At 40.4% G+C, this 72,089-nt stretch overlaps 1 protein-coding gene across 1 annotated transcript; it reads left to right on the plus strand.

The window, feature by feature from the left end:
- The first annotated feature begins 6,573 nt into the window (after positions 1–6,573).
- On the plus strand, positions 6,574–25,916 carry bmp2 (bone morphogenetic protein 2). Its single transcript, XM_003215309.4, has 3 exons — positions 6,574–7,319; positions 13,280–13,635; positions 24,187–25,916. Exons 2-3 carry the CDS (start codon positions 13,284–13,286, stop codon positions 25,029–25,031), a joined length of 1,197 nt encoding a protein of 398 aa, XP_003215357.2. The 5' UTR covers positions 6,574–7,319; positions 13,280–13,283; the 3' UTR covers positions 25,032–25,916.
- Positions 25,917–72,089: the final 46,173 nt, after the last annotated feature.

Consider the following 72,089-nt stretch of genomic DNA (forward strand, 5'->3'; position numbering starts at 1 on the left):
TTTGATAATCTGGATGATATGGCAGTGTAGAAGAGGCCCAAGATGACCCAGGTTGGAGCTACACTGCCATATAATCCAGTTTCTGAATCCAGATTATTTGCTTTGAACTAGATTATAGGAGTCTACATTGCCATATAATCCAGTTCAAAGCAGATAATCTGGATTCAGAAACTGAATTATGTGGCAGTGTATATGGGACCCTAAGCATGATCTGAGTTAACATCTGAGGTTGCATTGTGCCCTTCTTAATGCAGGTTCCATTATGGAAAGATGAATATGAAGCATACAGTCACATGAATCTAAATTGAGGGAGTTTTTTTTAGAGAAAGAGCCTACTGCTTAGCTCCTTCTATACAGCTGTATAAAGTCCAAATTGAACTGGATTATATGGCAGTGTGGAGTCAGATAGTCCAGTTCAAAGCAGATTTTGTGGATTATCTGCCTTGATATTCTGGATTATATGGCTGTGGGGAAGGGCCCTTGGAGTCAGTTTTTAAATCTTTATGTAAGATGCATCTGATATCTTTTTGTCTTTTGTCTATTTCGGATGATCTTTCGCAGTGGAAATTAATGTTGTTTGCAATCCTTATCCCAATGAAGTTAAACAGGACACCTCTCCCACTCTTGATTCACATTTCTTATCCATAGTTAGCTCATAGTGGTCTGACAGCTGGTGACAAACTTCTCAGCATCTGTTTAGGCCAGGTCTGTGAAACCCAGCTGCAGAAGTGAATTCTCCATGTGCCAAAACGGCAAGAGTACAATGAATGCAAACTACAGCCTGAATTGAGATCAACAAGATAGGAATAGTTCTCGGATTTACAAGATTGTTTAATTTACTCTATACACTGAATGACACTGACTAATTAAAACTGTCTAAAATCATCAGTATATAAATTGGGACTAATGGGGGATGCCTGGCTAGAAAGCAGTACATGTGAAAAAGATCTTGGAGTCCTTGTGGACAACAAATTAAACATGAGCCAGCAATGTGATGCGGCTGCTAAGAAAGCCAACGGGATTTTGGCCTGCATCAATAGGGGTATAGTGTCTAGATCCAGGGAAGTCATGTTACCCTTCTATTCTGCCTTGGTCAGACCACACCTGGAATACTGTGTCCAATTCTGGGCACCGCAATTGAAGGGAGATGTTGACGAAGCTGGAATGTGTCCAGAGGAGGGCAACTAAAATGATCAAAGGTCTGGAGAACAAGCCCTATGAGGAGAGGCTTAAAGAGCTGGACATGTTTAGCCTGCAGAAGAGAAGGCTGAGAGGAGACATGATAGCCATGTACAAATATGTGAGGGGAAGTCATAGGGAGGAGGGAGCAAGCTTGTTTTCTGCTGCCCTGGAGACTAGGACGCAGAACCATGGCTTCAAACTACAGGAAAGGAGATTCCACCTGAACATCAGGAAGAACTTCCTCACAGTGAGGGCTGTTCGGCAGTGGAACTCTCTGCCCTGGACTGTGGTGGAAGCTCCTTCCTTGGAGGCTTTTAAGCAGAGGCTGGATGGCCATCTGTTGGGGGTGCTTTGAATGCGATTTCCTGCTTCTTGGCAGGGGGTTGGACTGGATGGCCCAGGAGATCTCTTCCAACTCTACTATTCTATGATTCTAATAATGACCAATCAAAGCAAGGATATAAAAAAGAGCAATAGGAAATTGCAATAGAAGAATAATATTCTTTCTCTATATGTGCATGCACCTTCAAGTGCCTATTGACTTATGGTGACCCCATGCATTTCACAGAGCTGTCTTGGGCAAGGAATATTCAGAGGTGGTTCTGCCAGTTCCTTCCTCTGAAATATACCTTACAGCACCTGGGATTCATTGTTGGTTTCTCATCTGAATACTACTAAGGCTGACCCAGCTTAGCATCTAGGATCAGATGGGATCTGGTGCCTTTCAAAAATTTAGGCCCTGTTTTAGGGTATTTCTTTCTAACCTGTGTGTCCTTCATGTTCAGCATTCAGCTTTGTCAGACCTAACCTTGCTTTTCTTCAGAGTGATGTTAAACCGGTTAGGATAGATGTGAGGATTTCATAACAAAGTCATGCTGCTTACATAGTAGTGATTTCCAAATGGCACTGCTTTGGCACAGTCAGGTATTTTTAGACTCTGAACTCGGGACACAATCACACTACACAGTTAATGTGACTCCTCTTTACCTGCTAAGGCAACCTGCGATTGGAAGTTTAAGCAGGGGCCTTCATCCTTAGCCAGGGAATTCCTCTGGTGTCTTTGACCAAACTACAAATCCTAGGACTCCATGGTAGTAAAAATGGATCAATACCATTATAACTGTGTAGTGTGAAAGGTCCTTTGGGAGTTCTTTTGGAGCTGTTTACCTTAGGGCCCTTCCACACAGCCATGTAACCCAGAATATCAAGGCAGAAAATCCCACAATATCTGCTTTGAACTGAGTCCACACTGCCATATATTGAAGTTCAATAATGCTAATAATTCTACATCAAAAGGCCCTAAATTGTGTGTGTGCTTAGAGGGGGGGGGGGGGCGCTGCTAATTCTGCCAAGAAAGGCTTTGGACTTCTGCCCCAAAGTCCTGCTGTCTTGCTAAGCCAGGATGATTTGGAGAGATGTTTTCTCTGTAGTATATTGGCCTTTGCAGCTATTGCACAGTGAGAATCAGATATAACCTTCTTGCCTAAAGAGTTCCATTTACAAGGCTTGTCATAAGTGCTGTTGCAATCTTTACCCGAGAGCAAGCCTCATGGCAAAAACAAGGACATGCTTTGGAGTAAAAAATGCCAAAGATTGCCCCATGGGATTGACTGAATCATCTAGAATTTCTCTATTATGAGGACAATAGGAAAGTTGGCTTTGGAAATGCTTCTGTTAGAGGACTCCTTTAAACAACTCAAGTCAGGGAGGGAATGGATACTAGTGGGTTGGACTCTGACCAGCTTCCAGTCAACTGCGGCACATGTTGGTCAGTGTTTGTCACGTCTCCTTCAACCTGACCTACCTAACAGAATTGTAGCTGTGAGAATAGAACGGGATAAATGAATTCTATGAATTCTAGAGTATGATAAGACCTTTATGCATGCAGCGTCCGTTCTTTAAAACAGTGTTTTCCAAACCGTAGTCCTCCAGCTGTTTTGGACTTCAGCTCCCAGGAGATCCAACCAGTTGGTCCAACAGTTAAGAATTCTGGGGGCTGATGGCGAAAACACTTGGAGGAACAAAGCTTCAAAGGAGCTTACCTGGGGGAGAGTACAGATAAAGGCCAGATTCTAAAGGGTGGAAATCCCTGCTTGCTTTGAATTTCATGAACTAGCCTTGTCTGTTTGTTGACTGGGCATCCCAGGGAAGGCTGGCAATACAGGTGGAGGCCCAGCACCTCTCCCAAAACTCACGGCGGCTTCTCCTTCTTTGACCTTCAAGCACAACCCTCCGAGTGAGTAAACACTTAAATCCCACCGCACACAGCTAATCCGATTTGTAGAGGCAGAGCCTGCGTGTCGCTTTACTTCTCTTTCCCTTATAGACAAAAGCCGAGATAATGGATCATTGTTCAGCCTTCCTTCAGTCCCAACGGCCTGTTTACTTCTGCAAGGTGAAGGAAAACCCGTCTTGTTTTTTCTCTAGGCGGAGCCTTTGGGATGCCCACTCAATCCATGCTGAGGACTCTGAGAAACACACCTGCATTTTCTAGAAGGCCCATCTACACCGCTCTATAATGCAATTTAATTGCATTATAGGGCAGTGTAGCCTCATACAAGGAAATTCGATGCATTACACTAAATATCAAAATTTGAAAAAATGTTTTGTTCCAGTTTCGAAAGTGTTATTTCCTGTTTAATTGTGTGCTCCTTACTTTGAAAGTAATTGTTATACTCCAGAACCTTTGTTTTTGTGTCTCCCACAAACTATGTTGAATTAGTTGAGACTCTGTGAAATAGTCACTGAAAAATGATAGCCAAATGTGCTGCGGAGTGTCATGCAAAAACAATGTTTTGGAAGTTTAATAAACTTCCATAGTACAATAAGTATTACTCAGATGAGAAACCACAACAAATCATGTGACATAATGTTATATGACAGTGTTGATAGGGCACCAGGCTACAGTCCTACTACATTATCCTGTAAATCCCACTGATGAAGTTTTGGGCTTCTGAAGCTCGATTTGGGCTGCGCTTTACCTGCCAAGTTTGGTGCCTCATCTCTTCCAAACAGATCAATCCTCCAAAAAAGAGCACTGGAAAAGATGTCCCATCTTTGGCATTGGGAGAAACTTCCTGAGAGTGAGAACTATGGAGTGTGGTGGAATCTCCTTCTCTGGGGTTTTTTGTTTTGTTTAAAGCAAAGGCTGTATTTATTTATTTTACCATACTTGTATCTTGCATTTCTCAACCCCGAAGGGGACTCAAGATGGCCTTACAAAGGCAACAATTCAATGCCGCATCAATGAATACATCAATGAATAAACAAAAACGTTAAAACCAACCAATTAAAACATAACATCAAAACAAGAACTAAAATCACATAATCCAGATCATATTCCAAGGCCAGTCTGGGTCATCATTCAATTAATGTATAATCTATTATTGCACTGCTCCCATTATTAACCAAAAGCCTGATCCCAAAGCCATGTTTTTAGTTTTTTTCTGAAGGTCAGAAGGGAGGGGAGCAAACTAATTTCACTGGGGAGGGAGTTCCATAGATGAGGGGCTACCACTGAGAAGGCCCTGTCTCTCATCCTCACCAGTTGTGCTTGTGACGGGATGGGATTGAGAGCAGGGCCTCTCCAGAAGATCTCAGCTGCTGAGGTGGTTCATAGAGGGAGATACATTTGGACAGGTAAGCTGGGCCAGAACCGTTTAGGGCAGCATTTCTCAACCTGGGGGTCAGGACCCCTGCGGGAGTCGTGAGGAGGGTTCAGAGGGGTCGCCAAGGACCAGTATTTTCTGTTGGTCATGGGGGTTCTGTGTGGGAAGTTTGGCCAAATTATATCATTGGTGAGGTTCAAGGGGCTCATTGATTGTAGTGAACTATAAATCCCAGCAACTACAACTCCCAAATGTCAAGGTCTATTTTTCCCAAACTCCACCAGTGTTCAAATTTAGGCATATTAAGTATTTTTGCCAAGATTGGTCCAGATCCATCATTGTTTGAGTCCACTGTGCTCTCTGGATTTAGGTGAACGACAGATCCCAAACTCAAGGTCAATGCCCACCAAACCCTTCCAGTATTTCCTGTTGGTCACGGGAGTTCTGTGTGCCAAGTTTGGTTCAATTCCATCGTTGGTGGAGTTCAGAATGCTCTTTGTTTGTAGGTGAACTATAAATCCCAGCAACTACAACTTCCCAATGACAAAATCAATCCTGCCCCAACCCCACCAGTATTCAAACTTAGACGTTATCGGATATTTGTGCCAAATTTGGTCCAGTGAATGAAAATACACCCTGCATATCAGATATTTACGTTATGATTCATAACAGTAGCAAAATGACAGTTATGGCGTAGCAACGAAAATAATTTTATACTTGGGGGTCACTGCAACATGAGGAACTGTATTAAGGGGTCGCAACATTAGTCATAGGGAGGAGGGAGCAACTTGTTTTCTGCTGCCCTGGAGACTGGGACATGGAGCAACGGCTTCAAACAACAGGAAAGAAGATTCTACTTGAACATTAGGAAGAACTTCTTCACTGTGAAAACTGTTCAGCAGTGGAACTCTCTGCTCCGGAGTGCGGTGGAGGCTCCTTCTTTGGAGGCTTTTAAGTAGAGGCTAGATGGCCATCTGCCGGGGTGCTTTGAATGCAATTTTCCTGCTTCTTAGAAACTGGATGGCCCATGAGGGCGCTTCCAACTCTATGATTCTATAAGGTCGAGACCCACTGGTTTAGGGCTTTATAGGCTAAATCCAGCACTTTGAATTGTGCTTGGTAGCAGACTGGACCCCGGTGGCGCCCCCGGTGGCGCAGCGGGTTGAACCGCTGAGATGTTGAACTTGCTGACCGAAAGGTTGGCAGTTCGAATCCGGGGAGTGGGGTGAGCTCCCGCTGTTAGCCCCAGCTTCTGCCAACCTAGCAGTTCGAAAACATGCAAATGTGAATAGATTAATAGGTACCGTTCTGGCAGGAAGGTAAGGGCGCTCCATGCAGTCATGCCGGCCACATGACCTTGGAGGTGTGTACGGACAACACGGGCTGTTTGGTTTAGAAATGGAGATGAGCATCAGCAGTCAGAGTCGGACTGGACTGGACTTAATGTCGGAAGGAGCCCTTTCCCTTTACCCTAGAAGACTGGCAGTCAGTGGAGCTGGCGTAACGGGGGTTGTGGCCATCTGTCGAGGATGCTTTGGCTGTGATTGGGGTTGGAACTGCACGGCCCTTGGGTTCGCATTCAACTTTTCGCATTCTACGATTCAACAGCTGCTTTTTCCTCCTCTTCTCTTTCAAAGGAGGGGCAACGGGGGCGTCATGCAAAAAGAGGCGGCGTCCCCTTTAAATATGTATATGTATATGTAAAGAGACGCGCCGCCCGCTCGCGAGCCGTGGCCTTCTTCTCCTCCTGCTTCTCCTTCTCTCTCTCTCTCTCCTTCTCCTTCTCCTTCTTCTCCTCTTCTTGGCTCCGGCTCCCCGGCCAGGCAGGCTTGTGATTGGCGGGTCCGCCTCAAGCCCTCGCGGCGGTGACATCAGCAAGGAGCGGGGCCACAAAAAGCCCGAGCGAGAGGAGGAGCGGCGGCAGAGGCAACCGAGGCGGCCACGCAGAGCCTCTTCTTCCCCGGGACGTGTCCGCAAGAGAAAGCGCTGGGAAGCAGACTCCGCAAGGGGAAGAAGCGCTTCTGGTCGGATCCCAGCCTGGCGCATCCTTAGGACAGACAGACAGGCACCGCGGACTTGGCCTCTTCCCCACCCTCCCGCCTTCCTTTTGATATATTATCTAGAGTATTACTCTTATTATAGTTTCCGACCTCGGGGATGTTTCCGAGGCGGCGAGCCGGGCCCGGCTGGAAGAGGCCGGCGACAGCGGCGGAGTCCTCCTCCTCCTGCTCCTCCTGCTCCTTTTCTTCGGGGCAGCCCAGAAGAAGATGCTAGGAAGACGGGCAGTTCCAGGAGCCCAAGAGCCGGGGATGCGCGCTCCCGAGGCGCTCCAGAGCCAGCCCAGCGGGCGCAGCGGGAGACTGAAGCCGAGCGGAGACTGAGGCCGGGGTTAGGCGCGCCGACGGGGCCGGGCACTCCTCTCCCATGCGCGGCTCGGCTCCATGGACGTGCCCCAGTGCGCTCCTTCTCCTTTTCCTCCTCCTCCTCCTCCTGCTGCTGCTTCTTAGGCCGTCGGCGGGATCCTAAAAGGTAACCAGGCGCAACCGGGCACCTGCCGCGCGCGGAGGGGACTCTGGGCATGTTGATGCGCTCCTAACACGCGCCGGGCCTTCAGGTTGGGCAGACACTCAACTCACCCCCATATGCCCAGCCGAGACTCCCCTGACCCTAGACTGCCAATTCTGCTGCATGCAGGGCGCTTTTGGGGCTGCTTCCCCGCTTCCTCCTGAGTCCCTGAGTCTCCGATGAAGTATAGTGGGGACTGCAGGGTTGTTGTATGTCTTTCGGGCTGTAGTGGGGACTCTTTCTTTCCCAGGCCCCGGTGCGCCTCCTCTCCTTGTCCCACTCGTTATCTCTCCGGCCCCGTCGACACTGCCACTAGAAGGTTGGGTTGCTGTGAGTTTTCCGGGCTGTCTGGCCATGTTCCAGAAGCATTCCTCCTGACGTTTCGCCCACATCTATGGCAGGCATCCTCAGAGGTTGCGAGGTCTCTTGGAAACTAGGCAAAGGAGGTGTATATATCTGTGGAAGGCAGGACCATAGCCAGAAAAAAAAATCCGGGGAGGGTTGGAAACTTTTTTTAAAAAGCAAATCATGAAGAGTAGAATTGGCCGTCTGCAAGGACGTTACCCAGGAGACGCCCGGATGTTTGATGTTTTTACCATCCTTGTGGGAGGCTTGTCTCATGTCCCCGCATGGGGAGCTGGAGCTGACAGAAGGAGCTCACGCGCTCTTCCCGGATTCCAACCGCAGACTTGTCGGCCAGCAGTTCTGCCGAGACAAGAACTGCACTACTGGGTGCTCCCTCCAGGCTAATAAAAAATGAGAAATCAGGCTCTATCGATAAACCGCAGTGGACACTCAAGACAGATAAACTTCAGTGGACACTCATGGGGATTTGGTCAATCAGTTAAAATTCACGAGTAAACCTCGTTTTTTTAAAACCTGAAAAATTTCGGGGGTGTGTGTGTGTTTGAACCCTTAACCCCCCCCCCCCCCTTTGGCTACCGCCCTGGTGGAAGGTCCAGGGCGGGAGAAAGAACTCTTGCCTGTTGGAGGAGGCAAGTGGGAATGTTGCAGTTAATCACCTCGATTAGCCTGGAGGGAGCCTCCGATGGCCCAGTGGGTTAAACCCTTGTCCCGACAGGACTGCTGACCAACAGGTCGGTGGTTCAAATCTGGGGAGAGCGGGTGAGCTCCCTCTGTCAGTTCCAGCTCCCCATGTGGGGGACATGAGACAAGCCTCCCACAAGGATGGTAAAACATCAAACATCCGGGCGTCCCCTGGGTAACGTCCTTGCAGACGGCTAATTCTCCCACACCAGAAGCGACTTTCAGTTTCTCAAGCCACTCCTGACACAACCCCCCCCCCAAAAAAAAACTTGATTAGCATAGAAGCATTCTCTCCTGACTTTTCACCTACATCTATGGCAGGCATCCTCAGAGGTTGTGAGGTCTGTTGGAAACTCGGGAAGTGGGGTTTATACATCTGTGGAATGCTCAGAATGGGAGAAAGAACTCTTGTCTGTCGGAGGCAAGTGATTCCAATTAATCAACTTTATTAGCATTGAAAAGCCTTACAGTTTCAAAATCTGGCTGATTCCTGCCTGGGAGGATCCTTTGTTAGGAGGTGTTAGCTGGCCCTGATTGCTTCATGTCTGTAATTCCCCTGAAACACAGAAATGCTGGACCACTCTAACAACCACTATGGTAGACTGCAGAGATAAGCCACTGAAATCCACAAGCATGTAGACAATTTCAACAGAAAGGAGGAAACCATGAAAGGGAACAAAATCTGGCTGCCAGTATTAAAAAAACTCTAAGTCAGGATAACATTCTGAAAATAGGGGAATTCCAGGCAGGAAACAATCAGGGCCATGCCAGTTAACACCTCCCAACAAAGGATTCCCCAAGGCAGGAATCGGCCAGGCTTTGAAGCTGCAAGACTTTACAGTGCTTATCAAGTTGATTGATTGGAACATTCACACTTGCTTTCAATAGACAAGAGTTCTTTCTCTCACCCTGGACATTCCACAGATAAATAAATCCCACTTGCCTAGTTTTCAACAGACCTCACAACCTCTGAGGATGCCTGCCATAGATGCAGGTGAAACTTCAGAAGAGAATGCTTCTGGAACATGGCCATACAGCCTGGAAAACTCACAGCAACCCAGTGATTCTGGCCATGAAAGCCTTCAACAACATTAGAATACTGTTTGGAACAGGCCCTCCGCAGGCATCAGGCAGGCAGACTGGCTGCCAGAGTTGCCTCTGCCACTTCCCTCCTTCACTTTGGTTTTCAGGTTTTCCTCAAGGTCAGTACACTCCATCCCGGGTTCTGTGTTTTGTTTTTGTGGCTGCCACAAACTGTGTTGAATTGGTTGAGACTCTAGGACATATTCATTGAAAAATGATAGCAAAATGTGCTGCAGGATGTCCCGCAAAAATCAAAGTTTGGTCAGTTTAATAAACTTTTCCCATGTTGTTATGATAGAACCAATTAGAAAATGACATTTATAACCCAGGAACAAGAATCGTGTTGCATAAGTGTTGTTATTATAATTAAGTTTATTTATACCCCATTTTGACACAGCTGTATAACATCCAGATTATTTTATTTGAACTGGATTATATGGCAGTGTAGGCTCAGATAATTTGGTTCAAAGCAGATCATATGGATTAATATCTACCTTGATATTCTGAATGATATGGCAGTGTAGAAGGGCCCTCAAAGTGGCTCAAACCCAGCTTTTCTCTTTGCAAATCCCAGCCACTCTTGTATATACTCCTCCTTACTGGGCGGGTGCATAAAACAGCCACAGGGGATCGGGTTTGGTTTGCTTTGGCTCAATAAATAGGAAGTGTGTTTAATAGGAAGGAGGTTGAGAGTCAGAGAGTTTTGTTCAACCTTTGATGGACCATCCTCCTTTAGAAAGTGTATGTTGGAGTATCTATGCCTTGAAAGCAAGTGATCCATTCATGCACACACATACGCTGAGAGAGAGGGGTGTGTGTGCTGAGGACGGGAAGCCAGAGAGACTCTCTCTTGGTTCTTATGTGCACTAGTTGCTTGAGAAGAGCACATCCCTGTAAATGAAAATGTATCTGAATAATGTATTGTCAAAGGCTTTCATGGCCAGAATCACTGGGGTTTTGTGTAGTTTTCAAGCTATTTGGCTGTGTTTTAGCAGCATTTTCTCCTGACGTTTTGCCTGCATTCATGGCTGGCATTTTTGGAGGATATAATGGTAGTCAAGCAAGTGAAGTATATATACCTGTGGAATGTCTGAACACCCAGTAGAGTCTCACTTATCCAAGCCTCGCTTATCCAAGCTTCTGGATTATCCAAGCCATTTTTGTAGTCAATGTTTTCAATATATCATGATATTTTGGTGCTAAATTCGTAAATACAGTAATTACAATATAACATTACTGCATATTGAACTACTTTTTCTGCCAAATTTGTTATATAACATGATGTTTTGGTACTTAATTTGTAAAATCATAACCTAATTTGATGTTTAATAGGCTTTTCCTTAATCCCTCCTTGTTATCCAAGATATTCGCTTATCAAAGCTTCTGCTGGCCCGTTTAGCTTGGATAAGTGAAACTCTACTGTATGTATTTTTTGTGGCCGACATGATCCTCTGTTTCCTTTGGTTCCCAAAATTATTAAAATCTGTCTGTGGTGGTGGGAAGGGGAGTGGCAGAGAGACCGAAGATCCTTCCACACAGCCATATAACCCAGAATATCAAGGCAGAAAATCCCACACTATCTGCTTTGAACTGGGTTATCTGAGTCCACACCGCCATATATTCCAGTTTAAAGCAGATAATATGGGATTTTATTCAGCTCTGTGGAAGAGGCCCGAGAGGAAAGGGTTTTTTTTTCTTCGTGTCAGGAGCAACCGGAGTTGCTTCTGGAGTGAGAGAATTTGCTGTCTGCAAGGACGTTGCCCGGGGACGCCCAGATGTTTTGATGTTTTACCATCCTTGTGGGAGGCTTCTCTCATGTCCCCGCATGGAGCTGGAGCTGATAGAGGGAGCTCATCCGCGGTCTCCCCGGGTGGGATTCGAACCTGGCAGTCTTCAGTTCAGCAACCCAACCTTCAAGTCACAAGGCTTTTATTCCCTAGGCCACCGGAGGCCTAGGGGTGGAAAGAGGAAAGGGGTGGAAAGAGGTTTCAATTAATGAGCAAGCAAAATAGGCATATCCAATGGAGAAAAAGTTGGAAGAAGAGGAATAGACATGCTTTGCCACCTTAAGAATGAATGCAGGCCTTGGCCACAATCCAGCACATGGCGAGGGGAATGTGATTGGATCTTAACATCCACTTCATTCTGTGCTGACTTAACCATCTTAGTTTGTAATTGACCTTTTTTTTTTAAACCAGCCTTCACTCAATACACCAGATTTTGGTTTTTCAGTGCTGTGACCATTGCCCATGCTGAATCTTGGGGAACTGATAGGCCATAAACCCAAGGTCACTGCTTAAGCAGCAAAAAGGGCTGACGCTTCCGCATGCTCACTTCCTTGATAATTCCTTCATAAGGTTATATCTCATGATGTAACCTCCAGCCCATAAAAACTTACGTTAAACCTAACTGGATAGGTCTTTTAGGGTACCCCTTTTCCACAAAAGATTCAACTCACCCCCATATGCACAACTGTTTGAGTTGTTAATTTTCTTTATCACTTCCACCCCCCCCCCCCCGAACCTTTTATATTACACAATTAGAATGCCATGATTCTACTTTAATGGATGTGGTTTTATCCTGTGGACTCCTGGGATATTTGAGGGAGGGGCATTTGGAACCTGTAGCTCAAGGAGCACCACTGGTGTCAAACTACAGACCCCAGGATTCCATAGGATTCAATCATGACGATTAAACTGGAACCGCAATGCTACAATTGTGTTGTGTGCAAAGACCCCATTCTTATTTCACCCTTGCTCCATGCAAGCCATATTTTAATAAGCAAATCTTAAGGTTGCCAACTGACTAGTCCCTTAGACCCATAAAGCATTCTCCTAGGCTTCCATCTTTAGAAGGTGTACCAGTTTGGTCCGAACATGTACATATGCTTGATTCGCCTTTGTCTTTTTCATCTACTACCACTACTGGTAACAGCAATAATTCTGTTTTTGTTTATTCTCTAGGGTAGAAAGAGTTTTTCCTTCTACTATAGAGTAGAAGGATCTCATGAAATTCTCTATACTACCTACCACCACCATCTTTGTTGGATTTAGAAAGGATTTTAGGTGGGCCACCAGAAATCAAGTTTGGTGATGAGGCATTTGCCCCTTTTCCCAAATTTTGTGACAGTGTTCTCAAAGTTAATCCTGAGTTTGGAAAATAATTATTATTATCCTAAAACTCTGAATCCCTCAATTACACTTGGATATTGGGAAACTGGGAGCCATATTGAGTTTTCCAGATGCTGATTGAATGCCACCTTTGAAGAAGAAGAGGAACTTCTGTGTTGACACACACACACACACACACACACAGATTTCCCCAAACTTATACACATGTCTTACAAACATATTGTTAACAGGATTTGTTAGAGGGAGGTTTTCTTTGCTCGGGTATTATCTGCCGTTTTAACTGTAGTACTGGATTTGCCTCCCCTTGAGGTTCTTCATTTGTATTGTCCAGTTCTTATCAGCCTGAATCTATTATGGTGTGATAGAGGATTGCTACTCATCCGAGGAATTAAAGAGAGCTGGTGGGGGAGGGACTGATTATGGAAGAGAAAAACTATATTCTGCCAAGTTCTCATTGGGATCGTGAATTTCTTTTTTGTAAGTTTGATTTCTAGGGAGATGAAAAAGTACGTACGTGTTACACACCCATGCCAATAAAGCAGAGGACTAGAAAATAAATCTAGAAATTACTGAATCATTGCCTGTATGTGGTTTATTCTGTCCATGTCGATTCCTTGATTCCATACTAATGTGTTCATCTCAACTTTTTCCTCATGTCTACAGGTTGATGACCATGGTTGCCAGGACCTGCTCTCTACTAGCACTGCTGCTTTCTCACATATTGCTTGGTGGTTCGGCCAGTCTCATCCCAGAGGTGGGGGACCGGCGCAGGTTCAGTAGCGATTTGGGTCAGGCTGCCCCCCTGCAGCTCTCGGAAGGGATCCTGCGTGAATTTGAACTTCGTCTGCTCAACATGTTTGGGCTCCAGCGACGGCCGACCCCAAGCAAGAATGCCATAATTCCTCCTTATATGTTGGAGCTCTACCACCTGCACACGAGTCAGAAGCCAGCTACCATGGACTATAATCTGGAGAGAGCTACCAGCAGGGCCAATACAGTTAGGAGCTTCCACCATGAGGGTAAGTTTCAACCTCCAGCTTTCAGCATGACAAACCAAACACAAGTCCAGCTGAGCTTACTTGAATGTTGGCAACCTCAAGTGTTGAACTCAAGGTTTGCCAAGATGTTTAGCAAGTTTATTAATTCAGTCTTACCATTTGCTCATTTGATATGTATCGCTTCCTGCTGAAATCATTGGGAATTCCAAGTTACACAATTTTAAGTCCCTTCCGGTTGACTGACAGATATAATGCATCTGCTGTGCTGTGGTGAAAATCACATTAATTTTGAAAGACAGCTTTCAGACTTGATCAAGTTTGATTGGCTAGTTTAGAAAAAGTGGATCATAAATATAAGACCATCCTTTCGTCCTGGTAAGAAAATGATTCCTTGAAGATAAAAATGAATGCAGTATAGTTGTGTATGTGTTTGCCTGTGCTTTCACCTTCAGTAAGAACCAGTGTGGTTTAGTGGTTTGAGTGTTCGACTACAACTCTGGAGACCAGGGAATCCTCCCTTTTTGCACTGGAAACTTACTGGGTAACCTTAGGCAAGTCGCACAATCTCACCCCCAGAAATCTAAAGGCATATAGCAACAACATGTGCCTTCAAATCATCTGTCATGGTGATCTCATGAATTTCATAGGGTTTTCTTAGGCAAGGAACACTTACCTATCCTCAGTGTGTTTTCACTTAGAACCCCTCTCAGTTTAGGAATTTATCACACGAAGCTGCTATTCCATGGCAGTCATGCAATAGCAAGGTACTGGCATGAACACCCTTGCTACTGCACATCTCCGCAATTGTGACACCACACCGATTTGGCACTCTGTAGTCCTATATTCCTATTTTCATATCATCTCATAACCCCACCCTCCCACACTTACACTGTTCTATAATTTTTAAAAATAATTTTACAACAATTTTGGAATTCCAATGATTCTTGGCTTTAAAAACATTTCAAATAAAACATAATTTAAAAAAAAACTGCCTTGGAAATAGTGATGGGAAGATTTTGGGGGCAAAGAATGGGGGAGGAGGAGAATCTATCTTCCCTGATGGAAGTTCAGGGTTGGCAAATCGGCACAGAAACGGGATGGCTGATTTGCACCAGGTAGGTGATGGAAACATGACATGATCTATGGCTATTAATGGATTTTCCCATCAATACCAGGGGGTGGGTTTATCGGGGGGGGGGGGGGGACAGGCCAGCAATGGGATGTATATGACTTCGTGTGATAAGGAGCGTCACCAAAAGTGGCAGACTAGCTTTTGTACTGGTTAGCATCCTTTGTGTGATAATGTCCTTATTGTAGATCAGTACAGACCTACCTAGATATTTTAAAACTGAACCAGTGCTAAAAATACCTGCAATCATTTGGATATAATAGCCTAGTTCTCTTTTCAGTGTGTAAGTTTTTAATATAAAACACTTATGCTGTAAGGGGGCATTTGTCTAAAGGGTTAGAGCTTCACATAATGGATACAATAATTAATAGTGCTGATCTTGAATTAGGAAGATTCATATTCTTCCTCACCAATATGAAGGCTAGTTTGGAATAGTATAGGCAATTGTTAAGAGAACTGTATCATGGCCATTTCCTTGCATGTCATTTGACCCTTCACTCCCAAAATCAAAGGTAATCTGGTTATTGCTAAATACGCTGGATTACTGTATGAGGCTCCCAACTAGAAATGTTTGTGAAATATCATATTTGAAAAGTGACAATCTTTGTAGCCCGTACTCTTTTGCTTTCACAATAATAACCACCATTGCAGCCCATGACCTTGAATGTTGCCAAATTAAGAAACCCAGATTTGAAAGTATCTCTTTAAAAATTCCAATGGTGATAGAAGCGTCTGCTCCATGTAGTCTTTACTTTTCTTGTACACCTGCTTATGCTGGGTTATGGATGGTCAGGTTGCCAAAAGTGGAGGTCAAGATCAGAGGAGTTTTCTTGCTCAAGGTGATGTGTTCATATACAGATTATATATAACAACCTGAAGTCAAAATGGGGAGGAGTACAAGGAATTTCACATTTTTCACAGAGTAGGTAGCAATCTTATTTGTGAGATTTTATTTCCTCGTACATTTAAAGAGTAGGGACTATATATCTAATTTAGCTTTGTCCTATGCCTTGTTCTGTTCTTTTATCCTTATTTTAAAATGTCCTTCATTGCTTCCAAGCAAGAGAAAGTGAATGTATTTTTGTTCCTATACTTATAGCGTCTGTCCCAGTGTTTTTGAGTTTTGCGTTCCCACCAAAAACTTTGGCTTTGAAGGCTAAATAGCAAGGAATGTCTGTCTAACATACAGCGAGCTATAGGGTCATTCAAAAGGTATTCCAATCCCCTTCTAATCTCCATGAGAGATCAATTTTAACAATCGATTGTATTGTCTTTACCGTGACTTTGTCTTCTGTTCAAATCTAGGTTTAGCATAGACCTAAGGTAAGCGCTTCAGGAAGCAAGCCTGTCCCTTGGATTCATGGACAACAAGGACTTAAAGTCACTCAGATAAAAAGACAGAGGGAAATGTGTACTTAACAGAGACAGAGCAATTAGGAATTAATGCAATCTGCTGTTCCAATATGCTCTGTTACCACAAATGCTTGCTCCTTTTTTAGAGCTCAGCCATTTTACTAAATTAAAGGGATCTTGCTTGAAATTGTATGCAAAGTGCTTATATCAAAGCTCCTTAAAACCTGAGCAAACTTGCCCAGAGCAATACTTAAAAAGCACTTGATCTTTATATTGCATTTGTAGGCAATTGTTTCGGGGTTTTTTGCTGCCTGCCATTTTGCTCTTTCATGTACATCCCAGCGTTTCTCCACAATCCATTTCAGTGTCCTTCTTTATTCAGTTTGTGATCCCAAACAAAATATTTCTTATCAGTACAGTTGGGCTGAAATAGCTTGGGATTTTTTTCCAGATAGTTAGACACAAACCCACAGTGTCCCACAGAAGTGTCAGCTACTTGTAACATAAAATTTCTTGTTTGGCATGTGTCCTAATCATAGCTGCACTATGCATAGACATTAATTGAATGCTCTGTGCAAAACAGCAATAAAAATGTGTTGTCGAAGGCTTTTATGGCCAGGATCACAGGGTTGTTGTATGGTTGTTGTATGGCCATACAGCCTGGAAAACATACAACAACCCAGCAATAAAAAAACCCAACAAAACTCTTCCCATACATTCAATCCTTCAGGTTTTCATTCGTGGAATGGATTGATTGGAAAAATGGAATGAAAAAACAGACTGAACAGGTTACATAGTAGAAAGCTAGTATGACAAGGAAAAGTACATAAATATGTATTTTAGCTTTAATTATATTTGTCTCTGAGGGGTGTGGCCTTAGGAATAATTATACTAACTAATAGCAAGTCTTACAGGCGTGAGAGATTAATGGTGTAATTTTCAGCCTTGCGTTGTGGTTTATTCTACTTTGTGTATAAATTTGAAACTAATGAATGAGAGAACACAAGAGTGCATGGCAGAGCATCATATGTCAGGAAGTGGGCTGAAAATGTTTTCACTTTGCAATCTTGTTGATATTAATTTGGGAGAAAGTCTCATTGAGGGTACATCTACACTGTAGAATTAACACAGTTTCTTTAACTGCTGTGGCTCAATTCTTTGGAATTGCCAGAATCGCAGTTTGGCAAGATTGGTCTCTCATTTTGCGTATGGCAATGACCTTTTGAGCTTGCTGAGGACGATGTATTCGCCACTTCCCATTTCTTTTTAGTCTGGGCAATTCAAGGCTGGAGAGAAAGTGGCTCTCTAGAAGTAAAGTTCCTATTATGACCTCCAAATTGAGCATGCTGACTAAGATTGCTGCAAATTGTGCACCAACAAGATCTGGAGGACCACAAATTGCCCAACCCAGGGCTAGCTGCTCTGTTATATGCTGAGGCATTCATAAGTATGTACACTGAAGCTATGGAGCAAGGAAATTCCAGCACAGGTGTTGGCATACAATTGCATTGAATACTTGTCCTGTTGCATCACTGTATTTATAATGAAACCAGGAGTTTAGAGGTGGCTTAAATGGCCAGGAGGTTAGGGTGGTGTGAATGGCCAGAAGCATAGGGCTTTCTTATTCTTCCTTCACTGAAGCCCTATAAGAGAGGTCACGTACCAAAAGGTAGTGACTTCTCCTAGCTCATGGGTAAAGTATGCTCACCTTTGGGTTGGTTATAAAGACCCCAAAACCCCTAAGATTTGGACTTTAAAAGAAGAAAATATTTGAAAAGTCAGGCAGTGTGATTTAGCCTCAGCTAGAAACAACATAAAATCTCCCATAGTAATAGCCAGAAGTAACTCCTGAATAAGACCAGCATTAATATTCAGTATGGGAAATTCAAACATATTGTTGGCGTAGATAATTGGAAGCGAGAGTTGGGAAACAGAAATGTAAAAGCATATTTGTAAAATGGCGGCCTAGAAACTTCAGTAGTTTTCAAATTAAGACTGAGTAATCAAATGTTCCTATAAATGTACTTGTGCATGCATCAATCAAACCCAACAAGTGTGGCTAGTGATTGTGGGGACTGTAGTCCCAACAACATCAGGAGAACCATATTTTAACTAGTCCTGATTGAGTTTAACCAGTTCTGAGTGAGATTAAAGGGACTCAGAAATATTTTAAAAAGATGTTATTCTAGGTAGTTTCCATAAAAAGCAGTGTTTTCTGTCCAGGAAGTAGCCTTTTCTGTGAAAAAGTGTTGTCTGTGTCCAGAAAAATCTGGCTTGTTGGCAGAAATGCTGTTTTCTGTGCAAAATTCTCTTGCATGTGAATTTTTTACAGAGTAAGTTCCAAACAGTAATATTTGCTGAGTAGAAGAAAACGTTTTCTGTATAGAAAAATAACATTTTTGTGCAGAAATACGGTGCAGAAATATCATTTTCTGCATGGATTATGCTGTTTTCTTTTTTTTTTTTAATTACATATGGATTTTGTGCAAAATATTTCTGGAGCTGTGAATAGTGTTTTGAAGCTACGTAATTTTCAAAGATTTTCTAACAGCTACATGACCATTGTAAAATATCCCATTACCTCATGTGAAAATGAAATTAGGAAACGTTTGCACTTTTAGTCAGGACTGCCATATCTCACTGTTTTTATTGCATGATTTATAGTACAATTCTGTTCAAAAGGAGGTCCCTGTTTACTTAGTGGGGTTTGTTCCAGGGTGCGAATGTTTAGGATTGTAAATGGTGATGTGAAATAAGGAGATACGTGTGTCTTACACCCATTTTTTTTTACCTCTTGAAAGTTTTAAAAATGATAGAATACTTTTTCTTATCACCAAGGGGAAAAAAGAACAACCTAATGCCATTAATTATATCAACAAAGATTTAATTTATGAATGCTGCTTTGTCATTTAAATCAGGCATAGGCAAACTTGGGCCCTCCAGATGTTTTGGACTTCAACTCCCACAATTCCTAATAGCAGGTAGGCTGTTAGGAATCATGGGAGTTGAGGTCCAAAACACCTGGAGGGCCCAAGTTTGCCCATGCCTGATCTAAATCATAATACAAACTGTAGGGGTGGGGAAATGTTTTTGTTTTGCATCCTCAACTTAAAAGACGCTTATAGAAGTGTCAGATTAAAACAGGAAAATGGTGGATAGGGTAGAAATTTAAACCAGAAACCCAAAACATCGAAATAGAGTGAGATGTAAACACCTTGTGTTTGTGGCTTGTTATGGTGAACCCTCCCTAGCCATTGGGAGAGATAATCTAGTGTATCTCATAACCAGGCAGGGGAAGGGCGGGAATGGGAATGCAGAGCACAGAGGGAAGTGGTGAATGGAAAGGAAGAAACCAAGCAAAAGTAAGGGAGTGATAGGAAGCAATAGACCTGAATTTCATAGTTGTGGGGATTGGAGATCAGCACCTGTGAAATCTGGTTTTCTGGTCAACATGGCTAGTAGCACGCTTAGCTGTTCAGTTTCATTTCCAAGTTCTGCTTAATAGAGCCTGCAACACTGAAAAGGAAAAGAAGGATGCCATGTTCCCTTTGATAGGGAATATCAGAGATTTCAAAGAAGGCAGGTTGATGGAATGGGATGCTGGGAGCTTGGGGAAGCGGGGCTGAAGAGGAAAGACAAAGGTTACACTGTTGTAGAAGCTGTGAAAATTGGCATAAATGGAAAATTTTCCAATATTTTCTGCTTTAATATGTTGTCGAAAACTTTCATGGCTGGAAACACTGGGTTGCTGTGAGTTTTCTGGACTGTATGGCCATGTTCCAGAAGCATTCTCTCCTGATGTTTTGCTCACATCTATGGAAGGCATCCTCAGAGGTTGTGAGGTCTGTTGGAAAAGACACAACTTCTGAGGATGCCTGCCATAGATGTGCGTGAAACGCCAGGAGAGAATGTTTCTGGAACATGGCCATACAGCCCGGAAAACTCACAACAACCCATTTTTCAGCTTCCTCAGAAATTATTCTGATGGCATCTTTAATTTTGGAGATATTTACAGGAGAATAGCTACAGCCGAAGACATTTTGCCACTTGATGTCAAGCCCCAGTGCCATATTCAGTGTCCAGCACATTTAAAAAAAAACCATATTTGCTGTACTATTCAGGCACCCTTTCTCCAGATGCTACTGGACTGCAACTTACATCAAACTTAGGCAAAATAGTTATTAAGGAGGGATCGGAAAGGCTTCAAATTACCCACTCCTCAAGTGTTGAGGGTACTACATGGGACCCGTTTCTTCCCTATACGGGATAATGAGGCCAACTCTGCAGGAGACCATGAGCAGGCACACATGTGGTGTTGGTGCAAAGGGTTGTGGAGAAGACAGACAAGTTCCAAATCAAAATAAAACAATTACAGCAAGCTTGCAAATGTTTTGCATTTCATCATGCTGTTTAACTATTACGTACTTTAAATGCAAGTACCTATTTCACATTGACCTAAGGCAACTATAGGAGGGTGGGGGGTGGGATGGATTCTTCAGACATGAGAGAATAACAAGGAACAAGCTTTGGATTATGTTTGTATTTATAAAGCTTTAGTAGAAACTGTTTGGCTGTGATCCTCAGCTTGTTTGCTTGGAAGTCAATATGATGAAAATCAGCGAGACATCCAAGCAAAATACGTTAATGGGGCAACGTGGTTATTAAAATAATTGACTGTACCCTGGACTTGGTGCCTTCACTATTAGAAATAATGGCCTAAACACAATTGCAAATAAATTGGAGCAGGCCCAAAGAATCAATGAGAATTTGGTAAGTCAACATTTATACCAATTCCATTGATTTGATGGGTGTTTTTTAATTGGGATGAGCAATTGCTTTAGGCCACTGGATTGTTAGATCATAATGCTTGTGGGACGACATCCTGAATTTATTAGGACTTGACTTAGGAGAGTTAGGCATAACTGACTTAATGCTCCAGTGGTCTGCTATAAGAACAGAGGAGCATGGATCTTGTACTTTGTGTGGCATTATGAGTGTATCTACACTGTACAAGTGTATTAGTTTGTTAGCAGTTTAACTTCCATGGCTCTAGCCTATAGAATACTGAGATTTGTAGTTTGGAAAGGGGAGACCCATTTATTGTGCAGCCCTGAACAAACTATTAATTCCAATATTTCATCTGGCAGAATTATAATAGTTAATGTATCAAAATAGTATACTTGTGTAATCTGGGTACATCCTGTAATTCTTTTCAATGGATTTGGAGGTTTTGTGAAGAATATGCAAACTTATTTTGAATCCTGAAGAACAAGGTGGGAGAAGAGACAAGGGAAACACTATTATTCTTTCTTCCTTTTGCTGGATCTCTTGTTCTTACATGCTGTTTCTAAAGTTAAATGATATATAGGCAGTCCTTGAAGAGACGAGGTGGTGCAATGGGTTAAACCCTTGTGAACTGCTGACCTGATGGTTGGGTTGCTGATCTGAAGGTTGCTGGTTCGAATCCGTGAGATGGAGTGAGCTTCTGTCTATCAGCTCTAGCTTGCAGGGACATGAGAGAAGCCTCCCAGCAAAACATTCAGTGTCTCCTGGAGAACGTCTCTGTAGATGGCCAATTCCCTCACATCAGAAGTGACTTGCAAGTTGCTTCTGACATGATAAAAAAGGTCCTGAGTTACAAACATCTGACTTAGAAATGACTCCTAGGTAAGAACATGGTGAGACAACAAGAAGTGATAGAAATGTACCCCTCAGAAGGTAAATTCACTTCTGAAAGAATTATCATGTCTCCACTGAAGTTTTATCACCAATCCTTGTTTCTACAAAAGCCAACATATCCAAAATCCAGTTATCACAGGGACAGAAAGTGAGGTGAAATTTTTCAAACAGGGGCACAGATATTAACCCTTCTCTATATATGGCTGGAGTTACACTTAAAAATGTACCAGTTCTGACTTGCACACAAGTTCAGCTTAAGAACAAACCTATATAACCAATCTTGTTCATGACATGGGGACTGCCTGTACTTGAATTCAGCCTCCACAACACACAACATTAGTATTATATTGATTTATATAAATGTCTGTAAATAAGTAACTGTTGAGATCCTGCATGGGACATGTAGCTACAGTGTTTACAAGTCAGAACTGACTTGTAAAATCCACCTGAAAAGCCAGACACTTATGTCGAGAAAAGGGGTTATGTGGTACTGGCTCTGTTCCAACTCACCAGTGCCACAGAACCCCTTTACATTATGACTGCCTGGGCTTTAGAGTGGGTTTTAGGGTCATTTGTGGCTGTGGCAGTTGGCACTATAATTATAAATGAGAATATGAAACAATTGTTGTTGTTGTTGAAGTCATTCCCAATGCATGGCAGTGCTGACTTAAACATACTAAGAGTGTGAGACTTGCCCAGAGTCACCTAGTGATTTTCCATGGTCCAGTGGGGAATTGAACCCTCGCCTCTAGATTCATACTCCAGCACCCAAAAATTACACCATGCTGACTCTCATCATAAGCCTAACTTGTAACTGCTTCTCAGGCTGACAGCTGAATTTAATGTGTCAGGACCTCCCAAACACATTGGACCCATTCAGGTTTTTAAATATATATGCCATTTACTTGCTTCCCTCAGTGATTAAAGCTCTTTACCTTATTTCACTCCATTACTCAATATTTCTCTTTATTCTCATTATGTTTGGGGGTCTTAAGAAGAATCAAAAGAATATGGTACTTAATGTTTTGTTGAAGGCATTCACAGCCGGAATCACTGGCGTGTTGTATTGTTTTGGGGCTGTATATCCGTGTTCTAGCAGCATTTACTCCTGACGTTTCACCTGCATCTTTATCTACGGCCGTGTTCTAGCAGCATTTTCTCTGGGTGTTTTGCCTGCATCTGTGGCTGGCATCTTCAGATTTTCTGAAGATGCCAGCCACAGATGCAGGAGAAACATTTGGAGAAAAAGTTGCTAGAACACGGCCATACAACCTGGAAACCACACAACACCTCAATATAGTGTTTGTGCCCCAGACAGCTCTGTCTTTGGTCTTAGTGCATAAGCTGAAGACCAGTAAGCTAGGTGAACCAATGTTCAAAACTCCATTCAACTATGAGTTTATCAGGCAGCATTAAGCAAGCTATAGTGTTTCTTTAGCTGAATTATGGACTTTAAAATCAGGGATTATGAATATAATGTTGGTGGTATGTTTGGAATATTCAAACATGATATATAAAATGGGTAGTATAAAAGTTTCAACACAAGAACAAGACAAGAAATAACCCCATGTCACAGGCTTTTGGGGCATTAGCCTATACCCATTCCTGCTTTGTATATTGTAATGAACTGTTTGTAATATGAGTGGAAAGAAAAGGATGAAGTCATGGTGATGGGTTTGCCTCACTTACTAAATGTAGGATGAAGTAGCTAAATGAACAAATGCTCAGAGCACATACAGAGAGATTGAGAGAAAGCTGTTGCAACAGTACCGTCTATTTCTTGGACTCAGATGTAAGTCACTTGATTTCTTCTGAAGGAAGAACTAGACTCAATTTTTCATTTAAGGCCCTCCTGAATAAAATGATTGGGTGTACATCTCTCCATAGTCTATAATTAAGACACAAACCTTTAGAGAGTAAGGTTTGCAAATAATGAAACTTGCAGAATAATGCTTTTGGAACGAATTGTGAGAGACTGACATGAAAGCTGTAGGAGAGAGGGGTGTGTGTGTGTTTTGAAGAAATCTAAGAAATGCAGTCCCCGTTCCTTGATCCTTAGTCACTTTTTAATTACTTTCCCTAGGCCCCGGCTAACCACAGTGTTAAAACTTTTTTGTTAATGCCCTTGAATTCCAAAGCGATGCCTCACATTTCTTCTCTGTTATTACGACCACCTGGAATTCTCAATGTACTCCAATTAGATCCAAGTGAAGAATAGTGAATGGCACACAATAACATCATGTTCCTTATGCTTGTTTAAATAAATAGACAGCAAAAAAGCAGCATTTTGTTCTAGTGTCACTGTATATTGACTGATGTTCATATTGTTTGTAAGTTTTTGGGAGAAGGTTGGTTTTTTTTGGAGTGTCCCTATTACTGATTGTTCTTTCTCCTCTTACTTTCTCAATCAGAATCACTGGAAGAGCTTCCTGAAAGAAATGGGAAAACATCCCGGCGTTTCTTCTTTGACTTAGCATCCATTCCAAGTGGGGAGTTTATCACTTCAGCTGAGCTCCAGATTTTTCGGGAGCAGGTCCAAGATACCTTTGGTAGCAACAGCAGCTCTCACCATCGTATTAATATTTATGAAATAATAAAGCCAGAGGGAGAGGCTTCTAAGGACCCTGTCACAAGACTTTTGGACACCCGATTAGTGCATCACAATGCCAGCAAATGGGAAACCTTTGATGTAACACCAGCGCTAAGGAGATGGGTTGCGCATGGACAACCCAATCATGGTTTTGTGGTTGAGGTGGTGCATTTGGACAAGAAGAACAATGTCTCCAAGAGGCATGTCAGGATCAGCAGGTCATTGCATCAGGACGATGGGAGCTGGTCTCAGCTCAGGCCGCTACTAGTAACCTTTGGACATGATGGGAAGGGCCACCCTCTCCATAGGCGAGAGAAACGCCAGGCAAAATATAAAGAACGCAAACGCCATAAATCCCATTGCAAAAGGCATCCTTTATACGTAGACTTCAATGATGTAGGGTGGAATGACTGGATTGTGGCCCCACCGGGCTATAGTGCCTACCACTGCCGTGGAGATTGTCCCTTTCCATTGGCAGATCACCTCAACTCCACAAATCACGCCATTGTTCAGACTCTGGTCAATTCAGTGAATTCCAAAATCCCCAAAGCTTGTTGTGTGCCGACGGAACTGAGTCCTATCTCCATGCTCTACCTTGATGAAAATGAAAAGGTTGTACTCAAGAACTATCAAGACATGGTTGTGGAGGGCTGTGGTTGCCGCTGACAGAGCAACAAAACAAAATGGACATTTACAAAAATAAAAAATAAAATAAAAAACACACAACAAAACTTGACACTTTAATATTTCCCAATGAAGACCTTATTTATGTTATGAAATGGAGAATTAAACGCATCTATTTTGAAAATCTATTTATGTCTACAGAAAAAAGTGAGGAAAAATATTTTAATCAGAGAATTATTCCTTTTAAAGATTTTTAAAGCATATTTTAGTTGTACATTTTATATGGGTTTAACCCCCCTTCCCCTCAGCACATGAAGTATAAAGGTCAGATTCTTATTTTGTATTTATTTACTATTATAACCACTTTTTAGAAGAATAGCTATTTTGTATTTATATGTATAATCAAAAAATCAGAAGAAAAAAAATAGAGGGTTTGTACATAATTTAAAACAAATGGTAGCTGTTTTCAATTGTGTGTATTTAAGTAAGTTGAAATATGTACATGAAAGGGTTACTATGGCAAAGGTGCATAATGCATTTTGCTTTCTGCAGTTCTACTGTTAAGGTCACAAGTGCAAGCCCAATGAAAAGTGGCTAATCCACCCTGCTGACTCAAGATTATATTGTACAATTCTCAGGAATGCTGCAGGGTGGGCTGCCCAGTCCATGAGAAACTGGCACCCTTTCGATGTGGAGCATTTGGATAAGAACCAGACGCTGCTCAGCAAATAGAAACAGAACTGCGGTTCTTCATGGAGGTGTGATGTGACCACCAACCGGGCTGATAGAATACTTCTTCTTCCCTCCCCCTCTTTCACACCTACAGAAAAGCAAAATGTTTATGCTGTTCCTCCATTTTTTAAAGTAGTTCACCCATTGGAATCCATTGTCCTGGCCAAATATTAAATAAAAGACCAGATTTCTTCAGTTTTTAAAAGCTTATTTCTATTCACCTTTCCTAGCAGCTTGGATGAAAGAGTTTCCATGCTACTGTGCCGTTCATACTATATGGACAACACACCGGTTATACACAAACCATGCCCAGAGATCTTGAAAGCTGCGTCACAGTTTGGAACCAATATGTTTGTTACATCCTCATTGACTCCTGTTGCTTGTTGGTTGTATCTCATGTGTAACATGGTTGATTGGTGGGTTATGACACAACAGGTGGGATGATGCCAACCTTTCCTCTTAAAAAAGAATGCCTTCTAGGTAATTTCAGACTTTTCTAAAGCAAATTTCCAAGCAGTAATCTAGCATAGTTTAGAGCTTGTTAAGCAGTGCAGGACACAACATTTATTTGTATTTACTTTAAAGGAAGTAACTTTACTTCCTTATGATCTTCAAGCATGTGCAAAGGAGGCCAAGGAATTAACACAACACTCTGCTCAAATGACTCCTCGTCCACATATGCAAAGGCTCTAGGGAGGAAAAGGGTCACATTTAATATTACTCACATGGAGTAATATTGATCTCTGATCTGAATGCAATTAAGTTGGGTTTAAATTGGCCACTGTCACCATTAGCCCTGTAAGATCAGTGAATGGGAGCAAGTTATAGCTATAGTATTTTAAAAATGAAAAATGTATGGTGGTAGTTCTTACAAGGCATGACAGTTTTGGCGCATCCGGTTATATGGTCAAACTGTTTCCTTTAAGAAGTTAAAGCAAATCTGCAACTTTGGATCCCACCATTACCATCTACACTGACAACTGCATTTCATCTTAAAACATTTAACTGCTGTTAGGATTTCTGGGAGTGACTCCTTCTACATGGCCATAATATAGATTATCAAAGCAGATAATCCACATTATCTGCTTCAAACTGGATTATATGAGTCTGCACTGCCATATAATCCAGATAATCTGGATTTTGTACGGCAGTGTAGAAGGAGCCTGCGATTTGAGCATGCTGACGTTTGAAGCTCACTTCTTGCTCCTCACTAGTCTTCTGTTAGGGATATCTGCATCTATACACTTCCCTTATTCCCATATGCATTATTTTTGTGGTGTTATGGAGGTGATTGTTGTGTTGTTGTGTGTATTCACATCATTTCCAGCTTCTGGCGACCCTAGGATAACCCTATCGCAAGGTTTTCTTGATTAGTGTATTTAGGAGAGGTTTGCCACAGTGGTGGTAAATGTACTCTGAATTCAAACTTCCAACAATCAAAACAAACATAGTTAAAAATTCCCTTCTTCTCTTCACAGCAGAACACTAGAGGACTGGCCAGTAGAGGCAGATATATGGGATCACCCAATTTTAAAAGTAAAAGTGTAGGAATGCCCCTGATGGGAGTGGTAGAGTTTGCAGGAGTTTCTGTTAAAGCAAGGTGGGGTTGCTGGTAAACTACTGCTCCCATCACACGTCACTATTTTCCATGTTGGGTGGGGCTGAAGGGAACTGGAGTCCACAATTTGGTAGACTAGATTTGTTGGTATAGATTTTTGCTAGGCTTGTGTTCCAGGCAATCGGGCAGACACTAATTACTTTTATACTTTGTTATCTTGTTATTTTATAGCAGTGGGTTCCCAGGTGTTTTGGCCTACAACTCCCAGAAATCCCAGCCAGTTTAACTTCTGTTAGGATTTCTGGGAGTTGAAGGCCAAAACATCTGGGGACCTACAGGTTGAGAACCACAGTTTTATAGAGAAATAGAATAATAGAGTTGGAAGAGACCACATGGGCCATCTAGTTCAACCTCTGCCATGCAGGCAATAGCACAATCAAAGCAGCCAAATGCTGATCCATCTTAATGTGGCTTAGATGGATACCATTGCTTAAAAATGGTTAAATGCTAAGATGATGATGTTGATTTATATCACATACACCCGTCTGTCTTTAAGTGTAACCATGAGAAACCAAAACAATCTGCAACACTTCCAAACACTTTTCAAGAATAATTCAATTTTCTTTAGTTTTAAACAAAAAGCCTATTATCTTACCTAACTTTGTTGTCTAATTATTATATGAAAAAATCACACTGCCAAAGCAAAAACACTAGTTTTTAAAACACGATGGAATCCATTTTTATGTTTGCTCATATATTCCTTTGTGTTTGTAATAAAAGTATGCAACAGATGACTGGGGGCAAAAACAAGATGCACAGAGAGCCCAATCAATATATTAATAGCCAGACTGATGTTGAATCAGAATCAATTAAACACAAAATTGAGTAAATGGAACTGATAAGAAGGCTAACTAGCACTTGCCGTTGTTGATAATCATAGTTCAGTTTGAGGACAGGACCAACATCTGAGACATTTTTTTCCTTAGCTCCACTTGACAAGATGGTGACAGAGTCTAACAAGACCCCAGAAAACCAACAATTTGCTATTTCATAAAGGCCATGCAGAGTGTTATTTCTGAATGATGAATGACCTTTTCCCAAGCCAACCAAACAGACTAAAATCAAGTAACATAAAGATGTTGGCACTTCAGATTTTTTGTTTACTTAGCCCCTCCTCATCTTTTTTCCCTTCTGTATCAAATCTGTTTAAAATTATTTTATTATATTTTCAAAAATTAAATTTAATCCAATGAGATAGTAAGCCCGAGATCTCAGTCTGTTTTACCCCTTTTAACCCTATAGTGTGGACTCAGATAATCCACTTCAAAGTAGATCATGTGGATTACCTGCTTTGATAATCTAGATCACATGACAGTGTAGAAGGGGGCTAAGCTCTTACATTTTGCCAGTCTACTCAGAGATGTTTCCTTAAAAAAATTAAGGTGCAACATTTACATTGACCATTAGATAAATTGAGCCAATTTTGAGTTGATTTTTGACTAAAATTTCTAGGCTTGTACATGAATATATACAGCACATAAATCAAATGCAGTAGAATATTATAACATACATCTCCTTCTCTTTGCCTGACCCCATATTATAAAGAATATTGTGTCATTTATATTTCTGCACAGAAGGCTTTGAAATCAATCCAAGATTATTTCCTCGCGGACACTGAGGGTGCATGTGTTAATCAATGTGTAATGGTTAGGGTGTTTGAACTGGCAAAGTCAAGTTGTAGTCCTACTAAAACATGAAACTCTCTGGGTCACCTTGGATCAGATTCTCTCTCAGTTTCCCCCATATGAACTACTTTATAGGGCTGTTGTGCTCAGTTAAAAAGTGGGCAGAAGGAAAGTCATATATGCTGCCTGAAGCTCATTTGAAGGAAGGTGAAACATAAATTTAATATACCAACCAAATATTCAAGACATATCCAATTACTGGAACACACAATGTCATTTGCAGGATCAATAAAGATAGAATTGAAAATATGGCTGATGTGTTAAGGGATAATCATTGAATCAGAATCATGGAGTTGGAAGACACTACACAGGCTATCCTATCCAACCTCCTTCTGCCATGCAGGAAAAGCACATTCAAAGCACCCCAACACATCGTCATCCAGCCTCTGTTTAAAGGCCTCCAAAGAAGGAGCCTCCATCAGACTCTGAGGCAGAGAGTTCCACTGCTGAACAGCTCTTACAATCAGGAAGTTCTTCCCAAATGTTCAAGTGGAATCCCCTTTTCTGTAATTTGAACTCATTGCTCCGAGTCCTAGTCTCCAGGGCAGCAGGAAACAAGCCTGCTCCCTCTTCTTTATGACATCCTTTCAAATATTTAAACATGGCTATTATGTCTCCTCTCAACCTTCTCTTCTGCAGGCTAAACATACCCAGCTCTTTAAGATGCTTCTCATAGGGCATAGTCTATAGACCCCTGATCATTTTAGTAGCTTTCCTCTGGATAAGTTCTAGCTTGTCAATATCTCTTTTAAATTTTGGTGCCCAGATTTGGACACAATATTTGGCAGGAATACTAAAATAGAAGGGAGTTAATGATAGATGGGAGTTCCTTAAAACTGAGATACTGAAGGCACAATGCGAACAGTGTCAACAAGGAGAAAAAATAACCAAAGAACCCCTTTTATTGTTTTTAAGCTCGTTGGCAAGCCTAAGTTCCTTTTGTGCTTTAGCCTTTTGGACCCTTTCCCGTTGGTTATGTGTTGGTTATTTGTTTGAATTCATCTTTGGTGATTTCCCCCTTTTTTGTTTCATGTACATGCCCATTCTAAATTTTAGCTCAGTTGAAAGTTCTTTGGACATCCATTCTATCGAGCTGTCTGTATTTTCCAGATTGTCTTTGTTGAAGGAATCGAAAGAATATTCAAAAACATTTGTAACAGTTGAAAAACATTTTAATGTCACAAAACACTGAGGAGAATCTGGGATAGATGAGAAATTTTAACCATTTTGTTAAAAAGTCACATGTAATTGTTTTGTTCAGCAAACTGCATTTTCTGTCCAGGAAACAGCATTTTTTGCATAGAAAATAGTAATTCAATCCAGATTATTGAAAAAGAAAATGCTGTGAGTGGGGATTTATTTTGTGCAAAGTTTGCCCATGGTTGAATCATATGGAAATCAGCGTTTGCACAGGAACTAGGTTTATCCATGAAAACAATAATCTTGTTTTCAGTGAAGAAAAAGTTGCATTCTGCACAGAACAATGACATGTGCATTTAGTACAGAACAAGTCCCAATTTTCAAATAGGCTTCAAAACTATCTGGTTTTTAAACACGTTTGCAGGCAGAAGAAAATTCTGAAAATCTCTTGTTTCTTTCAAGAAGAAAATTAGTGAACAATTATATCCCGAATCTTTTGTTACCAATGATGTTTCAATAGACAGCAGAGGCCTTTCAGGTTGATTCTGATACCAATGAGCATTGTTTTTTGTTATCCAGTTCTGCCTCTGCAACTTCACTGCACATCTTTGTAATACAAAGTAATTATTGCTGGGGTCCTGGAAAGAAATGTCTACTTGCTAATAGGCTTTTATTGAAAATGAAACTAAAGTAAGCTAAGTATTCTAAAAATGCAACAGGAAATATTAATAATTGATTTTGCATTAGTTTCAAATTCCAAATTTTTGAAGGGGCTTCTAATGACTACTTGAAGTAATTATAGTTTATACTTTTGTTAGTTTCCTTTACGAGGATGCTAAACTTTGTTCTCTAATTTCCATTGAGAAAGAGAGAGAAAAATGTTTGTGTAGAGTTTCAAGAACTATTTTATACTTCCTGACAGTGTAGTTCTGGCTTAATGATTCGTTTTTATTGCTTAAGAGTGTAAACCTTTCTTCAGTCAATGTATGGAAAGTCTACTCTCATCCTGTGCTACGCATTTTTCATTAGTCACTCACAGCTTTTTCTTTTCAGCCAAGGAAGTACCTTTACTTCAGCAGTGTGCAAACATTCCTGCAATTTACAAGATAAAATGCTTTTCAACTCATTTTTCTTTTTTTCTATCTGTCTCTTTTTCTCTCCTTCTCTCCAAATGTCTGTTTTCAACAATTTCCTTGCCTTTGGAGCAGTCTCATGGCTGCTGATGACATCATCCAGAAATTAGGTGCAGGCAAGGAGGGAAGCCAACAGAATTCAAAGATGCCACTTGCACATCAGCACTATTATATAATGAATGGAGAATGCTGTTTTTCTTTCTATGGTGAGATTTCTCTCATCTGTTTCAGTAGCTATTTCTTCCAGTATTGTTCCAATGAAAGTACTTAAGGTTTGATTCCATTAAATACAGTACACTCCCAAATTTTTGCAGTATTGGGGGCACAGGAACCCCATGAAAGTGGGAATATTGTCAATGAAATAAATATGTTTCAAACCTGAGAAAACAGCTCTCTAGGAATATCTAAGTCTTCCAGTGTGACTTTGGGGTCAACTTCAGCCAGAAGTCATTGCTAAAATCAGCCTGGAGGACATAGAGATTCTCAGAGATAACATATTAATAGAGGCGTGCAATTCAGCCAAAAGGCTTGCCATTTCAGGGTCCATTTTGGCTAACTCCTCATTCTGTTTACCAGGAAGTTACTCAAATTGGGAAGAGGTGTTGCCATGTTCATTCGGCAAAGATTTGGCCCATTGGCTACAATGGGAAACTTTAAAGACTCAATCCTCAGTCATTTTAAGACCTATCTGCATGAAACCTACCTCAGGTTTAGACCCCATTTACAACTGCAGTTCTGCCAAGTTTCAAAACAATTCACCAATCTGTTGATTTTTTAGAATTATTTGAAGTTTCTACCATAACAATTTTTTAAAATAAGACAAATTGCAAGAGAGGGTTCTGGGAATTGTAGTCTCCGGTTGTGCCCATTGTCAGCCAATCAGAGCATGGACACAACTATGCTTTTTATTGGCTGAGAAATACAGAGATAGAAAGACTTCATCTCCCATCATGCTCCAAGAGGAACTCAGAGACTTTTCAATGCCTGCTCCATGCAAGTGGTGCTGCGAAAAAGAGTTCCCAGCAGGGCCCTCTCTGGTTGAGGAGTCTAGAAAACTTTCCAAAAAGAAATGGACAGATGATGCTGCTGCCAGGGAGGGAAAAAGATGAGGCAATAATCCCATCTTCTCCAGGAGCCTCGTGGCAGACCCCTGCCTCAGGTATATTGCAGACTTAATTCCATCCTGTCTGGTAGCCGTTAAAATCTGGCTCTCTTAATCCATTTTGGTCAGCTTTTTGGTCCCCTTATCCCCGTTCTGTTTTCTGAGATTATACAAAACACACCACCAAATATTACAAATCATTTTCATTCACACTGATAGGGGACCAAGCTTACATATTAATCAAATCCATACATAAAATTAGCAAAAGTAAATCTGCAAATGTTGAGCCAGCTGTAGTACAGAATGCAAAACAGTACTGGCATATTTTTTCCAGAATATCAACAGCAGGCATATTATTTAGGAATGAATGAACTGCTGCTATTGCTAGTGGTGCTGGTACAAGTAATGACAGTAGGAAAACAGTGATATGTAAAGAGAATACTTTGCTTTCATAGTAGTTAACATTCTGTCCTGTAGTTACGAGATCATAAGCCAAATTTATGATGTTGCAACGTTTGGGATTCATAATTTACAGTCATTAATGACTGAATACTACTTGCCAAGCCTACCTTTTTAACCAGGCAGTGCCTCAACCAAAGGGTTTCTAGGATGCGGTAGATTAGGACTCTTGGAAATGACCTCTCTAGTGCTTTCTTGGTCATAGGTCATGTTGAGAGAAGCACTTGCATCAAGACCCTAACAGTTCTTTCCAGATGCCTGTTTTCTGTGCAAGATGTTCTTATTGCAGTGCAGTCTCTTCTGAAGTAAGCTCTGTTGAGTTCAATGCATTTACTCACAGGCATGTGTATAGGATGGCAGCTCTAATGTTGTAGTGGAACTAGAGCTTGAAGTGCTGGGATTTGTTGAGAAATAAAAACAACATTGCCCATCTGTTTCCTCTGATTTCAACTACAGTCCTCACAAAAATGTGGGCAAGGAGAGGTGTAAAGGAATTTTCCCTGCAACAATTTTGTTTTGTGAGCTATCCCTGCTGTGATGTTCAGTATTTTGGGATAGTGTGCTCTTGCTGAATCACTGATATATTCACATATACCTGGATTAACACAACAGCCAGCATCTTTTGACTTTTCTTAGGGGCAGAACTATGGGCATTGTTTTCCCATGAACTACTTTCTGGGTTCCGTGAGATTAGCTACAATTTCATTTTTCCCTACAAAAAGGCAATGAAGCTCAGAGGTGGAGCCCTGACACCTCAGAGTAATGATTTGCTCTGTGTTTAACAGTTATCTCCCCTGTGTGTATGTACCTTCAAGTCTTTTTGCAATTTATAGTGATCCCATGTGCTTCGTCGGGTTTTCTTAGGCAAAAGATTCTCAGAAGTGCTTTTTCCAGTTCCTTCCTCTGAAATAGTGCCTACAGCACTTGGTATTCATTGGTGCTCTCTCATCCTACTGACCAGGTCTGACCATATTTAGCTTTCAAGATGAGATGATGTGCACACACATACCAAGTAGGCATGTGAGATCAATAAAAAAATTCAAAAGTCATTACAAAACTGGGAGGTGCCAGTGTTCCATTTCCAAAGTATTTCTAAAGTGTCATTAGTAAAAATTTCATTATTATAACAAAATTTTGTTAATTTTTTAAAATGGTAATTGCACAAGTGGTGAAACTTTAGGGGCTCCTTTCTCCTTTATTTTTACAGCTATTGGGGTGAAACTTGCTACAATGTAAGAGCAAATTTACTACTGTTAGCCCATCAAGTTTCAGAACTTTTCATTTATTCTTGGATATTTGGGGAAGTTTCAATTTTTATAAATAATATTTAAAAAAATCAACAAGAGCTATCTCCTTGAATTTTCTATACAATGACACAAGTTAACAGGGGATCATTACCCACAACTTTCAAAAATATTCATACATCTTCTGATTTTAGAGATTTTTAAAAAAAGTTTTGACAAAAAACTTTTTTTTTAAAAAAGCCACAATAGCGATCTCATTGAACGTCTCTTATATTTACCATTAGAACTTCCATTCAGGGAAGCCCAGCACAGAGCTTTACTAACTAGAATTATTAGTCAGTCCTCCCCTTTGCAGATTCAACAATTTATTGGAAAGCTGAATGGCTGCTCCTACAGAGGCACAAATCTCTCCCCTATTCTGATTGGGGCTTTCTGATGCTGAGCAGAATTCTGGAAAATGTAGTTTAGGGAAGGGGCTTTTGAATTATCTAGCATAGCACTACCCGCTTTTCCAAACTACATTTCCCAGAATCCTGTGCTTTCTCAGTCTCTTTCCTAGTAAACTCTGCTTTCTCCCTGCTGTTTCCCTCTCCTAATGGTGAAAGGCCATTAATTTAAAGAGGAAAGGTAGGCTTTTTGCTTTGCTTTGCTTTGCTTTCTTGTGCTGAAAATGAATTTGACTTATGGAGGCTTCTGAAATTTACAAAATTCAAATGAAAAAGTATTGGGTAAGTTTCAATTCTTAGGCTTTTGGTGCAGGCCATGCCCACATATCGGATATCATGTCGTAATACGAATTTAACAAATTTGATCCGATTTACGTTGACTAACGAAAAAAATTGCACACCCCTAATACCAACATATTTACTGGCATGTTGATATATTTTCACTCTGTATTGGTTTTAATAATAATTTGTAAGTAACACTGAGTTCTAGTATTGGGGAAAAGGTGGAATATAAGAAGAAATTATAACAGCAGCAGCAACAACAATATCCATCACCTGGGTTGTAGTGAAGTGCGGAAGAGGACAGGTGTATGCTGCTTGCAGCTCATTAGAGAAAAAGTAGGACATGAATATCATTGGCATACAAATCAATATTTGCAAGTAGGAATGTCTTTTGAAATGCAGCAGTAAATAGAAGAAGAAAAACTGACAAGCTATTTTCAGGCATAACATACGAAACTGTGAGAGTGCTCTTTGAATGCAGAAAGTTCAATTTCCCACAACAGCTATAATATGGCAGATTTACAACTTAATGAAGCTGCTAATCCCATTAGAGATTAAATTAAAAAGGACTTTCTGGGAGATCACCAAAAGACCTTTACTGTAAGTCTTCCAACTCTGCATGTGTGTTGGGAGGGGAGAGGAAGAAGTGATAGATATGTGTGTCTTGTCTGAAGTCCCTTCAGTAGGTCTCCTTAAAAGAAGAAACATTTGGCTCTCACAGCGGAACATAAAGGAACACAAAAGAGCACTTTGATTCTGTGAACCTCTGGGAAATAAAAGCTTTAAAACACAGAGCTAATCCTTAACTGGTGTAAACTGGCCTAGGCTAGTATCAATGGAGACCCTGCCCTATTAAACCCAAGCTCAAGGGAGTCAGAGGGAAGGTCTCTTTATTGCTATTGGAGTGATAACAACACAATGTGCTTGCACAAAAGCTTTCCATGACATCAAATGCACTCATGTTCCAAAAAAATATACAGACCTGAAACTCAGGTCTGAGGTTATTTTATTTCCCATGATGTAGTGCTTTTGTAAACATATTTCCCCAATCCTGCTTTTGGTGGACTGGAAATCTTCACAACCTTGTGTATCTGCTGAACCTTGTACACAACTTTGCATTTATCCCATGAGCACAAATGTCATGGTGAAGATCATTTAAGAAGAGAGATCTTTAGAGAGAATGAATGTAATCAAAGCAGAGTGCTACAGCTGAAAGCCAGTCCAGGAGCTGTCACAGTAGCTAATATATATGCACATATGTTGTCGAAGGCTTTCATGGCCAGGATCACAGGGTTGTTGTATGTTTTCCGGGCTGTATGGACATGTTCTAGAAGTATTCTCTCCTGACGTTTCGCCCACATCTATGGCAGGCATCCTCAGAGGCATCCTTGCAGCCCCCATCCCTTCTGGGGTTCAGAAAAAAACTGAAGACCTGGCTATGTATGCAGGCATTTGAAGAATAAGCATGTGTTGGCTTTGACATGGTCTGAATTACGGCTCTTGTATAAGGTCTGGTGGATGAATGGCATAAGCACTTTGCATTGTTTTAAACTTTGTATATTGTATTTTATGACTGTTTAAACTGTTTTAACATTTTAGTTCATTGTATATCAGTGTAACGGTATCAATTGCCACTTGTAAGCCGTCCTGAGTCCCCTCGGGTGAGAAGGGCGGGGTATAAATAATTGAAATAATAAATAAATAAAGGCATACCATTTGACTTGGCTTCTGCCAATAGGATGTGGAGGATCTTGGTCCTGCATCAGTGTCAAAGCAAGATTCAGAATCTGATGTAGTAAACTTTTGTGCCTAGAATGCAAATCACATGTAGTTTCTTGTCCTTCTCCTCTGGTAACAAACATTTCTGAGCTAGCACAGTCAAGCTCAGTGAAGACCTGAAGGTATGATATTTCTTCTGGATCTTGGATACCTGGGTTCTTTTTAATGGGTAGAGAAGTGGCAAAAGAAGAGTCAGGCAAGGTGGAAAAAGTAGCCTGCCACACAAATCTGCCATCTACTCAGGATGAGTGCAAACTTATCACTTCCCCCACAGGAACTTTTCAATACCCTTCAAGAATAGAAGGATGCCTTTCCCCAACCTGTTCAAAGTTCCAGGAAAAGGTGTGGATTCTATCTGTATTATATTAGTGATTTTGCAGATGCAATTGGAGCCTGTTTGTCATTCATGCATAATTGGCCTAGATTACAACTGTGTAGACTTGTGAACCAGCGTTTTCACATACTTATTCACCCCACTCCACCCACTTGTTTAATATACTGCCTTCTCTCCCCCTCCTATGTGCATCTTCCTTATTCCCAATCTGCCATATCTTTTGCTCATAAAGCCTTAGATATTGTATTATCATTGTTGTGAACTATTTAGAGTATTGGACTGAAACTAGATTCAGGTTCTATTCTGCACTGAGCTGTGAAACATATTGGTTGATCTTGGACTCCATTTCATTCTGTTGCTCTGTTTCAGTCTGGCCTACCTCATCAGGTAGTTTTGAGATAGAAATGGGATGAGGAAAGTCATCTACACTACATTGTGTTCAATGGAGGAAATACTTAAAGCATGTTATCAACTGAAATAATACACTAATGGGAGTAATCTGTGATATCTGGCTAGTTAATGATACTTATGTATCCATGTGATGTGAATATTATTTCAAAAACCAGTTATTTTCCTCTCTTTTTTATATATATATTATAAACCAACCTCTCATGCTTTTTCAAAGTAATCTTGTGATATGAATACTCAAAGGAATACAGTATAAACTGCTTTGCTCATAGGCTGGAAGCAGAAATAGCTGAAACCTGAACGGTCAGACCTGAACATCAAGCAGCTCTTGAAAAACAAGAGGAAAGAACAGGAGAGAAGATGCTCCAGAAATATCAGCCAGGAAACCTTTCTGAAAGTACTCATCATCGTTACCACACCCATGCTAACCCATGGAACCTAATTTTTCTCAGCACTACAATGGGAGAACTGCTGAACATGCTGGTGATACTATCTATTAGAAGGTGATTTTAGGGTGTTGAGAATCACCCGCAAGAAGGCTATAGTTGGCTCCCTATAGTTGGCTCCAATACATAAGTAATGGAAATGATTCCTGCTTGAGCAGAAAGTCAGCAGTACAGTAAGGAGCTCTTTTGCCCATTGTTTCTTTCAGAAATATATATTCCTCTTTCTACCTCAAAAACACATCAAAGACAATGTAAGAACTATAATGGATATAATTGAGTATTATGAAACAAATAACACGAAAGAGCTGGCTTTGCTAGCACTTGACACAGAAAAGGCTTTTGAGAATTTAAATTGGGATTTATTTATTACTAATGAAGGAACTGGATATGGGACACCATTTTATTAATGCAATTAAATCTAAATATGAGGCTCAAGAGGCAACAATTATTATAAATAGCCAGGAAGAAAAAAAGTATAAAGATAAATAGAGGCACAAAACAAGGATGTCCCCTTTTCCCTCTACTTTTCATCATATCACTCAAAATTTTATTAAACAATATACAAGATGATGAGATTTTAATTGGAATAAAGATAAGAAAAGAATCATACAAAATACAAATCTTTGCTGATGATTTGATATGTATAGTGGGGGACCCATCGGAAAACATACAAGAATGGTTGATTAAAATTGAAGAATTTGGGAAACTTTCCAGTTTTAAAATAAATAGAAAAAGACTATGATACTGACAAAAACATGTCAAAGAGGAGACAAGAGGAGCTAAAGGGAATTACAAGACTGCAAATCACCAACAAAATTAAATATCTAGGTATTATTATAACGGTTAAAAATTCAAAACTACTGAAGAACAATTATGAAGTAAAGCAGAAAGAAGAGAATTTGGATGGGAAAAATGGCCAATATATAAGGAGGTATTGAAGAAACAAAATGGAAACATTACACTAAAAACCCAAGAAGAAATTAATAAAATTAATGTCTCATGGGTCCAGTATAGACAACTAAAAGAATATAATAATAAAGATAATAAAATAGGTTTTTTGGAAAAAGAATCAATCTGGGACAACATAATTATGACAGAAAGGAAAGTTATTACAAAAATATACAAGACTTTGTTAAAATGGTCTACAGAAATTGAACAAATAAAAGATTTATGATCAAATGGGCAACAAATATAGGACATCCAATCAAGATTGAGGAATGGGAAAAATATGAAATAATAAATTAAAATATACTCATGCATATGATTTGAAGGAAAACTGGTATGAAATGATGTACCAGTGGTACATAACACCCCAAAAGTTGTCTAAATGCTACAAATGTTGAAAATGTGAAATACATGCGGGAACCTTCTACCACATGTGGTGGCTTTGTAAAGCTACAAAGAATTACTGGAGAAATGTACATGAAAGCATGCAGAAAACTTTGGAGATAAAGATTCAATTGAAACTGGAGTACTGCCTATTAGGCATGACAGATATGGAATTAGACAAAAATAAGAACAAATTGTTTAATTATTGTGTTACAGCCTCTGGAATAAACTATGAGAGAAACTGGAGATACAAAAAAATCCCAACAACAGAAGATTGGCTGTTGAAAATAGCATTATGAATATGGACAATTTGACATAGTTATTAACTAGTCATCAAGAAAGAGTAAAAAATTTGATGGACTGGTCACGTTTCAAAGAATTTTTGAAATGAGAAAAAATGAAAATAATAATATAAACAAAAAAAAGCGACATTGTAAACTGTTCACACTTGAAAATAAGGACAAATTGCGAAGAACTATTCAAAGAAACAAAATGTTAGAAATCACGGTGAGGAAGATGGGACCCCCTTTCCATTCCTTCCCCCTTCAGACTACTCTATTCTATACACCAGTCCCTCCTAATTGGTAGCTTCCACCACTAACCCTACCTACATATCTTTCCCAACCCGATTACCCCCATAATTCAATGTGTCCTTTTTATTGGGTAATAACGGCATCTCTGACTGGGGTGCATGCACTCTAGAAAATTCCAAAGGCAAATGAGCATATTTTTGTGGTTTGCCTAATTAAAGGATTTTATAAAAGATAATAAATCTGCTGAGACACCACACAAACTTTTATAGACAGTCCTTTTGGCATCACCCGCCTAAGGTGGTGTCACTCAATGCAGTTCTCACCCTGCGCACCCCCTAACAACAACACTGAGTTTGAGCTATTACAGACCAGAATTATTACAGTGCATTTAAGAGCTCATACAGACTGGCAAAAGTTTTGGAATTTCAAAGGCATTACGTTTGTCCTGCTTTTAAAAATAAAACTATGTAAATGATCTTCTGTCCAATTTATTCTCCTGAATTTCCAGCAACACTCATAACCTTTCAAATTCAGGGCAGGGAGTATTTCATTTTTCTGTCCTGGGACTCACAATAGGCAAGAGTTAATTTCCCACATCCAATTCCATTGTCTTTGTTCCCTCTGTGTTTCTAGTCAGGCTGATGACTTAAGGGATGAGGTATTACATAGAGTAAGATATGGAGGATAGGACACCATATGTATACTACAGTTAACCACACTTTAAGCAAGACAAAGGATGGACAAAAACCCAGCATATTTTATGGCATGGCTGGGTGGGAATCATTACTATGAAGCATGCAATCTGGAAACAGACTTGCTTGACATTTATTGGAACCATTGGCTATCTGGAAGAGCCCTTAGAAAGTGGAGAAGCACCTTTTGGTTATTTATTTATTTACTTATATCCTGCTTTTCAGCCATAAAGGGTCTCAGAGTAGCTTATAAATTGTTAATTTGACAATTCTCTATCCTTAGGCTTACATTCTAAATAAGATATGGCACACAAGTGAAAGGGGATGTCAGTGTAGCAGATATGGCCTCTTCTTCTCTCCTAAGGCATTGGCAGTTGGAATGGAGAGAAGGCCACAAAAGGTCTGATTTTGTGACTAGGCATCATGAAGCTGTGCCTCTTTCTTTTCTCCCTCCATTGGAGTGCCTTGCTATCATTCTATTCTTGCTGTTGAGATAAAGTTGAGAGTCAAAAATTATTTTAAGTCTGTTTTAAGTAACTTGGCAATGTGGCCAATCTACCTCCTGCCTACCCCCTCCAAAGCTATAGTACTGTATGCTTTGTTTATTAAAGTATGGATAATTGTGTGAGTCACCCTCATACTGTGAAAGGCAAATGAAGCTGGGCTTGAACCATTCAGTCATTCTAGTGTGGGAATTAGGCCAAAGGCATAAGAGGCATAAGATATTCCTACACACAAATAATTGCTGGAGATGTTAATGTAGACAAGATTTTATGAGCACAGCACATCAATTTATCCAGCACTGTCAAATGAACACACTCTAGAAAGTGTTTTCAATTCAGTGTTGCAGAAGCGTACAGATCTATGCCTTGGGTTTCAATCAAATCATAGCTTTACCAAGGCAGTGGATGGTGACAGCTCTAGGGAGAGGAATAAAAGAATCAATACAGGTTAGGTGAGAGCTTTGCATACCTGGGTCAACACAGGACATCAGCTGATCTATTATCTCCATTATAGCAATAGCCCAATTCCCTCCAAAAACCATCTTGCCCAGCCACAGGACTTAAATGACTGTTGTTTTAGGTAAGTTCTTTTGTAATCTGGTGAATTCACTGAAGGCACATATTAGAATTTAGTATTTTTTAAACTCTTGCATTAGTTCTATTTATACACTTTTTTCAAAACTTGTTGGAATTTACATTAGATGCTGGTAATCACAGGCATATCATACTAAGGTGAACACAATCTTCTTGTTAATTGAAGTTCAAACTAATTAGGGGGCACTATAAAGGCAGAAGAATGACTATAACTGCACACTGCATGGTTGATGGTTTTGAAGAGGGAAAGATTCAGGTGCATTGCCCTAGGCTGTAATTTTCCTTAAATTAGCATATTGAGAGAAAAGAGAAGAGGTGGGAACCCTCTTTAGGTAGCTTACTCACCCACCCACATTCCTGCTGTATTGGAGGCTAGTCCTTTCAAATTGTTAGGAACATTGTTATACTGCAGGCCCAACAAAGCACTTAACTTCCTATTATGCTTCGATAAACTTTCATTCATTGGGTGGGTGGGGGTGGATGAACCCTTAAGTATTTTAGGCTGGGTCTTCCGAAAGAAGCCTTAGAGATGATGACTTGTCATGCAAATGGATTCCAAAGTATCTTTTGCTAAACTTTGTTCCATATGATCTTTTAGCCATAGCTACTCAGTGATCAGAAAGGTTTACCTTCAGGGGAATTGTCCACATTGTCTCCTACAGTTCTAGCCCACTGACCACAGTCTCTTTAAAGCTTTGATATATAATAGCTATGTAAAGAATATTTACAAGCTGTTCTTTGAAAGGCTGTCTTGGCACAACTAATCATGCCACCAAATTCAACCCCTGCAAAAATGTTCATCACTGTACAATAATAAAAAGGCTAGGACTCATCTACCCTTGCAGCAACATCAAAAGTAAGAAAAGATTGTAGGTTGTGAACAAACATGGAAAAACATGACTTTTTGGTAAATTATTTCCTCAAATGCTCCAAATGCAAATATGTAACCATTGCCTAGTGGGAAGATAACTTTTGAATGCTTGAATATTGTGAAAATATAATAGAAAATAAATATAACAGTGAAAATACAATATAAATTTATAGTATATTAAGATTTATTGCATAGACTCATGTATGTCAACATCATGTAGAAATAGAGGGCAAGATTGGGGGCCAAAATTATAGATTTTCATATGACCAGTGAATATGTTGAGGATTATTGTGTGAAGATAGAAAAGCACCAATAACAACTCAGGCAGCTAACAGTCCTTGGCAGTCGCTGCCATTTACCCACCCAGGTATTTTAAAAGACCAGAAGTGACACCATGGCAAAGAGAATAGAGGGGCTTAGTGCTTCTTTTAGGTTTTCCCAGAATAGACAAAACTGTCACCCTTTTCCACTCTGCACAGAGAAGAGGATGGATCCTTTTTTGATAAGAGCTGAAGTACAGTATTTGACCCATTCATAAGTCAACCCATGCTTTTTGGACTTATTTTTGGCTGAAATTTCTAGACTTATACTTTGAGGTATAACAAGTACAATTAGCCTGTGGTTGAAAATGTTAAGCCTGTATTTCCCTGCAGTAATGGAAAACATGTGACTTCCTTCCTATCCCCCTGTGTGGATTGTTTTAAAAGCCTGAAACAGCTGATTGGGCTGTCAAAAAATGGAGCCATGGACACACAGGTGGCTAAAGGGAAGCACAACTGGAAAGCATTTAGAATTCTCGAAACCATTACTTTCTTCTGATGTTTACAATATTTAACACAGTTTGATTTAACAGTTGGGTAAAGAGAGAGATAAGAAATCTGCTTGTGTTTTACATGCACAATACTCTCAGTGAGGGAGACTCCTAGGTAAGTGGCTGTAGACTTGCATAGAATGCTAGCCATGATCATGGCAACGGGATAGTAACTCTGGAAGGATGCAGGGTTCATTTACAGGGCACAAGTCCTGGGATTTGTAGTTTGATGGCACCAGCAGTCTTCAGCAGAAAAGGCTTAATACCTTGCAAAACTGCAACTTACAAGATACTATAGCATTGAACCATGGCAATGAAAGTGCCACACGGTATTAATCCTACTGTGTGGATGCACTCTTTAGATTGCTTTTTCCTTATCACTGAGAAGCCTTCACACCTGTAGCTCCATCAGCTAAATCACTAGGTAACACAAATTAAATGCCCTCATTGTTTACCATATCATTCATTTAATTTTTCACATTTCACTTTATTACACCAACCATTAAAATATCTAATATATATATTTAATGGTTGGTGTAAAATATCTTAATACCTCTTATCTGACAAAGGGCACAATGTCCAGAATGAAGGCAATATTTCCTGGTCTGTATTCTGATTCAGGTTTGTGGTACCACTATTTAGCCCAGTAGAACTAGATGAATGGTGTGGTAGCACTTAAGATATACAAGTCCTGTCCACTTCAGATTGCCTCAGGGAGGAGTCCCTAGGTGAGGATACAAGTAAGCATGTGTTTGTGTGAGTGTGTAAGGAGCAAAGAAGAGAAAACAGATGTGGATCAACAGTTTAACCTTTTTTTAAAAAGGATAAGGAAATGCTATTTCATAAAGCTTCTTAATTTGCCCCTCAAATGTTTTTAGCTAAAACAAATTGATACACACTTATATTTTTATTGTTTAAGCAATGCTTCTCCTAACAGTCCAGTTGCAATGCTTATAGTTTGCCCAAAGGCTTTCGCAAAATGGTTTTGCCCCATGGGGAAAAAAGACAGTTGCCCCTGTTTTGCTCTTTCATTTATAGCCTGATGAGAGATTTCCAGGCATTCTACTATAAACTTGATAAACTCATGCTACTACGTGCCAAATTACAATCTCTATGATCTTTGAGATCAAGCATCTGTTATCTTTTGCCTAAGGTTTACTTTAAAGATAAATACATAGCTTGAATGTGTGGAACCTTCACAACAACATGATCACAGCATGACCTTTTGTTTCTAATGCCTATCAAAGGCCAGCATTGCTTAGGGTATGACTGTATACATCAACTCAAGAGAGCAGTGCTTAATATGGGAAGGAAGTTTTTTCTCTAGAAGAACATTTGTTGTTGTGCGTTCAAGTTTCTTCTGATTTATGGTAATCAAAAGAGGTTTACCTTTGCTTTCCTCTTAGTGTATGAGCTTGTGCCTTGCTCATAGTTTTCAGGGCTGATCATGGCTCTGAACCCTGGGCTGGATCTACATGTACCCACATATTTTTGATTAAATTGCTCTGGAGGTGTCCTGATGAAGTCCCAGAGCACCCCCAGAGCCCTTCTGGGATCTAGACAACCAGGTAAGTTGAGGGCAATGGGCATATTGGAATAACCTCTGCCACCATCAATATGTTGTTGGTCATAAGCATCTCTCTTGCAGAGACTTGCTGGCAACATTGCTTTTCCTGGTCATATCCCTGAGTTCCTTGTTATGACCTCACGAGAGGTTATTTACTCAGCAAGCCACTGCAAGGGAGTTGCTTGTGGTGGGTCTGTTGAATATGTGGATATGAGATTGGGCCATATTCAGGCTGATCCAGTTTTCCACATTTCCAAAACACCAGAATCACTCCAGAGTTTCCAGGATGCTCCAGAATAAACCCCCTTTCCCCTTGCACCAGGTTAATGGTTGGATGCAGCTATATGCATGTGGAATCCCCACAGCAGCTAAACGGTGAGTCCACATTATTTGACCCGGGTAGACATGGCTGTAGTCTTTTAGAGTCCTAGTCCAACACTCAACCACCACATTACAGTGTTCTTGGAGGCATCTTGCAATCAGTAAAAGGGAAAGTTTCTTGAAATGGAGTGTAATTTTATAGCACAAAGAATTGATTTGGTGGATTCTTCTTCTCCCGTAACACAGTTTATCAACTCAAGTTAAATCTAGTGGGATTTTCCCCCCTTCCCAACCACACTTGCATTGGTCAACATTTCACACACATCTTTAAAAATAATTATTGTCTTGCCAGCAGATGGCAACACTCAGCTCAGCTAAATAGGAAAGTCTGGGGCCAGATTATCATCACTGAAGATATTTAAGAAAGTTGCCCTGAAAAAACCCCCAATTCTTCTGAAAAAAGGAAACCCTCTAAAAGTCACTTGATTCTCAAAGGTTACAGTAGCTTCCAAAAAGCCAAGCTGGACTGGGAGTACTTCCAAACACCCAGGTGCGTAACACAAGTGTGTTATTTGCACTAGGGAGAGGATGAAACATTAGTTCAAACAAGGTTTTTTAAAATGGGTTTGTTATTGACCCATTAAATCTAAATGGTGAACCAAGCCTAAATACATGGTTTGAAACCCATTCTGTTTCTGGACGTGCAATGCATTCTGCAAAAGGAAATAAAAAAAAGACCTTATACATAGATTTGAAATATGAGGTAAAGAAAATGAAATATAATTCTATTATGCACACATACATTTTACTCCATAAGTGAACATGTACAAAAAAGAGTGCATTTGAGATATATATATATATATATATATATATATATATATATATGAAAAAGTATACACAAAAATGTACACATATGTATTTTGGGGAGGGAGAGATGATTATTATAGAATCAGGATGAGGCTTGTTTGATGGTTGAAAAAGAAGAACGTTGATGAGTTTGTCAGATCTACCAAGCCCTTGATTACATTGGGGCAGTGGGGCTTTTCAAATATTTTTCTTTGACACCATTTTAACTGCTATGGCTCCATCCTATAGAATTCTGGGATTGGTAGTTTGTAGAGATGTCCGAGCTCATTGACAGAGAAGGATAAAATCTCACAAAACTACAAATCCCAGAATTTCCTAGCATTGAGCCATGGCAGTTAACATGGTGTCACATGGCTATCATTCTGCAGTATGAATACAACTACTTGCACACAATGGCTGTATCTACACTATGGCAGGCACTTTCACAGAGGAACCATCCAATGTCTTCCTCCATTGATAAAAATTAATCCCCTCTCCATAATCTGAGGCTGTTTGGAGCATTTATCCATGAGTTGCTGCTATTGAAGTGATCAATTGCTGTATCAAATGTGCATGTGAAGAAAGGATTTGTGCTTACACAAAGATGTATTTGTAGAAAAGTTGCAGAAAATGATAATCTTAACCATGGGACATGATGCATATGCATCTAGGGTTGGATGGATTGAGCCCACACATTTCCTACAAACACACACGAACATTTGAAATGCAGATTTTGTAGACCTATAGAATCATTTTTGACTGTTGTTGTGCAACTGCAATGTCTGCACCTCATCTGGAACATGATTTTTCTTTGTCTCAGAAAGTTTCAACAAGCCTTAAAACCTCTGTATAAATGGGAATGTGTTAAAATCCTATTCTCATCAACATCAATGAGTTTCTTTATCTGTAGCTATCTAACCTAAACTCTGAACCCTAAGTACTTGTTGTAAATGTTTTTACAACATCTTTTTTCTGCTTTGGGGCCCCAGGTAGAAAAAGTAACTGCTTTTCAAAAGCTGCACACTCCAATCCCAGTCCAAACACAACAAATGGGATCTGTTCACAGTGCTGGTGAACATCTGCTAATTTCTAACCGCACCCACAAATTTGGCACATTTCACTGTGATGAAGGCAAGTTTTGCAGAAATAAACTTATTACCAGAGTAATATCTTTGAATGCTTTATATATTAAGAAATGTTTAATTTCAAATGCACACACAAAAATGATGTCATACCCCTCCCCATTTTTCCATTAAAGAACTGGAGACTAACTTCAGACACTTGCAATTAGGGGAGGTTCAACAGTAGCTTCTAAAAAGTTTCTCAGAGTAGTACCCATTTCCTTCACCCATCTGTCAAGCCTATGAATTCTGTGTGAACCTATTAAATTTATACACATACACACACTTATTCATGACTCATATGAACAAGGAAAGTGAGTGCAAGCCAGCTGTAGGTTAAAATTTAAGCCCTGACCTCATTGTCCTCTTTTTTGGGCTGACTATTCACCAGCTCAGTTGTAACATCAGCAGCAAGGATTTTCCTTTAGTCATGGAAGATCCATGCACCAGGTTTGGGAGTTGTCATTTTTCCAAGACGCAGTTGGACACCTAAGTGCATTTGCACACAAAATGTGCAGCTGGGGAGCTAATAGATGTTCAGTTGGAAAAATGAGGGGAAATCAGACATTTCTTATGCTTATGTATTTATTAAGAAGCTAAACTGTAGGCCATGTTGCAGATGCCATGTACCACGTATTGGCAGTCATCCTGTTAGTGACATATAAAGGTTTATGTTGTGTTACATCTGTAATTCTTTTTTTTAGAGAATGAATAATAGTTGTATCCACCTAACACTGGCATAACCAGGATTGCACATGTGAAACTGTTGAACATTTCACATTTAAGTGCACAGAGAAGGGTTGGATGCACATTGCCTTTGCTAGTGGAGCACTAGAACTGTAGCACGGATTGCCAGCCATGGAGCATTGACCATCGATCCGGATCAGCTGATATTCAGCCTAGGGTTTGTGCAACAAATCTCAGCTGGTAGATATTTATGGTACATTCAAGTAAGGCAGGGACTCGGCCACTGTAAGAGTAGGAGAGAGTGGCCGTAAATCACAAAAGGCATTCCAAGAGCTTGGATTGGTTTCTCTTCTTCACCTTCATTTTCGGACAGGCAATAATACTTCTTTACATCTTTTAAAGTAATCCTTACAGAGTTCTTTTTTTTAAAAGACCTGTCTTGTGCTCTATGTTTCTACTTGCGCACTCTGTGCAAAACAGCTGATTGGAATCCCACTCCCCTGAGGGTGGCAGCTCAAGTTAGTCAAAACAGCAGGAATGGATAAACAGTGGGGTTACCGGATGATAGCAGATTTTTGCCTTTCTTCAGTAACAAACCTGTCTGTCTATATTGTAGATAATTGCTATTGACTTCAGTTTGTGAAGGAATGGTGATTAAATTGAGAATCTGTATGCCGCTCTCTCTATTCAGAGATAGAATGCAAGCTTTGTATGGTAAAGGCCTAAGGTATCTTCAGGGAGAGTTGAAAAGCTGCCCATCAATGTAGCATGCATGCAACACAGAGCTGCATGATTCAATACTCTAAATTGGTGTATATTAGCTTCTAGTGGGAGAAAAGCACATACAGTAGAGTCTCACTTATCCAACACTCACTTATCCAACGTTCTGGATTATCCAACGCATTTTTGTAGTCAATGTTTTCAATACATCATGATATTTTGGTGCTAAATTCATAAATACAGTAATTACTACATTGCATTACTGCGTATTGAACTACTTTTTCTGTCAAATTTGTTGTATAACATGATGTTTTGGTGCTTAATTTGTAAAATCATAACCTAATCTGATGTTTAATACGCTTTTCCTTAATCCCTCCTTATTATCCAACATATTCGCTTATCCAACGTTCTGCCGGCCCATTTATGTTGGATAAGTGAGACTCTACTGTATCTCGTTTTTCAAGGTATTTCACCCTCTTATTTGAACAAAGTATGTCTTGCATACTCCTACTGCCCCATCTTAGATCTGATAGCTGGGGCACCTTTGAATCTAGCTTCGTTGCTTAGGCTGAATCAACCTTGTGATAAATATTGATCAATGTATCTTCCCAAGTTACTGTACACAATAATTACTCTTCTGTGTTATTGTATTTATTTATTCTTCTTGCAGGGAAGTTGGTTGAACTCTTCCTACTACCCATTATCCACGCAGGTGATCCATTTATAATTGACTTCTCTTGGTTTATAGATTTCTCTCCCACTTCTTTAATCAGGAAGCACTGTTTGTACTACAGCTCCATTTCCTCTTCTCTTTGTTTAAAGCTTTTGCACTCTGCAATTAGTTCTCCCCTCTTCTTTCTCATCTACACTGCCCTTTCTGTTTTGTGAGCTTTGCTCTTTTTGCTTTTGGAAGATATTGCCTAACAACATCAACTGGGCGGGAGGGGTAAGGGGGTAGGGAACGGGGGGTACAATTAACTCCATAACAAGTAAAGAATCAGCTCTAGGGCATTCACAGGTCATTTTTCTGGAGCATATCTGTTGCTCTGTGTGATGTTCTTTTGTAAAAAGTATGCTGCCTTTCCCCTGTCGATTGATCTGAGGGATCCCTCAAATCAAAAGTGCCAAAATAATTTCGCAATTCATTTAAAAATAGACACACTACTTTTAAATGACATATACATACAACTAAAATGGAATCGAAGATGGGAATGTATAGTGAATATCAAAATTAAAGAGAAATCATAGTCTTTCCTCTTTGTCCAACCTCTATACATGGTTCAGAGATTTTAAAAGTCATATTTTAACTAATTCCAAAACTGCCAGTAAGCACTGATTTCTTGCACATCCATTTGTTTTAAAAAACAAAACAAAACTGTTTCATAGAATCTTTGAGTTGGAAGGAAGTAAGCTTCTTCCACTGTCTATGGGTGCTTCCAGATATAGTTTAAATTCATGCCGAAGCGGGTTTAAAAAACCAATTTTGGCATGAGTTTAAATCCATCCCCCCAAAAATTGGGCTTTGCCGGTCACTCCAAACCCTCCAAAACTACCTTAAACACTTAAAAAAACTTACCAGGCCATAATTACCATGGTCCTGGAGTCCTCCTGGCATGTAGAAATGATGATGATGGATGATCTCTTCCAGCAGTTTCAAGTAAGCATTGGGGATAGAATTGCCACTTGTTGGATGCTTCATAAAAGCTCATTTTTTGAGGAGCAGCTATCCTCAAGCACCACCATCTGGAACCTGCCTGAGAGGTGTGACTGGAATCACTCCAATACAATGCTTCCGATTCCCAGGCCCCCCAGGTATTTCAGATGGGTACCATGGTTGATGCCACTGACAGATCTAGAAGGACAAAAAGGGACACACATCCTTTGTCCGTATAAAGGAGATCATCCACCAAGATGACTATAGTGGTCTCAACTCCATATCCTGCTCTGAAACCAGTTTGAAATAGACCAAGGATGTGTGTGTCATTCAAAACCAACTGGCAACTACTGTAGTTGGAGGGCAACTACTTTCTCAATCACTTTATCCAAAAAAGGAAGGTTAGACACTCTTTGGTAATTATGATGGTCCAGGAGATCCAGGAAGATCATTTTCAGTAGTGGTCAGGATTGAAAGTTCCCTTTCTTGAGATGCAGTAATAATATCTTGTATTTGAAATTGAATTATTTCTCCTCCCTGGATGATCGGCCATGAAGGGCAGAGATGGAGAAAACAGGGTGTCCTCCTTACTTGTCCCAGCACTTGTCCACATGGGCAATACTTACCAATTTAAACTGATCCATACTCATGGAGATACTGGGCACCCCATTATCAACTTCTGCTCCAATTACAGCAATGACAGCTGCAAAATATTTTATTTTGCAGTATACACATTACATAAGTTTAAATATAATAAAGTACCATACCCCAGCTGATCTTGGAAGATAAACAGGGCCAATCCCGAGTAGTACTTGGATGGGAGACCAGGATATATTTCAGAGGAAGGAGATGAGCTGACAAAATCACCTTTGAGGATTCCTTGCCTAAGAAAACCATGTGAAATTACTGGAATCACCATAAGCTGACATGTGACAAAGGACCTCATCAGGCAGAATTTTGCTTTCATTACTATATACTATACTACAAAAATGAAATCCCATGGATCCCATCAAATGATGCACAGTCTGTTCCATAGGTTGCCAATATTTAATTTCAACTAAATTATTGATTATGAATCTGAATTCTCTCACAGTAATAAAATATTTTGAGCCTTGACATTTAGGTGAGAAACTTGTACCTCTCTTGAGGTTGTGGCAGTGCAACTCCTATTGATCCTTGCCCGCATAGCCCAAGGTGGGGGAATATGGAAGTTGCATCTGATAGAGCCTTGCTCTACATTTTCAGAACATTTTATGAAGTCAGATAATTCTTCACCTGGTCTGTCTCCCTATTGATATTGATGTACAGTGAACCCGCCATTTGCAGTTTGATTTTTTGCGATTTGATTTTTGCTGATATGGCTATTTGCAGATTTGATTAATGTGTTATCTCTAGGAATCTCTAGGTCTTCCAACACAACCTTACAGTCAACTTCCACCAGAATTTGTCCATAAAGTCATGCTAGATGATCTAGAAATTTCAAAAGAAAACATGTCTCTAGGCATCTGTAGGTCCTTCAGTCTGATTTATGGCCAATCTCCAGCAGTTGTGCTGGAGGACCTACAGATTCCTAGAGAAGTTTTCTCTCAGACTGAAAAGAAAATAGTGGGGCTTTTACTTGTGATTTTTCAACTTTCATGCAGGTCTTGTGACCCTAAAATCAGCAAATGTGGAAGGTTGGCTGTGTTGTGTTTTAATTTTCTGGTAACATTTCACCACTTCATTTAAAAAGAAAAAAAAGAAGTAATTAAAAAAAAACTTCTAAAGTAAAGCCTAACATTACTCTAATACATGAGTTCAGAAAAACCTGGGGATTTTTTTAAAAATCCTCTTTTGGTTTTGATCTCTTTCTCCCTTTGAAATGGAAGCAAACTCCTGCAGGGTGCTGTTCTGTGATCACTTTCTGGGTGTAGTCACATGTTTTCACTTATTGCTGTAGGTGAAATGGCTCATGTGCAATTGTATTAACTCTCCATACTCAGCAAAAGGAAGAGAGCAGCTCCTGATGTCAGCAAACTCCCTTGTTACTCAGGCCCCTTCCACACATCCACATTGAACTGGATTATATGGCAGTGTGGACTAAGATAACCCAGTTCAAAGCAGATATTGTGAATTATATGCCTTGATATTTTGGGTTGTATGGCTATGTGGAAGGGCCCCCAGTGTAGTATTGGTATCATCAGTGCTTCTTGTAGACCTCAATGAACTGAAGCGAGAAATCAACCAAGTGCAGGTAGCACCAATGTTTTTATGAAAATAATTGCTGTCAAAAAGCATCCCCCTGGAATTAATGACAATGTCTGTTTGGGGCAGATGGAAAGGACTAGATATCATTTTAACCAAATTACTGCAGGAAATTATTTATAATTAAGTGAGACTGTTCAGCTTCTGAGAAAAAAAAAGCATCACTGGTACTAAAACCCTAAGATGTATCTATATGTCACATGATAGAGCTTTCTTTTCTGTAGGTTTTTAAACTGAAGCTGGGTGGCAATCTATCAGGAGTGTTTAGATTGTGCATTCCTCTACAGCAGAAAGGGGGTGGCCCTTGTGGTCTCTTCCACTCCTGTGATTCCACGTCAATGAAGTAGCATGGGATCACTGTGCTATGCCAACAGAACTGTTAGCCCACTCCATCACCCTAAGAAAAATGATTGCAGTGAGTTATTAAGCATTAGAATTCAAGCATGAATCTCCTATGGATCTTAGTGCTTAGTGATCCTCCCTTTAGTAAAGAGGTTGGACCTTTAACCAAAAGGACCAACTCCAGAATATACTGAGCCAGAACATTTGCCAGATTCACCTAATGACCTTATCAGACATAGGGAAAGAAACATCTTCTCCCCACTGCCAGAATGGAGTCCCACTGAGCCCATCACATGACCCAAGGCTACTTCCGGTGGGACTCAGCTGTGCTCTGTGGTGGCAGTGGAGCCCAAAGGAATTGGGTATACACCTGACTCCTCACTGAAGAAAGCAAAAGGAGCCAAAGAGGAAGAGGGGACAGTTGGGGAAACTACACGGAAAGATAACCACGGATGTTGATGGGAAGAAACAGACCCTGATGGTTCCCTCCGCTGCCCCATGATTTATTTCCCCCTTGTGCCCTGCTTTACTGCTGCCCATCTGATAAGGTCCTTTGTCTGGACAAGGACATATGGCTCCAACTGCACAACTTTCTTTGTATAGAGCACTTACAGAGAGTAGAAACAGTAGCAAATTCCTAGCTTTCCTACCTCTCCTCTTACAGGTGATACTACATTGACAACCCCCTAGTGATGCCATTCTACTGACATACTAAGCAGTAACTGCCCATAATATACTGTGCAAATAATAGACACCAAGTGAAATAAATGAGGAAATTATACAATGCTTTTCAAGGCAGTACTGAGATTCCTCTCTCTTGCCAGCCTATGGACTGGAGAAAAAGATCCCAGGCCCTGAAATCTGGGAACCCTAATAGCTTTGAATCATTGATACATCTAGCCCAGTATTGTTGGCGGCGCCTGGCAGTTGCTTTTCCATGTTTAACACAAATTCCCTTTCCAGTCTTATCTGGAGACACCGAGGAGTGACCCTAAGATTGCCTACATAAAAACAGGGTTCTCCATCACTGTGCTACACTGTGCCCCAAAAAACATGTTAATGAAAATAACTCAGTGGCCTATGTTAGGATGCTTACTCTACAAACCAAAGATCTGTCATTAAAATTTCAGTCATGCAGTTCTTGAAAGGATATGATTAGAATGTACACCAGTGGCAGGCCCACTTTGGTCCTAAGCATGTTTCATGCCTTGTGGAACTTCTACATAGTGGTAGTTACTTTGTGAGGGGGTAGTATGCATGAATGCATGTTGTTCATATAGATCCCAATTCTGACACCCCCACATTAAGGAGATGCTCAGGCAGCATTTAATGGGAATCCTTCTCTACCAAAAACATATATAATCCTGGGTTAGATGAAGAAATGTCCTGATTCAGTAGAAGATAGCTTCGTACATTTATCTTGCTTCCTCAATACAAGGTGCATGGCACATTTAAGAGAGTGGTCCACAAAATCAAATTGATACTTTTCATGATTTAATGGTGTTCTGTGTAAATATTCATCTTGCATATTAGTTCACCTAATGGAAGTGTGCATCACCCCCTGAAGCTCACTAATACTTTATATTATTGCCACAACTTGGAAAATCACTCATAGAATCATAGAATCATAGATTAGTAGAGTTGGAAGAGACCTCATGGGCCATCCAGTCCAACCCCCTGCTAAGAAGCAGGAAATCGCACTCAAGGACTCTCAATGAATTGATACCATAATATAATACAATCATCACCAATTTCAGAAAAATTAACCAGCTGTTTCACATGAGGAGAGGAAAAATAAAGGAGGAATACTCCATAGCAAAAAGACAGCCATTTTAAATGTATTTTTCAGGTATGAATATTGAATATGGTATTCTGCTCATCAACCATTAATATACAGTATGACCTGGCCAGACTGCAGTTATATGAAGCTGTGGATATGACCCAGTGCCATTAATTTATTTCACTTCTGGTCCTAGCATGCTATAGATTCATATTGGAGGACCTAGGGCATTAGCCTTGTTCTATGTATTTTATCTGTGTTTTATGTTGTACCTCACCTTGTGCCATGAGGAAAGGTGGGTAACAAAAATGATGGTGATGGTGATGATGATTCCCAAAAGCAGTGGTTCTTAACCTGGGGTCCCCAGATGTTTTTGTCCTGCAACTCCCAGAAATCCCAGCCAGTTTACCAGCTGTTAGAATTTCTGGGAGTTGAAGGCCAAAACCATCTGGGGACCCCAGGCTGAGAACCACTGACCTAGGGAGTTTCTGAGAGGTATTAGCACTGATACCTGATACTCTCGGCGATGGAGTATTTTGTTATTCGTTCTTAAGCCTGTGGTTAATTGAATGATATGTTTAGTGTACTTATGCTCATTATTGTATTATGTTTGGTTGTTGTATGGTTTCCTTACTATGTTGGAATCCTTCCTGAGTCCCCTGAGGAGGTAGGGCGGTATATAAATAAATTATTATTATTATTATTATTATTATTATTATTATTATTATTATTATTATTATTATTATTATGCTGGATTTCATATCATGTCTATCTTGTTTGTATCATCATCATCATCATCATTATTATTTGTAGGAATTTGGTACGTGCTTCAATGCAACTCTACGGTAACTTATGGAGAGGTATACCAAAGAATCTCCTGTAGGACCTAGCAAAGTCCTAGAGAAACCATTCTCCCTTGAGCATGGATAAGTATAACTATGGTTATGGGTACTGCAGCTATGTGGGTCTTATTATATTATAGAAATAGAGCAACAAATGGATAAAAAGATAGATTTTTTGTAGGACATAATCTATGTGTATATAATTATATTGTATTGGTAATTTATGGAGCACTGAAGCGCCTGGTTTGCTTGTTATTGCTCAGTTCATAGAATTGGAGATCTGGCCATCTGTCTTTTGTTTAAAGACTTCTATTGAAGGAAAATCCATAACCTTTTCAGACACTCTCTTCCACTATTGAAGAGCTTTTATGGTGAAATTCTTCCTAATGTTTAGATGGAAATTTTTGTTTAGATGGAATGTTTAGATGGAATTAATTTGAACCCTTTGGTTCATATTTTAGTGTCTGGAACAGCAGAAAACAAGATCACTCCATTTTGCATGTTACATTCCTTCAGGTACTTAAAAGATGGCTATCATATCAATTCTCAATCTTCTTTTCTCCAGGCTAAACATACACAGCTCCCTAGGCTGTTCCTTATAGGGCTTGTTGTCCATCTCGGTCTCTTTCCTATGAACATGTTCTAGCTTATCAATATCCTTCTTGGACTCTGGTGTCCAGAACTGGACCCAATTGTTCCTTGACTCATCATGGATATGAAAAAAAATGCAGATAATTATGTCTCAAATAATTAAATGGCCAGGATGTGAATGCATATGCTTTGCATTGCTTGTGTTCAAATTACCAACATTTACTAATTTGGGATGTGATCATCCATGGATGCTGTAAATCACAGGTTCAGATCCCACACATTAAGAGGGCCCACTGAACATCATTCTGAGAAATGTTTAAAATGATGGGATTAAATTTAGACATTAAGAAGTCAGATTGATTTTTAAGGGGTGAAATACTTTCCTAGATTTCTCACAACAAAGCTAATATTAAGAGATTCTGTTGTCTTTTTAAAAAGGTACCATTATGCAGTTTTGTTACCTTGATGTAATATTTTGAGATATGAACAGAAGTATATTTGTCTCCCTCTCTCTGCAAACATTGTATAAGGAAAAGCAGAGGAAAGGGCATCTATTGTCAAAAGATTTTACATGTGTTAATGGTTTTTATCCTCCTCAAAGGTAAGTTTTCTTTGGAGAAGATCTGGTTGTTGCCAGAATGGAATGGCCGCTTTATGCAACTCGTAAACATTGACACTTTGTGAAGTAGGGCACCTCACTTCCATAAGTAATTCTTACCTGATGTGCTGTTGCCCCAAAAGCCACTCCTGAGGATTGGCCCTCTTGAAGCAGTAAGAAGTATGGCAAAAAAAAAAAAAAAGTTGTGGCTGATAGTAGAGGTTGGTGAAAAGCAATGCTCTGCTCCACACAAGCAGACACATTTTCACTTATGTAGCAGCAGGACCTTAATGGAACTCATTGCCCCTGCTCTCTCTCTCTCTCTCTCTCTCTCTCTCTCTCTCTCTCTCTCTCTCTCTCTCTCTCTCTCTCTCTCTCTCTCTCTCTGTCATTCTGAACTTCCAGTTTGTGACAGGACTGCATGGGCAAACAATACAATGAACTGTCAACAGTTTCTTTATCAAAAATAATTAGCTCTATACAATGTTATATCAGCATCCAACAAAGATCTGAACTAGAGAGAATCACTAGGAGAAGCAAGTGGATGAGAAATGGGATATAGTGTAACTCTGCTTACCTTATCCGCATTCTACTTATCTTACTAAAGTGGGAGATGACACAAAGATATGAGCCTCTCTCTCTCTTTTTTTCCTTTAATGATGAGATAATTTTCTCCTTATGCCAGACTATAAAATCAAACAAAATGGCAGGTGTTGGTTAAGTGTCGAAGGGGAAACTTCAGCATTTCATGTGAACTCTTTGGCAGAAGTCAGGAAAGAACATAGGGCACAAATGCCTCTAAAACAGGAGGAGCAGAAACCCACCTAATACAAGTTGTCTAGGAGGAAATACTCAGTCAACAGAACAATTTTAGCTTTGCTCTATGTATGTGAGTACTGCTGGGAGCCTGGGAACACACATATTTTTTTGGCAAGCTGGAGATCACAGTTGACTCTCCTAAACATAACTCTTTTGCTCTTTGAAAGATGCTTTGATAAATGTTCACATGTGAGATGGATAAACTTCAAAGTCCATTTAACTTTTTTAAATGTTTGAAAGCACAGGCAACGATGAGAGGCAAGATTAGTATCACAGTTTTTAGCTCCCTGCATGGAGGAAGAGAGAGACCACCCAACATTTTAAAAAGGTGGTTGGATCATAGAAAAGGAATAACAAGAATCTGATTTGTCTTCCTTGACGGTTTCTGTTTCCTCCTCCCCCCTCTTTTCAGTACTCCTCCAAATTGGGTAAGTCCATTGTTACATGAGTAACTTGTACCTATGTCTTTAGCTACATCATATGTATACTGAGCTAACCTTTAAGTTACAAAACCCCTCACAAAAATATCAGAGCTTTTAAAGACCTGATTCTTGCAAACAACGAAGGAAAGGAGCAGACTCTAATTAAGTCAGCTGCTGTTAATGTCTAGCCATTCCACCCCTATCTAAGAGGCATTAAGCTAATCAAACTTCAGCTTAAATTCATATTTTGGCACACAATAGCATGAGTTCTTGTGGACTATAGCCTACTTCATCAAATGTATGACATTGCTATTTTCCAGACACAACTGCAAGTGATTTTTTTTGCTAAAACCCTCGGACTAGCCTGAAGGGCGATTTGCAATCCATTCATGGCTGGACGTTGAAAGCTGCATCTTTCTTTCTTCTTTCTCTTTCCTTCTCGGGATGTGTGGCATTGCTCTGAAAGCTGCAAAGTTTTCACAGGATTCAGGGAGGGTTTTGCCAAAGGCAAGGATGTGGTTTTTTAAGGATTTGGAGACTATAGATACTCCAGTGGGTGATAGGTTTTAACAGGTTTATTGATACAGCAGGCAGCTCTTAAGACATAAAGGAGTGAAGATGATATAATTAAAAAATCAACGAAACCCTACTGAGCAAACTTCTCTATCCAGTTGTTGGGAATCATAGGAGACAATAGCAGAGATATTCCAGGCATTCTCACAAGCTGTTCTGCATTGAGCTCTCTCAGACCTATTGTTCAGGTGTATTTTATAGTTAAAGCTTTGCTGGAGTATGTACAATCTTACCATGCTCACAAAATCATTCCAGCCAGTTATTATGTGTGTATTATTGTTGTGTTAGGGCAGGGGTCTCCAAACTAAGGCCCGGAGGCCGGATGCGGCCCTCCAGAATCATTTACCTGGCCCCCGCCCTCAGTTTTATAATATAATATATTGTATATACATACAATATTGATATTAATATTATAATGTAATACAATATAACACTAATAATAATACCATATAATAATATTAATTATATATTCTATATTACGTATAATATTACTAATATTACAGTATAGTGGTATAGTTCAATATAGTAATATATAATGCTAATATTGTGCTATGCTAATAATATAATATATTGTATGTAAATATAATTTGTAAGCTACTCTGAGTCCCCTTTGAGGTGAGAAGGGTGTGATACAAATGTAGTAAATAAATGCAGTAAATAAATACATAATAATAAATAAATAAATTTTAGACTTAGGCTCGCCCAAAGTCTGAAATGACTTGAAGGCACACAACAACAACAACAACAATCCTAATTAACTTGACTATCTCATTGGCCAGAAGCAGGACCACACTTCCCATTGAAATCCTGATAAATGTATGTTGGTTAAAATTGTTTTTATTTTTAAATATTGCATTGTTCTTTAATTGTTCTTTCATTGTTCTTGTTGTTGCTGTTGTTGTTGTTTTTTCACTAAAAATAAGACATGTGCAGTGTGCATCGGAATTTGTTTGTATTTTTTTCTAATGATAATCTGGCCCCTCAACAGTCTGAAGGATTGTGGACCGGCCCTTGGCTTAAAAAGTTTGAGGACCCCTGTGTTAGTGCATTGAATGTTTGCCTTTTATGTTTGGAATATGCCCTGAGTCCCTCCGGGGAGATAGGGTGGAATATAAATAAAGTTTATTATTTATTATTTCCTATTATGTGCCCTTAATTAGTTAAATCCATATTCTCAAATATTCTGCAAAATGACCAAAAATCAAATAACCACTTGACCATATTTATGTTTATCATGTCTAGCAAGTTTAGTATAAGTTCCTCCTTTCATTCCAAGGTTACATTAAGGATAAATGTGTTCACCTGTTAAGGTCATATAAGTAGGAGTGAAGACAGCCAAAGGTATAAAAACTCCTGAGATTTAATGGAGATTGATAGAACAGAAAAATTCAAACCAGCAACCTAAAACTCTTTGTATAGTACAACCCCTGTGTCTGCAGAAACGATATATGCTTTTTCACTTATCCACAGTTTTATTTATTTACTTATTCAACTAGAAACTGAAACTACCTTCATCTCAGTACCTCCATCATTCATCCTATTGAAAATAATTGGGTTTGTTATTATTTGTGATTTTACGTATGTAAATGACATCCAGGAATGTGTATCAGGTGTTTAAGGGATTGTACTGTATAATGCTTCTTTGGGTGTTCTCACTATAACAGCCAATTGGGAGCTTCGGCAGGACTAGGCAGATCTAAGGTGTATAGACTTCACTAAAACTTGTCATAAGTCTCTCCAATGGCTCTTTGATGGCTTCTTCAGCATTCAGCTTTAAGTACTGCCATGAGCCTATAAGGAGATGGCAAAAGATGAGAGCAGCAGCAATGGACAATGATACATTTCAGAGTGGTGGCACAGCCAGATAGAAAAGTGAGGGAGTATTTGCACATCATTGATGCAGAATAGAAAAGAAAGCAACAGTGATGGGAAGAAGAATTGGGTCAACTAAAACAACTCTTATAAAAGGCCTCATGGCAGTATGAAGGTAAGGGCAGAGTTCTGGAGCCTAAAATGGGCTGCAGAACCCAGGAGCCAATATAGTGCTCACAAGATTTGCACAGGGCACAACTCTGCAGAGCATAAAAGGCAATAAATCAAGAATCCATGCAAGAACTACAGAGGGTTCAGCACTCAAAACAAATCAAAGGGATAGAGGCAGCAGGTCAGTCAGGATGGCTGCCTTCTTACTTGAGTCCTGGAAGCAACCAGGAAGAAGATAGACAGAAGAGAGCTGCTAGACATTGTTAGGAGCTACTGTAAGTTTGCATGGGAAACTTAAGCAGTCATGCTAGGAATTCACCAAGGGCAAGTAAGCAAGGCAAGCAAACCAAGGAAGAGGTACCACTGAAAGTATAGGAAACAATATAATCCAAGAAGAAGGTGAAATTGGAGATAAAGATGGATCCTTTGGTGAGTCTTAACTGTTTGGGTAGAGATTATTGGATAACAGCAGCTCAAGACCCAAATCTACCTGCACGGGCTATAATAATAATAATAATAATAATAATAATAATAATAATAATAATACCGACGAAACCATTGATCATATCCTCAGCTGCTGTAAGAAAATTGCACAGACAGACTACAAACAGAGGCACAACTATGTGGCCCAAATGATTCATTGGAACTTATGCCTCAAGTACCACCTCCCAGCAGCAAAGAACTGGTGGGATCACAAACCTGCAAAAGTATTGGAAAATGAGCACGCAAAGATACTGTGGGACTTCCGAATCTAGACTGACAAAGTTCTGGAACACAACACACCAGACATCACAGTTGTGGAAAAGAAAAAGGTTTGGATCATTGATGTTGCCATCCCAGGTGACAGTCGCATTGACGAAAAACAACAGGAAAAACTCAGCCGCTATCAGGACCTCAAGATTGAACTTCAAAGACTCTGGCAGAAACCAGTGCAGGTAGTCCCGGTGGTGATGGGCACATTGGGTGCTGTGCCAAAAGATCTCAGCCGGCATTTGGAAACAATAGACATTGACAAAATTACGATCTGCCAGCTGCAAAAGGCCACCCTGCTGGGATCTGCGCGCATCATCCGAAAATACATCACACAGTCCTAGACACTTGGGAAGTGTTCGACTTATGATTTTGTGATATGAAATCCAGCATATCTATCTTGTTTGTTGTGTCATAATAAAATAACAACTTAATTTTTTTTATATCCCGCCTCCATCTCCCCAAAGGGACTCAGGACAGCTTACACGAAGCCAAGCCCAGGTAGTTACAGACACTGTAAAAGACGCAACAATATAAAAACAAATATATAAAACATATTAAAATCACATTTACAATAAAACATAGTTAGATAAAAACCTGAGAAAGCTCAGAAAAATGAACTGGGCCAGAGAAAGTGCATACAGTGAGGAATGTAAACTGGAGGAAGAGGTAAATAACCCGAGACTGTTATCATGGTAAGGGGCTTGGGATGAGGTAAACATGAGAACTATTTCCAACTGAAGGAATGGAATAAAGTGCAACAGAGATATTGTTAATCAACAGGACAAACCCTAAACATAAGGGCGAGGATCATTCACCAAAGGCCTGTTGGAAGAGCCAAGTTTTCAGGCTCTTCCTAAAAGTTAGAAGGGTTGAGGCTTGCCTAATTTCTCTGGGGAGAGAGTTCCAGAACTGGGGGGGGGGCACCATGGAGAAGGCCCTCCCCCTCGACTTCACCATGATTGTGAAGGTGGTGGGAGCGAGAGGAGGGCCAAGAAGAGGCTAGTTCAAGGCTGAAGCTTCCTAGATTGGGAAGGGAGCTTCTGACTTTTCTTCCACGGCATCTCCATTTGGGGATAATGGGAACTCTCTCCAGATCTATTTCATCCCTAAAGTTAGGCAGCAAATGTTAGATGGGTGCTGTTTGAACATGTTTACTTTGCTAAAGCTAGAGCTGAAGAAAGTCCACAGTGGCAGCCTATGAGAAAGGGCAGGAATCATCATCGGAGGAAGATAGAATGAACCTTTTGTAGTTGATTGGCATCTATGTGGAAGTGATACAGTAAGTGATACAGTAAACATATCATGAGTGACACTGACCAGCCATCTGAGTAACATCTAATGGACACAGGCACTTGCAGGACAAGGGGTTGTCATGAAGTATGACAACTCTTTTTTTGTTTACAAAGGACCATATGAGACCACATGAACCTTCATGTAAAAGAAAAGAAGAGACAATAAAGGCTGGGATATATGCCCCCAAATGAGACAACATTCATCAGTTTTTGTGGGAATATAATTAAGGGAGGCACCAAAAGCTGTGCTGAAATTCAATTACTATTACAAACATTGTTTTTGCCTGCATAATCTTAAGAACCAGCAGCTCTTTCAGGGCAACCTCCTGCCCCCAGCAAGTTCATGACCTGGTAAAATTTCCACATCTTAGTGAGATAACATGGAAGGAGGCTGATAGCTGGTGTTCAACCTACTTTCTATCCCAGTGGTTGCCCTTTCCCCCCACTTAGCTCATTTTCCTTGTAAGTGAACTACGAGATATTCACATGAAGAATACTCACACATTTTCAGATTCATTGGTAAGCTCATAGGTGTAGAAAGTCTCAAATCAGCCAAGAAGTTACCTCACAGTATCATAGCAAAAATCACCAAGGAATATAAGACAGGGCAAGTGATGAGCTCCTTCAGCAGCCACTCTCAGGTTAACTTCTCTGGGAAAGTAATTCCTAAAAACACTGTAGAGAATCAGATTGATGTATTGCCTATCTTACCCCAAGGGTGTTTCCATTAATGAGGCAATTCTGTCAGGACTATGTATAGAATGTTACTCTTAATTCAAACAAGTGATAAAGGTTAGTTAAGTACCAGGGTTCTCATGGTCAAATATGATGCTAGTCAACCTTTTGGCTCATATCGGCTTATCCATATAATTTCTGTCTATTAGGTTTTAAGTTCAATGGAACATGTTCTGTAGACTTAACCATCCCTGTGGACTGTTAAGTAGCATACACATCCTTTGCAATCTTGAGCATCTTCCTGGAATTGATGGTTAAGGTTGTTAGAAGGTTGCCTAATATCTTGATGACTTTCTGTTAGTCCTGCAGATAGGAACACATATTTGGGTACCTTATGGGCCTTTCAAGGCTTAGCTAGAAAAGCCAGCCTTTTGGCAAGACATGAGGGAGGACCCAGAAATCCACTGAGTTAATCAAGGACCAATCATGTATTTCAGATGAGAAGATGAAGATCCTCTGAGAATTAATAAGTAATGTTTTGGCAGCCAGAAAGTGTTAACCAAAGAAGCTCTGGTGGCTCTTGGGATGTCATAATTTATCTTCCAGAATAGTCTTCCCAGATAGAGATATTTAACATGATCAGGGATTCCATGCCATACCAACACATTTGCATTTCAAAGTGAAGGAAAGCTAATCTTTGAGTTTAGGAAAGGAGAAATAGAATGAAGGCTCTCCTTGGCAGGACTTATCTGTAGGTGAAGCAGAATTGCTTGCACAGCCTGATGCACCATAGGCTTTGGTGTATATTTTAGGGGGCATTGTGAATGAAGCCATGGCTGGACCAACAGGTAGAATATGGATTCTTGGGGGTCCTTACATCCCATGCTTTTTTTCCATTGGAGTGGCAGCAACCATATGAAAGGGCTTATTCAAAACAGGAAAGTGAGACTCTGGTGTGACATCCAGGACATCTTATGCCCAATAAGTGGCTTATACTGTCTGATTTTATGCTAATGTCTTTACCTCAGTATGCCAAATTCCAGGTCTTCCTAATTCCACCATAGATATATTGTCTTACTTGTATGAGAAGTGCTCTGATTTGGCACTCAAGGCTAATCCTCACCAGTTTCCATTCCCTGAAGAACCATGATGCCTTGGCAGGTATTAATGAAATGATTGTACTCACATGGTGCCCTCATGTACTATCCAGGCCAATACGAGGGCAATTGTGGGTTTACTAACCTTCTAGGCAAGAGTGGAGAAGTCTGGGAAATAACCAGCCTCTGAGGTCTACTTGGCATCCTTGAGGTAATAGGGGTTAACTTCACTGCATCTTGCTGTTACATCATTTTAAAACAAATCTCTCAATTTCTCTGACATATGTGCATTTTTCACAGAAACAAGACCTTTGAAGGCTGGCCGAAGTGCTATTATCCTCTCCACAATAACTCATGCAAACTCATCTCCTCCTGTCCATTCTATCCATTCTCAATCATCATCTTCTGCAGATTTGTTAATAACAGCTTGAGTTGTAACTGTTCAAGGTAGCCATCATACTAGCCTTTTCTGGGGGAGGAAGTCTGTCTGGATCTAGAAATTCCCTAATGCATAAGAGAAAACTCAATTTGGTCATTTGAAAGAAAAGACTGACTAAGGACATGTGTTGTCTACACTGGTCATTTAATCCAGGACCAGGCTGGAGAATTCAACACCCAGCTGGTCAAGCTGAACTGTGACTGCATTAGCTGTAGTGATCCACAGCCCTTTGTCATGTTGCTGCTGCTTTTTGCTGACTAGTGAGCTTTCTGCAAACCTTGTCTTTTGTGGTTAAATCTACTGAAGTCATTGTGTATCATGAAATCTGCTAGCACCACTTTCTAGGTATGTTTTTTAAACTGTGTAGACATAGCCTACATTGGGTAAGGGAGCAGCCCTGCCCTATTTAAGTGGCCAAGGAATTCATAGCTGTTTATGCTACCTTACCAGATCCCTTCTTGGTTCATGTGGACTATTCTCTTTCACTGGGTTCCTATTGTCTGAGGTATTTAGGATCAGACTGCCTGGCATTTGGCTTCTTCTTAAGTAGTTAAGAAGGCCATTCATTCAGAACTAGAGCAACTATCACTTTGGGTTTGGGTTTACTGGATAGACCTATAGGATTAATTTGGCAGGTGGAAATTGAGTGTATTTCAATCTTACAATCATCCTAAACTAGAGACATCTATCTAATAAATATGACTTTAGTTTCAGCACCTTCAAAGAGGAATGTGTGGATCTGTTGCCACAGCATTGTGAACTGGGTTGAGATGTACACAGCATCTAGTGGATGGGTAGAGGACTTTTGCTTGGAAGACCTTGTCCAAGCCTTCTGCCTAGAACATAGGGAAATGAGATGGGAGTCTCTGCTATCTACCATCTCCTGGCATTTTGACTGTTTTGGACCACTTGGCATATTGGTCATAGAATTGGTGTGAGACTGACATGGCATCCAGAAAAGGACTGAATGTATACTGATGGCAAAGGCAAACTTGGGCACTTTGCAGGGGCATTTCTTACACAAAATGTTCTTTTGTTGGATCTGTTGGAGATATAGATACAGTGTGGGATTTTGTTTAGCATCTTGTTAGGCAGCTACACTTACTCTGTCAGAACTAATTGATTCATATTTATGATTGTGCCAATTTGCAACAAATGTAAACACCCCCGAAATCAGTCTTTAAATCCAAGCAGCCACACCAAGAGACAGAGTTCTTCAGTACTAATGAGTGGGGCACTCAAAAATAATACAGCTCGCCCCTCCCACTAGCCAGTGACAGTATAACAAAAAGTTGTGACAGGACTGCACAGGGATTCGTGCTTTTGCTCATCGCATGATGGCTCACTGATGGGAGGAGACTGGATGCATCATCCTTCAGAGCTGTGCTTGTCAGCGCCACAGAACTCCATCCTTTGGTGTGGCTGCCTGAATAATAAGGTGGGTTTCAAGGGTTAGTTTGGGGGTGGATCATAGCCATGAGATCGTGGCTACATGTTAGATGCAGGGCCTCAGCCTTTATGTTAGAAAGTGAATGGTTGCTACACCAGACCGCTCATACAACATGGAACATCTTTTAGATAGAGTGTGTCTATCTGGATGGAGGTCATTTGATTGGACAAGATCAGATTTGAGATTTTCTTCTAGTTACAGCTGCTATAGATTTTTCACAAGTGAGAGTAATCTTCTCTATTGACAGTATGGTATGGTAAGAGATCCACTGTGTTCATCCTCTTTCTTTCTGAGTTTCTCCTTAAGAGACCTTGCGGGTATAAATGAACAAGGTTACACCCAGCTCAGAGGAAGCTGACTTGCCTCACACCTGGTGACAAGGATAATACCTGATAATTTTGCATTTGTGTGGATTTTAGTAATGTCATCATATGGTATCCTGGCAGGTGGACTGGGCTTTGATGAACTGATAACAGGAGGGTTATCTCATCCTTGGGTCTGCACCTCATCCTGACCAACACTACTCAGCTGCCCTTTATTTTGCCCAAAGTATATTGTCTGTGGATATTGCATTAGAGTGAAACATGGATCTTTCAATTATTTTGTCTCAGAATTCCCATCAGCTCCATCCAAAATCATAAGTGTTATGTATCTGGTAGTGCAGAACATTTGGAGGACCAAATGTTTCTCCAGCCCTGTTCTAGAGATTTGGATGGCTGTTTTTTTTTTGTTTTACATCAGTAGTTTCTGAATCTTGGTCCTCCATGTGTTTTGGACTTCAACTGTCAGAATTACTGACCACTGGACAAAATGGTAGGGACTTCTGGGAGTTGAAGTCCAAAATAATTGGAGGAAATACTGTATTCCATGAAATACATATGCACGCACACAGAAAATAATAGAGAAAGAGAACAGTCACAGGAGTTTGTCCAACAACCCTATGTAAGGGCTGATATCTAAAGCTGTCTTAGGTTTTGCTGAGTCAGAAAGTTGGATTTAATTCCTGAACTGATTTTTGTGGTTGTTAGGAGCTGCTAGATTGTGACTTGGTGTTTCTGGGCTATGTGTTCCTACTCTGTTAGTGAGATATCAAAACTGAATATCAGGATGGTATCACATGAGCCTGGCAAACTGGCATTGAAGTTGCCTGCTTGCTGCCTGCTTGCCATTAATCTGTTTCCCACTCTTGATGGGTATAAGGCCATGTCTTGCAACATTTCCATCACTTACTTTGTGCAATGGGTCCGTTCTGCCACTATGCCATCATGTGGGTGATAAAGGATTGTATTTTTATTTATACCCTGCTTTCTCTCTCCACACGAGATTTTGCAACTGAATCTTCCTTCCTCTGGTGGCTTTGTGTTTATTTAAAGTATTACAGCCATATTCGCTTTTGTGTTTGTTATTAATTTCTGAAACTGGAAAATTGCTCTAAAATAGAAAAATACAAATCAGCAGAAGTGCAGAAAAGCAGGATTATGAGGGTGAGTGGAAGTATGATTGCGGAACCACAGATTGTTGAACTGGGGCAATTGAGTGAATGAAGAAAAGTGCAATATCAAAGGTGCTCATCCTGATATGGATTTGCTGTCTATTGCAATGCTATTGTCTCAGAATAGTGATTTCATATGATAAAGTTCCTATTGTCTGTGAAATGGACCCAACTATGTAGCAGCACTTTAAAAACTTTCTGTTCAGACTGGGGCCTTGACTGAGGAACACGTTCTTTATGTAATTGCTTGTGTATTACCAGTATTTACTCGTGTCTAATGCACTATTTAATCTAATGCACACCTTAATTTTCAAAACCCTGAAACAAAAAAAAGCTGCTAAATGTAATATGCAGTGGCAAAAAGTGCAGTCTTTGTAATTTCAAAAAAGGGTGTAGATTATAGTTGCTGCATGCGTGGAATTCCTTTTTTAAAAACAAAATTGTTAGAGCATCAAAGCTTCCAGCAATGGAAAAGAAAACTTTGGGATGCATTTTTGGTGTAGAATGAATTCACTTACATTTCCTTGGGTCAGTGCTGTGGAATCATGGGGGCTGTAATTTTACAAGATCTTGAGCTTTTTCTGCCATAGAATGCGGATGCCTCATCAAACTACAAATCCCAGCATGACATAGTATTGAGCCATGGCAATTAAAGTAGAGATGATGTCCCTCAAATAGGAGCCCCAGTTGCTCCTGAAGCAGCTTCCCTTTTTGCTCAGCACTAAGATTACTGTATTATGCGAATCTAATGTGCACCCTAATTTTGGCAAGGTAATTTAGCCAAAAAGGTGAGCATTAGATTTGAATAAATAGGGTGCTTGCTTTCTTATCTATCATCTCCACACTCCATTCATCTCCTAATTCACCTCTGACAAGCAGTGACAGCTCAATTTTAGTAGGATCAGAAAATTTGGATTCTGAAGTATTTCCAGTGAATTGAACACTTTTGCAAGAATTCCCTCCAAATGCTGCAGTACCCAAGGCCCTTCATAGCTTAAAGCAATTGCTTTTTTAAAAGATCACCAACATGAGTTTTGAATGCTGTGCTGTGAGCAAAAAGTGGCAACACTGGAAAGACTGATAACTTCATCTACTTTCACGTCAGGCTCCAAGCATGTAAAAATATGCAGAACTGAGCCAGCATGCCTTTATTTTACTTGCAAATAGGCATAGCTACAATCCATTCCCACAGGATTTTCATTATAGGAGTGCCTCAGAGGTGTACTCCCTTGAGTGATAATAGAATGAATGATGCCACGGAGAACAGCCCATCTGGCCCTCCAAACAGTCTGGAGATGAAGAACTGATGAAGATCTGAATCCTAATCCTGTCGGGGAGTCAATAATTCAGCACATCCAGTTTTACGTGTGACTCTTGGGGAGGCACCCTTCCTTAAAATGAGCAAATTCCAAAGGTGTATGATGTGAACCACATGGAGGGATTTACTTGTCTGGGGAGTCATAGTTCTGCCCTTTTCCCGACCACTTCCCTCTAACTGAAGTCATCCCCACAGCATGAGGAGGCCCAGCTGAGTTCACTAGCTTGTAGATTTTTTCAGAATATGCTACAGAAGATAAGAGTTTTCAATGCTTTCTGTCCTCTCCTTTTCTTACATGCTTACACATACTCATGGCCCTTCAGATTCAGTATCAGGCCGTGCTTGAACTCTGTTTCAGCATAGACTATCTGAGGAGACCTAGAAGGCGCTAGTGTGAGACATCGCAGCAAGTGGGAGGCATGTATCACCCCAGGGCACCGACTGGCGGGAAGGCCAGGCGGCAGGCAGCCTGGGAGTAGGAACTCAAAGGCTGAGAGCCAGACGAGACACACCTTGTTGCTGGCAGGAGATCAGCAGTAACTTCAAGCAAGAGGACAACATGGATACAGAGGAGGAGCAGATAACATAAGCTGTTAGTTTTATTCCCTTGTGCCAAACTATATTCTTGTGGATAAGAATAAATCTAACTTGTTTTTAAAAAATAAAGTAAAAAAAATGTCAACCCTTTATAATATCTAAAATGAACAGAAGAGGTTTGTTGGCTTATACCCAGAATGTGAAACAGGGTGCTCTACCAAATGTTATTAGGCCAGTGCTCCTCTTCTATTGAGCCAGTGTAGTGTAGTGATTTGGGTACTGGAGTCAACTCTGGAGATCTGGATTCAAATCCCCACTGGGTCACAGAATACTGCATGATCTTGGACAAATCACATTCTCTCAGCCTCAGAGGAAGGCAAAGGCAAAACTCCTCTGAACAAATCTTTCCCAGAAAATATCCTAATAGGCTCATCCTCTCCATTCCCCTACTGACTTGTAGCTCTCAGAGTAATCCCAGCAGTTAACTGTTTGCTCATATTGTTTGGATGCCAAGGGGTAAGATCATTTCTATTGTTTACCCATCTGTCCCGGCATTTTCTGGGGGACCTTAGGATCAATATCCTCTTCTGTTTTGCACCCCAAGACATCCCATCCCTGAAAGGCCTTTCTAAGCCTCATATCTCTTTCTCCAAAGTACTTCTTTTAAAATCACAAAGAGTTATTCTATCTGACATAGGTGTGACTTGGGGAAAAGTGAAGCTAAGCCAGGTTGGCTGTAAGATGATGGAGCCCACCCTACACTGCAAGGCAGTTACTGCATTTCATAGTTTGGTTGCTGAGGTTTGTCCCTCTGTCAGGGCTTGGCTGAAGCTGGCAGAGAGCAGTTCAAGCTTTGGAAAGAAGACAGTAGGATATTACTGCTCCTTCCTCAATCCTTTCCAAATACATAACTTATCTTCTTCTCTGGTAAACTTCTTTACTAGGGATGAGGACAAATGTGGAAGTTGATCCACCCAGAGGCTAATTGTTTTTACTTTATTGAGAAAAGATGGAATGGTGCCACCATCTAGTCCACATGTCCATGGTGCCACAGAGTAGTCTAGTACCCATGACCAATTAGGAGCAGTTTAAGGAGCTAGTTTAGCCTCAAGAAGTGATCATTAAGAGGCTGATAGCCCAGATAAATATGTCAAAGGATGACATATTGAGAAAGGAGCAAGCTTGTTTTCTGCTGCTTCAGAGAAATGGAGAAATGGATTTAAACCACAGGAAAAGAGAATTCACCTAACTGTTAGGATAAATTTCTGACTATAAGAACTGTTTGATAGTGACATATGCTGCTTTGGAGTGTGTTGGAGAGTCCTTTGCTGGATAGCAAATGCTTTGATTGTATCATCCTGCATGAGAGAATGGTGTTGGACTAGATCATGCATGGGCAAACATTTTTGCCTTGGGGCCGTATTGTGTGCCCAACTGAGAGGGCCAGGTTGGGAGGGAGGGCGGCTGGTTCGCGCTGGGTTGAATGGGCCCGAGGGGGAGAGGGCCTGTGAGAGGGTGGGACAGGAAAGAGGTGGGGCAGGGCCTGAGTCATCCTCAGGTTGTCCTTCTGGCATAAGGATGGGGCTGTTCGCTCCATCCTTATGCTGGTAGGAAAACAAGATATGCGGTGATTGCCCCGATCCTCCTTGATCTTCAGGCTGTCCTCGGCATTATGGCAGGAGAAGGGTGAGATAGGTGATGGCTGAGATTGCTCTGGAGGGCTCTCAGCCACTGCTTGCCTTCCTTGGGCCATCCTCTTGGTGTAAGGACAGGGCTGATTGCACTGTCCTTATACTGGGAAGAGGGCGAGACAGACAGTGTCTGAGAGCACTTCAGAGAGCTCTCAGCAGCTGCATGCCTTCCTCCCCCATCCTTTCTGCATAAGGATGTGGCAGGCCACTGTGTCCTTATGCTGAGAGGGCAGGGAAAATTAGGAGGGCCTGAGGTAAACACCCAAGGGGCTGCATCTGGCCCCCGGGCCTTAGTTTGCCCATGCTTGGACTAGATAGTCCTTGTGGTCTTTTCCACAATTCGGATTCTGTATTTCTAAGACAATGGAAGTGGGCAGAACTGGCACTAGCATTCACCACTGTTCCCTAGTATTGTTATTTTTCATAGAATCAAAGAATCATAGAGTTGGAAGAGACCTCATGGACCATCCAGTCCAACCCCCTGCCAAGAAGCAGAAAATTGCATTTAATAGTTATTATTTTCATCTTTTACTCAATCCTGGACTGAAAGTAGTTTACAAAATTTAAATTGAATATTTCTATAGAAGCCCCATCAACTAAAAGTTAAAAGTATAGGCTGTAATTAATTAAGATACTTACAGGTTCATAACCTAGATTTACACATTTGTGACAGGTTCATATTTGCAATCCCTACATATTCACAGCTTTAGGGAATGCACATTGGCTGTCAGGACCCTGGCTGCAGAGCACCAATAACCTTACACAGAGGCCAGTCTCTATCTAATATCTTTATTTAAGAAATATATAAAATCAATAAAAACAAGTGAAGAATATAGTTCAGAAGCAGACCTTTCAGATGAGGTCAAATATAGTCCAGAAATGTATTGTCCAATATAAGATATTAGAGTTCAAAGTTTTAATCCACTTGACCGAAACACACACTTTGCCAAGCAATAGTGTGGGGAAATAACAGAGTCTTTAAAGTCCAATGAAGCTTGACAACAAGGCTGGAAATAAACTTGATTCTTGGCTAGATCCGTGACTGAAGACGAGGCAAACATGAAGCATGAAACAGAGTCCGTGGTAAAACCGTGAGACAGGGCAA

This window comes from Anolis carolinensis, chromosome 1 (genome assembly GCF_035594765.1).
Source record: "Anolis carolinensis isolate JA03-04 chromosome 1, rAnoCar3.1.pri, whole genome shotgun sequence".
In the NCBI taxonomy this organism is placed as follows: domain Eukaryota; kingdom Metazoa; phylum Chordata; class Lepidosauria; order Squamata; family Dactyloidae; genus Anolis; species Anolis carolinensis.

What these genes read in the sequence shown, in the direction of transcription:
- bmp2 (XM_003215309.4), top strand. Translation starts at nt 13,284, where the DNA reads ATGACCATGGTTGCCAGGACCTGCTCTCTACTAGCACTGCTGCTTTCT. An exon ending in TAGGAGCTTCCACCATGAGG is followed by an intron (nt 13,636 to 24,186) that starts GTAAGTTTCAAC and finishes TTTCTCAATCAG; the next exon opens with AATCACTGGAAGAGCTTCCT.